General features: G+C 42.0%; 7 non-coding genes across 7 annotated transcripts; all 7 read left to right on the forward strand.

Moving 5' to 3' along the window:
• The first annotated feature begins 10,949 nt into the window (after positions 1–10,949).
• On the forward strand, positions 10,950–11,022 carry TRNAV-UAC (transfer RNA valine (anticodon UAC)). The gene has a single exon. It is a non-coding gene; the product is annotated as a tRNA-Val (tRNA).
• Positions 11,023–13,641: 2,619 nt separating this feature from the next.
• On the forward strand, positions 13,642–13,714 carry TRNAV-AAC (transfer RNA valine (anticodon AAC)). Its single transcript has one exon. It is a non-coding gene; the product is annotated as a tRNA-Val (tRNA).
• Positions 13,715–13,892: 178 nt separating this feature from the next.
• Positions 13,893–13,965, forward strand: TRNAA-CGC (transfer RNA alanine (anticodon CGC)). The gene has a single exon. It is a non-coding gene; the product is annotated as a tRNA-Ala (tRNA).
• A 3,377-nt stretch (positions 13,966–17,342) lies between these two features.
• Positions 17,343–17,415, forward strand: TRNAV-AAC (transfer RNA valine (anticodon AAC)). Its single transcript has one exon. It is a non-coding gene; the product is annotated as a tRNA-Val (tRNA).
• A 178-nt stretch (positions 17,416–17,593) lies between these two features.
• On the forward strand, positions 17,594–17,666 carry TRNAA-CGC (transfer RNA alanine (anticodon CGC)). The gene has a single exon. It is a non-coding gene; the product is annotated as a tRNA-Ala (tRNA).
• Positions 17,667–44,866: 27,200 nt separating this feature from the next.
• TRNAI-AAU (transfer RNA isoleucine (anticodon AAU)) lies at positions 44,867–44,939 on the forward strand. Its single transcript has one exon. It is a non-coding gene; the product is annotated as a tRNA-Ile (tRNA).
• Positions 44,940–64,958: 20,019 nt separating this feature from the next.
• On the forward strand, positions 64,959–65,031 carry TRNAI-AAU (transfer RNA isoleucine (anticodon AAU)). The gene has a single exon. It is a non-coding gene; the product is annotated as a tRNA-Ile (tRNA).
• Positions 65,032–72,089: the final 7,058 nt, after the last annotated feature.

Below are 72,089 nucleotides of genomic sequence, written 5' to 3' on the forward strand. Positions count from 1 at the left end.
AGCCGAACCGCAGTCGGTTCGCTCATCTCTACATATGAAGTTCTTAGCTTCATAGCCAGATAACAGTACGTTTAGGCTTCCATCACCAAGTGAACTACAAATTTTCGTTTAGTTCCCTGGCAGTCAAAACTTGTCTCTAATTGCCATTACTTCGCAGGATTTCACAGGTTTCTTAGTGTAGTGGTCATCATGTCTAATTCACAAGAGAAAGGTCCTGGGTTCAATCCCCAGTGAAACCAATCTGTTTTCGGTGTTGAGATATTTTCCTATCAACCTGCAATATATAAAATTCTTGGCTTTGTTGCCAAATGACGATAGATTTTCGCTTCCATCACCAAGAGAACTACGATTTTGGGTTTCTTTTTTATTGACTATTTTAGCAGAAAACATAATCCCACATTACAAAAATCCTGTTTGTTTCAAAATATATAGTTCTCATAAATACAAAAGCAAAATACCATCTATGTAGAAAAAAGTAACACATTCAATATAAACTTCAATTTCAGCAAAATCCCTTGGTAGGAATAAAACTGGTAAAATATGTAATAAAAATTGTAAATCTTTCATTAACCAAAAATACTTTCCTTCAGCAATAAAAAGGACCCGTCAGTCACAATTCTGCTCTGCTAGCCAATACACTATAACTTTCCATCAGGTTTCATAGTGTAGTGGTCATCACGTCTGCTTAACGCGCAGAAGGTCCTAGGTTTAATCCTCAGTGAAACCAATCTGTTCTTGGTGTTGAAATAACACCCTATCAACCTGCAATATATGAAGTTATTGGCTTTGTTGCCGAATGACGGGATGTTTTGGCTTCCATCACCATTAGAACTACGAATTTGTTTTTTTTTCCTGGAGGTCAAAAGTTGTCTCTAATTGCCATTACTTCGCAGAATTTCATAAAAAAAACATATAAGGAGCCCGAAATTACAATTAGTGCCCGATAATGTGCCAGTCTGGAACCTATCTGCTTATATCCTTTCAGAGAATCAAATTTCACTATTAAGCAAGGGCTTGGGATTCTCACCTAATACTAATTTTGTTGTCTTCCATACCATCTTAGACCTGAAAAAATTTGCCAGAAATTTAACATTAAAGCGACACTTCTTTCAAGATACAGAGACAACAGAAAATATCCAAGAGACTATTGTACCAACTGATAAACCTTATATTGCAAATGACTACCCATTGTTCCAAGAACAAAAAGCTATCATGGCCCTCCATCTACTCCAGTCGGACCAGAATCAGCAATTTTAGTCTGAAGACATTAGATCAAAAATTCAGTTGTCTAATCAGACATATCCAGTTCAATCACGACCAATGATAATGTACACTTTTCAAGAACTGATAGTCCAAGAATTAAGGTCCAGTCACACATAACGAGATCGTGAACGAGATCGCTACTACGTCACACTTTCTGGATCGTTTATGAGTCATTGTTGAAATCGCATGTTGGGTGTCACACGTAACGACTTTAGGAACGAGCATGCGTCCCGTATAACGATCTTTCAAATCGTTGGGACCCTGTCACACAGCAACTATGTTAACGATTCCAATCCCATTAGGGGTGTAGTAAGATGCAGTGAGTCACGTAGGCGTGCATTTGCGTCGCCTTTTCCATACCCCCCTCCGCTTTCATTGGTGGCCAATACTGTGTTCTGATTGGGCGGCCAGGCGGGCGTCGCCTTTTCCACACCCTCCGCTCTGATTGGTTGCCAATACTGCGTTCTGATTGGGCATGCAGGGGGCATATCTAGCGGTTAAATTTTGTATCGCGTCACCCTTTGTCACTTCTTTTGCGCTTTGCTTTGAGATAGAACCTGCGACTCCACCCTAATTCTTTCGTCCATTGTACCCGGTCGCTTTGTTGGTGTGTTTTTCGGATCGAAGCCGCATCTGCACTCGGAGTTATCCCTCCAGCATTCTCGAGTGTCGGTGAGATCGTATTTGCGATTCCGCTAGGATTCTACACTGATAGACAGATATACACTTCTTTGAAAAGGTAGGTCTTTTTTGGGGGGGGGCGCTTATTTTTGATTAATGTTCTTGCTGTTAGATATATGTTAATATTTATTATGTGAGTTGATTAAAGTTGCTGGCTTTTATCTGTGTGTGTATAATGCCTTTTAAAGAGGGGTCTCTCCATTGTGCTGTTTGTAATGTGTCCTATCCTAGCATCGCTGGCTCTTTTGTCTCTCAGCTACAGCCACCATTTTGTGTTTCTGCCACACATAGGGGCGGCCATTTTAGTCTCTGCCACACCATAACCCAAAATTGTGATCGGTTTATTGCAACTTCTTTTATGTTTACATATAAATTTTGCATTCTTTATTTCAGATGGCTTATTATAACAAAGAAGAGTTTGTGCGTGAGCTTCTGGATTTGTATAAATCACTGCCCTGCTTGTGGAAAATCAAATCCGCAGAATATTCGGACAGAATCAAAAAACAAGCCGCCTATGCCCAACTGGTGGAGCTTTTTAAAAAACACAGTGGAGGCAAGGCGGTGGATGCCAAACTTGTAAAAAAGAAAATACAAGGATTGAGGACTGTATACAAGAAGCAAGCTAATAAGGTGGACAAATCCAAAAAGTCAGGGGCCGGCACCGACCAGGTGTTTGTTTCACCTTTGTGGTACTTTAATCTCCTTGAATTCACAAGGGACCAAGAACTACCTCGAAGGATGGAAAGCTCCTACCAACCAAACCAAGACCTGGAAACAGACATCCCAATCGATGACATCCCGATCGATGACAACACCTCCGCTGTTGTAGATGTAAGTACCTTATTTGCTTCACGGTACATAGCATTAAAACTTTTTATGTACATGCCATTGAGGAATACAAAATAGTAACTTCTTGTTACCATGATTTATTGTGCAGTTTTGAAAAGTTATCCCTTCCAGTTCAGATAAGTACACTCCAATACAATTTTGTCACACTTAAATTAAATTTCATAACTATTAATGTATGACTTTTACTTAACATTTATTTTTCTGTTCCCGCAGAACCCTCAGACAGATATGGTGAGGCCCCAACTGAATGAGAACCCCACCACATCTATCGAGCCTATTGTGGAGGATAATGAGGCACCTGCACCCTCTGGTGAAATGCGGCGAACAAATTTCCGCAAAAAGAAGGCCACCACCCCTGTGACATCCGCTGAATTTTATTCTTTGGCAAACAAACTGCTATCCCAGCCAAAAAGCACTCCAGTTGATAGCTTTGCGACATTTGCATCAGACAGACTCAGCAAACTGGATTCCACACAGAGGGAGCAAGCAGAGAGACTAATGTTTGAAGTCCTAAGAAAGGCAGGCCGAGGATAACTTGATGACACTGACACTATATGCAAGATGAACCAGCCCCATCATTCAACTACATGGATTCCTCGCCAGCCCCTGCGAAGTACACCAAAGAGGATGCATCCACCAAGCTTGCAGCTTGACCTCCCCCCAGAAACTGTGACGTAGTAACGATCTCGTTCACGATCTCGTTATGTGTGAAGTGGCCTTTAACAGAGCTGAGCAGGACACTCTCCCTTTACAGAGATAATCTCACAAAAGGAGAAAGAACCGCATTGTCTGAACTAATTCATAATACTAACATAGTGATCAGACAAGCAGATAAAGGGGGGTTGATTGTCCTGCTCGACTCTGGCCTATATAAGAAATTAACTCTCTCCGATCTACAGGACCCGGATACCTATACGGAACTACAAAATGATCCTACTGACCATTACAATATTCTTATGTTAAAAATCTTGGAAGAGGGTGTTTGTATGGGAGCCATTGATAGTAAAATAAAAGACAATCTATTTGTGTCATTTCCTGTGGTACCAATTTACCATTCATCACCTAAAATACATAATAACATTTTAGCTCCCACCTCAGGCCCATTGTCTCCGGCATAGGGTCTTTGGGGGAAAAATTAGGAGGTTGGGTGGATCAATTTTTGCAACCATTGGTTTATAACATCCCAGGTTTTATCAAAGACACGAAAGAGATTGTCAAAGCATTAGATAAATTTCATTGGCAAAAAAACTATCGATGGCTCTCATGCGATGTAATTTCATTGTACCCTTCAATACCACACAATATAGCATTAAGATCTCTGTCACAACATATGGACAGATTCAGCACTGAATCCCACTGAACTTAAGGATTTTATTTTGATGGCTGTACAGTTTCTCTTACAACACAATTATTTGCCCATTGATGGACAGTACAGTATTATTTGCAGTGTAGGGGAGTCAGTATGGGGCTCGATTCTCCCACTTGCTGGCTAATATTGTCATAGCGAGGTGGGAGGAACAGTTTTTATACGGTGATGCCAACCCATGCAGCAGCAGCAGCAGCAGCAGCAGCAGAAGCAGCAGCAGCAGCAGCAGCAGAAGCAGCAGCAGCAGCAGCAGAAGCAGCAGCAGCAGCAGAAGCAGCAGCAGCAGCAGCAGAAGCAGCAGCAGCAGCAGAAGCAGCAGCAGCAGCAGAAGCAGCAGCAGCAGCATCCTATGGTATGGCAGATACCTGGATGACATGCTGCTGATTTGGGTTGGTCCACCAGAAGAAATCACAAACTTTTCTGCTTCACACTCAGAAGTTCCTGGGTTCAATCCCCAGTGAAAGCAACCCGTTTTCGGTGTTGAAGTAATTTCCTATCAAACTGTAAAATATGAAAATCTTAGTTTTGTTGCCAAATGACAATACATTTTGGCTTCCATCACCAAGAGAACTACGATTTTGGGTTTCTTTTTTATTGACCATTTTAGCAGAAAACATAATCACATATTATAAAAATCCTGTTTGTTTCAAAATATATAGTTTCCATAATTACAAAAGCAAAAGACCAAACTCTGTAGAAAAAAGTAACACATTCAATATAAACTTCAATTTAAGCAAAATCCCTTTGTGGGAATAAAACGGGTAAAATATGTAATAAAAATTGTAAATATTTCGTTAACCAACAAGACTTTCCTTCAGCAATAAAAAGGCCCATTCAGTAACAATTCTGCTCTGCTAACCAATACACTATAACTTTATATCAGGTTTCATAGTGTAGTGGTCATCACGTCTGCTTAACACGCAGAAAGTCCTGGGTTCAATACCCATTGAAACCAATCTGTTCTTGGTGGTGAAATAACATTCATCAACATGCAATATATGAAGTTCTTGGCTTTGTTGCCGAATGATGGTATGTTTTTGGCTTCCATCACAAACAGAACTACGAATTTGTTTTTCTTACCTGGCGGTCAAAACTCGTCTCTAATTGCCATTACTTTGCAGAATTCCACAGGTTTCATAGTGCAGTGGTCATCACGTCTGCTTCACATGCAGAAAGTCCTTAGTTCAAACCTCAGTGAAACCAATTTGTTTTCGGTGTTGAAGTAATTTCTTATCAACCTGTAATATAAGAAATATTGGTTTTGTTGCCATATGACAATACATTTTGGCTTCCATCACCAAGAGAACTACGATTTTGGGTATCTTTTTTACTTACCATTTTAGCAGAAAACATAATCCCATATTATAAAAATCCTGTTTGTTTCAAAATATATAGTTACCATAAAAACAAAAGCAAAAAACCAAACTATGTAGAAAAAAGGAACACATTCAATATAAACTTCAGTTTAAGCAAAATCGCTTTGTAGGAATAAAACTGGTAAAATATGTAAAAAAAATTGTAAATGTTTCATTAACCAAAAATACTTTCCTTCAGCAATTAAAAAGCCCTGTCAGTCACAATTCTGCTCTGCTAGCTAATACACTATATCAATCCACCAGGTTTCATAGTGTAGTGGTCATCACGTCTGTTTTACATGTAGAAGGTCCTGGGTTCAATCCCCAGCGAAACCAATCTCTTCTTAGTATTGAAGTAATGCCCTATCAACTTGCAATATGTGAAGTTCTTGGCTTTGTTGCTGAATGACGGGATGTTTTGGCTTCCATCACCAACAGAACTACGAAATGTTTTTTTTTTTTTTCCCTGGCGGTCAAAACTCGTCTCTAATTGCCATTACTTTGCAGGATTGCACAGGGTTCATAGAGTAGTGGTCATCACATCTGCTTCACATTCAGAAGGTCCTGGGTTCAATCCCCAGTGAAACCAATCCATTTTCAGTGTTGAAGTATTTTCCGATCGACTTGTAATATATGAAATTCTTGGTTTCTTTGCCAAATGACAATACATTTTGGCTTCCATCACCAAGAGAACTGGCTTCCATCACCAAGAGAACTACGATTTTGGGTTTCTTTTTTATTGACCATTTTAGCAGAAAACATAATCCCATATTATAAAAATCCTGTTTGATTTAAAATATATAGTTCCCATAAATACAAAAGCAAAAGAACAAACTATGTAGAAAAAAGTAACACATTTAATGTAAACTTCAATTTAAGCAAAATCCCTTTCTAGTAATAAAACTGGTAAAATATGTAATAAAAATGTAAATGTTTCATTAAACAAAAATACTTTCCTTCAGCAATAAAAAGGCCCCGTCAGTCACAATTCTGCTCTGCTAGCCAATACACAGTAACTTTTCATCAGGTTTCATAGTGTAGTGGTCATCACGTCTGCTTAACACGCAGAAGGTCCTAGATTCAATCCCCAGTAAAACCAATCTGTTCAAGGTGTTGAAATAAAACCCTATCAACCTGCAAAAAAAGAAGTTCTTGGCTTTGTTGCAGAATGATGAGATGTTTTGGCTTCCATCAGCAACAGAACTACGAATTATAATTTTTTATAATTCCCTGGCGGTCAAAACTCGTCTCTAATTGCCCTTACTTTGCGGGATTTCACAGGTTTCATAGTGTAGCGGTCATCATGTCTGCTTCACACGCAGAAGATCCTGGGTTCAATCCCCAGTGAAACCAATCCATTTTCGGTGTTGAAGTAACTTTTCTATCGACTTGTAATATATAAAATTCTTGGTTAAGTTGCCAAATGACAATACATTTTGGCTTCCATCACCAAGAGAACTTTGATTTTGGGTTTCTTCTTTATTGACCATTTTAGCAGAAAACATAATCCCATATTATAAAAATCCTGTTTGTTTCAAAATATATAGTTCCCATAAATACAAAAGCAAAAGACCAAACTATGGAGAAACAAGTAACACATTTAATGTAAACTTCATTTTAAGCAAAATAACTTTGTGGGAACAAAAATGGCAAAATATGTAATAAAAATTGTAAATGTTTCATTAACCAAAAATACTTTTCTTCAGCAATAAAAAGGCCCCGTCAGTCACAATTCTGCTCCGATAGCCAATACTCTAGTTTTTTGTCAGGCTTCGTAGTGTAGTGGTAATCACATTTGTTTTACACGCAGAAGGTCCTGGGTTCAATCCCCAGTGAAACCCATCTGCTCTTTGTGTGGAAATAATACCCTATCAACCTGCAATATATGAAGTTCTTGGCTTTGTTCCCGAATAACGGGATGTTTTGGCTTCCATCACCAACAGAACTACGAATTATTATTTTGTTGCCCCTGGCGTTCAAAACTCGTCTCTAATTGCCATTACTTTGCAGGATTTCACAGGCTTTCTAGTGTGGTGGCCATCAAGTCTTCTTTCCATGTAGAACATTCTGGGTTCAATTCCCAGTGATACCAATCTGCTTTCGGTGTTGAAGTAAGTTGCTATCAACCTGTAAGATATGAATTTCTTAGTTTCGTTGCCAAATGACAATACATTTTGGCTTCTATCACAAGGAGAACTATGATTTTGGGTTTCTTTTTTATTGACCATTTTAGCAGAAAACATAATCCCATATTATAAAAATCCTGTTTGTTTCAAAATATATAGTTCCCATAAATACAAAAGAAAATGACGAAACTATGTAGAAAAAAGTAACACATTCAATGTAAACTTCAATTTAAGCAAAATCCCTTTCTAGTAATAAAACTGGTAAAATATGTAATAAAAATGTAAATGTTTCATTAAACAAAAATACTTTCCTTCAGCAATAAAAAGGCCCCGTCAGTCACAATTCTGCTCTGCTAGCAAATACACAGTAACTTTTCATCAGGTTTCATAGTGTAGTGGTCATCACGTCTGCTTAACACGCAGAAGGTCCTAGATTCAATCCCCAGTAAAACCAATCTGTTCAAGGTGTTGAAATAAAACCCTATCAACCTGCAAAAAAAGAAGTTCTTGGCTTTGTTGCAGAATGATGAGATGTTTTGGCTTCCATCAGCAACAGAACTGCGAATTATAATTTTTTATAATTCCCTGGCGGTCAAAACTCGTCTCTAATTGCCCTTACTTCGCGGGATTTCACAGGTTTCATAGTGTAGCGGTCATCATGTCTGCTTCACACGCAGAAGATCCTGGGTTCAATCCCCAGTGAAACCAATCCATTTTCGGTGTTGAAGTAACTTTTCTATCGACTTGTATTATATAAAATTCTTGGTTAAGTTGCCAAATGACAATACATTTTGGCTTCCATCACCAAGAGAACTTTGATTTTGGGTTTCTTCTTTATTGACCATTTTAGCAGAAAACATAATCCCATATTATAAAAATCCTGTTTGTTTCAAAATATATAGTTCCCATAAATACAAAAGCAAAAGACCAAACTATGGAGAAACAAGTAACACATTTAATGTAAACTTCATTTTAAGCAAAATAACTTTGTGGGAACAAAAATGGCAAAATATGTAATAAAAATTGTAAATGTTTCATTAACCAAAAATACTTTTCTTCAGCAATAAAAAGGCCCCGTCAGTCACAATTCTGCTCCGATAGCCAATACTCTATAGTTTTTTGTCAGGCTTCGTAGTGTAGTGGTAATCACATTTGTTTTACACGCAGAAGGTCCTGGGTTCAATCCCCAGTGAAACCCATCTGCTCTTTGTGTGGAAATAATACCCTATCAACCTGCAATATATTAAGTTCTTGGCTTTGTTCCCGAATAACGGGATGTTTTGGCTTCCATCACCAACAGAACTACGAATTATTATTTTGTTGCCCCTGGCGTTCAAAACTCGTCTCTAATTGCCATTACTTTGCAGGATTTCACAGGCTTTCTAGTGTGGTGGCCATCAAGTCTTCTTTACATGTAGAACATTCCGGGTTCAATTCCCAGTGATACCAATCTGCTTTCGATGTTGAAGTAATTTGCTATCAACCTGTAAGATATGAATTCCTTAGTTTCGTTGCCAAATGACAATACATTTTGGCTTCTATCACAAGGAGAACTATGATTTTGGGTTTCTTTTTTATTGACCATTTTAGCAGAAAACATAATCCCATATTATAAAAATCCTGTTTGTTTCAAAATATATAGTTCCCATAAATACAAAAGAAAATGACGAAACTATGTAGAAAAAAGTAACACATTCAATGTAAACTTCAATTTAAGCAAAATCCCTTTGTAGGAATTAAACTGGTAAAATATGTAATAAAAATTGTAAATGTTTCATTAACCAAAAATACTTTCCTTCAGCAATACAAAGACCCCGTCAGTCACAATTCTGCTCTGCTAGCCAATACACAGTAACTTTTCATCAGGTTTCATAGTGTAGTGGTCATCACGTCTGCTTAACATGCAGAAGGTTCTAGGTTCAATCCCCCGTAAAACCAATCTGTTCAAGGTGTTGAAAGAAAACCCTATCAACCTGCAAAAAAAGAAGTTGTTGGCTTTGTTGCCGACTTATGAGATGTTTTGGCTTCCATCAGCAACAGAACTACGAATTATTATTTTTTTTTTTCCCCTGGCGGTCAAAACTCGTCTCTAATTGCCCTTACTTTGCGGGATTTCACAGGTTTCATAGTGTAGTGGTCATCATGTCTGCTTCACACGCAGAAGATCCTGGGTTCAATCCCCAGTGAAACCAATCCATTTTCGGTGTTGAAGTAATTTTTCTATCGACTTGTAATATATGAAATTCTTGGTTAAGTTGCCAAATGACAATACATTTTGGCTTCCATCACCAAGAGAACTTTGATTTTGGGTTTCTTCTTTATTGACCATTTTAGCAGAAAACATAATCCCATATTATAAAAATCCTGTTTGTTTCAAAATATATAGTTCCCATAAATACAAAAGCAAAAGACCAAACTATGGAGAAACAAGTAACACATTTAATGTACACTTCATTTTAAGCAAAATAACTTTGTGGGAACAAAAATGGCAAAATATGTAATAAAAATTGTAAATGTTTCATTAACCAAAAATACTTTTCTTCAGCAATAAAAAGTCAGTCACCATTCTGCTCCGATAGCCAATACTCTATAGTTTTTTGTCAGCCTTCGTAGTGTAGTGGTAATCACATTTGTTTTACACGCAGAAGGTCCTGGGTTCAATCCCCAGTGAAACCCATCTGCTCTTTGTGTGGAAATAATACCCTATCAACCTGCAATATATTAAGTTCTTGGCTTTGTTCCCGAATAACGGGATGTTTTGGCTTCCATCACCAACAGAACTACGAATTATTTAATTGCCATTAGTTTGCAGGATTTCAAAGGTTTCATAGTGTAGTGGTCATCACGTATGCATAACAAGCAGACGGTCCTGGGTTCAATCCCCAGTAAAACCAATCTGTTCTTGGTGTTGAAATAATACCCTACCAAACTACAATATAAGAAGTTCTTGGCTTTGTTGCCAAATAACAATACATTTTGGCTTCCATCACCAAGAGAACTACGATTTTGGGTTTCTTTTTTATTGACCATTTTAGCAGAAAACATAATAATATATTATAAAAATCCTGTTTGTTTCAAAAAATATAGTTCCCATAAATACAAAAGCAAAAGACCAAACTATGTAGAAAAAAGTAACTTATTCAATATAAACTTCAATTTAAGCAAAATCCCTTTGTAGAAATAAAAGTAGTAAAATATGTAAGAAAAATTGTAAATGTTTCATTAACCAAAACACTTTTCTTCCGCAATGAAAAGGCCCCATCAGTCACAATTCTGCTCCGATAGCCAATAGTCTGTAATGTTTTGTCAGGTTTCATAGTGTAGTGGTAATCTTGTCTGCTTTACACGCAGAAGGTCCTGGGTTCAATCCCCAGTGAAACCAGTCTATTTTCGGTGTTGAAGTAGTTTCCTATCAACCTGTGAGATATGAAATTATTGGTTTCGTTGCCAAATGACAATACATTTTAGCTTCTATCACAAGGAGAACTACGATTTTGGGTTTCTTTTTTATTGACCATTTTAGCAGAAAACATAATCCCATATTATAAAAATCCTGTTTCTTTCAAAATATATAGTTCCCATAAATACAAAAGCAAACTATGTAGAAAAAAGTAACTCATTCAATGTAAACTTCAATTTAAGCAAAATCCCTTTGTAGGAAAAAAACTGGTAAAATATGTAATAAAAATTGTAAATGTTTCATTACCAAAAATTCTTTCCTTCAGCAATAAAAAGGCCTTGTCCGTCACAATTCTGCTCTGCTAGCTACACAGCAACTATCCATCAGGTTTCATAGTGTAGTGGTCATGACGTCTGCTTAACACGCAGAAGGGCCTGGGTTCAATCCTAAGTGAAACCCATCTGTTCTTGTTGTTGAAATAATACTCTATCAAAATACAATATATGAAGTTCTTTGCTTTGTAGCTGAAGGATGGGATGTTTTGGCTTCCATCACCAACAGAACTACGAATAATTTTTTTTCCCCTGGCGGTCAAAACTCGTCTCCAATTGCTAATGCTTTGCAGGATTTCACAGGTTTCATAGTGTAGTGAACATCACGTCTGCTTCACACGCAGAAAGTCCTGTGTTCAATCCCCAGTGAAACCAATCTTTTTTCGGTGTTGAAGTAATTTCCTATTAACTTGTAGTATATGAAATTCTTGGTTTCGTTGCCAAATGACAATACATTTTGGCTTCCATCTCCAAGAGAACTACGATTTTTGGTTTCTTATTTATTGACCATTTTAGCGGAAAACATAATCCCATATTATAAAAATACTGTTTGTTTCAAAAAATATAGTTCCCATAAATACAAAAGCAAAAGACCAAACTATGTAGAAAAAAGTAACACATTCAATATAAACTTCAATTTAAGCAATAAAACTAGTAAAATATGTAATAAAAATTGTAAAATGTTTCATTAACCAAAAACACTTTTCTTCAGCAATAAAAAGGTCCCGTCAGTCACAATTGTGCTCCGATAGCCAATGCTCTATAATTTTTTGGCAGGTTTTATAGTGTAGTGGTAATCACGTGTGCTTTACATGCAGAGGGTCCTGGGTTCAATCTCCATGGAAACCCATCTGTGCTTGGTGTTGAAATAATACCCTATCAACCCACGATATATAAAGTTCATGGCTTTGTTCCCGAATAACGGTATGTTTTGGCTTCCATCACCAACAGAACTACGAATTATTATTTATTTTTTTTTTTCCCTGGCGGTCAAAACTCGTCTGTAATTGCCATTATTTTGCAGGATTTCACAGGTTTTCTAGTGTGGTGGTCATTAAGTCTGCTTCACATGCAGAACGTTCTGGTTCAATCCCTAGTGAAACCAATCTGTTTTCGGTGTTGAAGTAATTTCCTATCAACCTGTAAGATATGAAATTCTTGGTTTCATTGCCAAATGACAATACATTTTGGCTTCTATCACAAGGAGAACTACGATCTGGATTTCTTTTTTATTGACCATTTTAGCAGAAAACATAATCCCATATTATAAAAATCCTGTTTGTTTCAAAATATATAGTTCCCATAAATACAAAAGCAAAAGACCAAACTATGTAGAAAAAAGAAACACATTCAATGTAAACTTCAATTTAAGCAAAATCCCTTTTGTAGGAATAAAACTGGTAAAATATGTAATAAAATTGTAAATGTTTCATTAACCAAAAATACTTTCCTTCACCAATAAAAAGGCCCCGTCAGTCACAATTCTGGTCTGCTAGCCAATACACCATAACTTTCCATCAGGTTTCCTAGTGTAGTGGTCATCACGTCAGCTTAACTCGAAGAAGATCCTGGGTTCAATCCCCGGTAAAACCAATCTGTTCATGGTGTTGAAACAAAACCCCATCAATCTGCAATATATCAAGTTCTTGGCTTTGATACTGAATGACGGGATATTTTGGCTTCCATCACCAACAGAGCTACGAATTTGTTTTTTTTTCCCTGGCGGTCAAAACTCATCTCTAATTGCCATTACTTTACAAGATTTCAAAGGTTTCATAGTGTAGTGGTCATTACGTCTGCTTTACGTGCAGAAGGTCCTGGGTTCAATCCCCAGGGAAACCAATCTGTTCCTGGTGTTAAAATAATACCCTATTGAACTATAATATATGAAGTTCTAGGCTTTGTTGCCGAATGATGGGATGTTTTTGTTTCCATCACCAACAGACTTACGAATTATTTTTTTTAATCCCTGGCGGTCAAAACTCGTCCCTAATTGCCATTACTTTGCAGGATATCACAGGTTTCATAGTGTAGTGGTCATCACGTCTGCTTAACAGGCAGAGGGTCCTGGGTTCAATCCCCAGTGAAACCAATCTGTTCTTGATGTTGAAATAATACCTCATCCAACTACAATATATGAAGTTCTTGGATTTGTTGCCGAATGATGGTATGTTTTTGTTTCCATCACCAACAGACTTACGAATTATTTTTTTTAATCCCTGGCGGTCAAAACTCGTCCCTAATTGCCATTACTTTGCAGGACTTTTCAGGTTTCATAGTGTAGTGGTCATCACGTCTGCTTAACATGCAGAGGGTCCTGGGTTCAATCCCCAGTGAAACCAATCTGTTCTTGATGTTGAAATAATACCCTATCCAACTACAATATATGAAGTTCTTGGATTTGTTGCCGAATGACAAGATGTTTTGGCTTCCATCACCAACAGAACTACAAATTATTTTTCTTCTTCCCCTGGCGGTCAAAACTCGTCTTTAATTGCCATTACTTTGCAGGATTTCACAGGTTTTATAGTGTAGTGGTCATCACGTCTGCTTCGCACGCAGAAGGTCCTGGGTTCAATCCCCAGTAAAAACAAGCCATATTCACTGTTGAAGTACTTTGCTATCAACCTGTAATATATGAAACGCTTTTTTATAGTTGCCAAATGACAATACATTTTGGCTTCCATCGTAAAGGGAACTACGATTTTGGGTTTCTTTTTTATTGACCATATTTTTTTTTTCCCTGGCGGTCAAAACTCGTCTCTAATTGCCATTACTTTTCAGGATTTCAAAGGTTTCATAGTCAGTGGTCATCACATCTGCTTCACATGCAGAACGGTCTGGGTTCAATCCCCAGGAAAACCAATCTGTTCATGATGTTGAAAAACAACCTGCAATATACGAAGATCTTGGCTTTGTTGCCGAATGAAGGGATGTTTTAGCTTCCATTACCAACAGAGCTACAAATTTGTTTTTTTCCCTGGCAGTCAAAACACGTCTCTAATTGCCATTACTTTGCAGGATTTCAAAGGTTTCTTAGTCTAGTGGTCATCACATCTGCTTCACATGCAGAACGTCCTGGTTTCAATCCCCAGTAAAACCAATCTGTTCATGGTGTTGAAATAAAACCCTATCAACCAGCAATATATGAAGTTCTTGGCTTTGTTGCCGAATGACCGGTTGTTTTGGCTTCCATCATCAACAGGGCGACGAATTTGTTTTTTTTCCCCTGGCGGTCAAAACTTGTCTCTAATTGCCATTACTTTGCAGGATTTCAAAGGTTGCATAGTGTAGTGGTCATCATGTCTGCATCACACGCAGAAGGTCCTGGGTTCAATCCCCAGTGAAACCAATCCGTTTTGGTGTTGAAGTAATTTCCTATCGACTTGTAATATATGAAATTCTTGGTTTCGTTGCCAAATGACAATACATTTTGGCTTCCATCACCAAGAGAACTACGATTTTGGGTTTCTTTTTTATTGACTATTTTAGCAGAAAACATACTCCCATATTATAAAAATCCTGTTTCTTTCAAAATATATAGTTCCCATAAATACAAAAGCAAACTATGTAGAAAAAAGTAACTCATTCAATGTAAACTTCAATTTAAGCAAAATCCCTTTGTAGGAAAAAAACTGGTAAAATATGTAATAAAAATTGTAAATGTTTCATTACCAAAAATTCTTTCCTTCAGCAATAAAAAGGCCTTGTCCGTCACAATTCTGCTCTGCTAGCTACACAGCAACTATCCATCAGGTTTCATAGTGTAGTGGTCATGACGTCTGCTTAACACGCAGAAGGGCCTGGGTTCAATCCTAAGTGAAACCCATCTGTTCTTGTTGTTGAAATAATACTCTATCAAAATACAATATATGAAGTTCTTTGCTTTGTAGCTGAAGGATGGGATGTTTTGGCTTCCATCACCAACAGAACTACGAATAATTTTTTTTCCCCTGGCGGTCAAAACTCGTCTCCAATTGCTAATGCTTTGCAGGATTTCACAGGTTTCATAGTGTAGTGAACATCACGTCTGCTTCACACGCAGAAAGTCCTGTGTTCAATCCCCAGTGAAACCAATCTTTTTTCGGTGTTGAAGTAATTTCCTATTAACTTGTAGTATATGAAATTCTTGGTTTCGTTGCCAAATGACAATACATTTTGGCTTCCATCTCCAAGAGAACTACGATTTTTGGTTTCTTATTTATTGACCATTTTAGCGGAAAACATAATCCCATATTATAAAAATACTGTTTGTTTCAAAAAATATAGTTCCCATAAATACAAAAGCAAAAGACCAAACTATGTAGAAAAAAGTAACACATTCAATATAAACTTCAATTTAAGCAATAAAACTAGTAAAATATGTAATAAAAATTGTAAAATGTTTCATTAACCAAAAACACTTTTCTTCAGCAATAAAAAGGTCCCGTCAGTCACAATTGTGCTCCGATAGCCAATGCTCTATAATTTTTTGGCAGGTTTTATAGTGTAGTGGTAATCACGTGTGCTTTACATGCAGAGGGTCCTGGGTTCAATCTCCATGGAAACCCATCTGTGCTTGGTGTTGAAATAATACCCTATCAACCCACGATATATAAAGTTCATGGCTTTGTTCCCGAATAACGGTATGTTTTGGCTTCCATCACCAACAGAACTACGAATTATTATTTATTTTTTTTTTTCCCTGGCGGTCAAAACTCGTCTGTAATTGCCATTATTTTGCAGGATTTCACAGGTTTTCTAGTGTGGTGGTCATTAAGTCTGCTTCACATGCAGAACGTTCTGGTTCAATCCCTAGTGAAACCAATCTGTTTTCGGTGTTGAAGTAATTTCCTATCAACCTGTAAGATATGAAATTCTTGGTTTCATTGCCAAATGACAATACATTTTGGCTTCTATCACAAGGAGAACTACGATCTGGATTTCTTTTTTATTGACCATTTTAGCAGAAAACATAATCCCATATTATAAAAATCCTGTTTGTTTCAAAATATATAGTTCCCATAAATACAAAAGCAAAAGACCAAACTATGTAGAAAAAAGAAACACATTCAATGTAAACTTCAATTTAAGCAAAATCCCTTTTGTAGGAATAAAACTGGTAAAATATGTAATAAAATTGTAAATGTTTCATTAACCAAAAATACTTTCCTTCACCAATAAAAAGGCCCCGTCAGTCACAATTCTGGTCTGCTAGCCAATACACCATAACTTTCCATCAGGTTTCCTAGTGTAGTGGTCATCACGTCAGCTTAACTCGAAGAAGATCCTGGGTTCAATCCCCGGTAAAACCAATCTGTTCATGGTGTTGAAACAAAACCCCATCAATCTGCAATATATGAAGTTCTTGGCTTTGATACTGAATGACGGGATATTTTGGCTTCCATCACCAACAGAGCTACGAATTTGTTTTTTTTTCCCTGGCGGTCAAAACTCATCTCTAATTGCCATTACTTTGCAAGATTTCAAAGGTTTCATAGTGTAGTGGTCATTACGTCTGCTTTACGTGCAGAAGGTCCTGGGTTCAATCCCCAGGGAAACCAATCTGTTCCTGGTGTTAAAATAATACCCTATTGAACTATAATATATGAAGTTCTTGGCTTTGTTGCCGAATGATGGGATGTTTTTGTTTCCATCACCAACAGACTTACGAATTATTTTTTTTAATCCCTGGCGGTCAAAACTCGTCCCTAATTGCCATTACTTTGCAGGATATCACAGGTTTCATAGTGTAGTGGTCATCACGTCTGCTTAACAGGCAGAGGGTTCTGGGTTCAATCCCCAGTGAAACCAATCTGTTCTTGATGTTGAAATAATACCTCATCCAACTACAATATATGAAGTTCTTGGATTTGTTGCCGAATGATGGTATGTTTTTGTTTCCATCACCAACAGACTTACGAATTATTTTTTTTAATCCCTGGCGGTCAAAACTCGTCCCTAATTGCCATTACTTTGCAGGACTTTTCAGGTTTCATAGTGTAGTGGTCATCACGTCTGCTTAACATGCAGAGGGTCCTGGGTTCAATCCCCAGTGAAACCAATCTGTTCTTGATGTTGAAATAATACCCTATCCAACTACAATATATGAAGTTCTTGGATTTGTTGCCGAATGACAAGATGTTTTGGCTTCCATCACCAACAGAACTACAAATTATTTTTCTTCTTCCCCTGGCGGTCAAAACTCGTCTTTAATTGCCATTACTTTGCAGGATTTCACAGGTTTTATAGTGTAGTGGTCATCACGTCTGCTTCGCACGCAGAAGGTCCTGGGTTCAATCCCCAGTAAAAACAAGCCATATTCACTGTTGAAGTACTTTGCTATCAACCTGTAATATATGAAACGCTTTTTTATAGTTGCCAAATGACAATACATTTTGGCTTCCATCGTAAAAGGAACTACGATTTTGGGTTTCTTTTTTATTGACCATATTTTTTTTTTCCCTGGCGGTCAAAACTCGTCTCTAATTGCCATTACTTTTCAGGATTTCAAAGGTTTCATAGTCAGTGGTCATCACATCTGCTTCACATGCAGAACGGTCTGGGTTCAATCCCCAGGAAAACCAATCTGTTCATGATGTTGAAAAACAACCTGCAATATACGAAGATCTTGGCTTTGTTGCCGAATGAAGGGATGTTTTAGCTTCCATTACCAACAGAGCTACAAATTTGTTTTTTTCCCTGGCAGTCAAAACACGTCTCTAATTGCCATTACTTTGCAGGATTTCAAAGGTTTCTTAGTCTAGTGGTCATCACATCTGCTTCACATGCAGAACGTCCTGGTTTCAATCCCCAGTAAAACCAATCTGTTCATGGTGTTGAAATAAAACCCTATCAACCAGCAATATATGAAGTTCTTGGCTTTGTTGCCGAATGACCGGTTGTTTTGGCTTCCATCATCAACAGGGCGACGAATTTGTTTTTTTTCCCCTGGCGGTCAAAACTTGTCTCTAATTGCCATTACTTTGCAGGATTTCAAAGGTTGCATAGTGTAGTGGTCATCATGTCTGCATCACACGCAGAAGGTCCTGGGTTCAATCCCCAGTGAAACCAATCCGTTTTGGTGTTGAAGTAATTTCCTATCGACTTGTAATATATGAAATTCTTGGTTTCGTTGCCAAATGACAATACATTTTGGCTTCCATCACCAAGAGAACTACGATTTTGGGTTTCTTTTTCATTGACTATTTTAGCAGAAAACATACTCCCATATTATAAAAATCCTGTTTGTGTCAAAATATATAGTTTCCATAAATACAAAAGCAAAAGACCAAACTATGGAGAAAAAAGTAACACATTCAATATAAACTTCAATTTAACCAAAATCCCTTTGTAGGAATAAAACTGGTAAAATATGTAATAAAAATTGTAAATGTTTCATTAACCAAACATACTTTCCTTCAGCAATAAAAAGGCCCCGTCAGTCACAATTCTTCTCCGATAGCCGTTACTCTATAACTATTTGTGAGGTTTCATAGTGAAGTTGTCATCACGTCTGCTTCACACGCACTATGTTCTGGGTTCAATCCCCAGTAAAACCAATATGTTCTTGGTGTTGAAATAATACCCTATCAAACTACAATATATGAAGTTCTTGTCTTTGTTACCGAATGATGGTATGTTTTGGCTTCTATCACCAAAAGAACTTCGAATTATTTTTTTTTCCCTGGCGGTCAAAACTCGTCTCTAATAGCCATTACTTTGCAGGATTTCACAGGTTTTAAAGTGTAGTGGTCATCACGTCTGCTTCACAAGCAGAAGGTCCTGGGTTCAATCCCCTGTGAAACCAATCTGTTTTCGGTGTTGAAGTAATTTCCTATCGACTTGTAATATATGAATTTCTAGGTTTCATTGCCAAATGACAATACATTTTGGCTTCCATCACCAAGAGAACTACGATTTTGGGTTTCTTTTTTATTGACTATTTTAGCAGAAAACATACTCCCATATTATAAAAATCCGGTTTGTGTCAAAATATATAGTTTCCATAAATACAAAAGCAAAAGACCAAACTATGGAGAAAAAAGTAACACATTCAATATAAACTTCAATTTAAGCAAAATCCCTTTGTGGGAATAAAACTGGTAAAAGATGTAATAAAAATTGTAAATGTTTCATTAACCAAAAATACTTTTCTTCAGCAATAAAAAGGCCCCGTCAGTCACAATTCTGCTCTGCTAGCCAATACACAGTAACTTTCCATCAGGTTTCATAGTGTAGTTGACATTACGTCTGTTTAACACGCAGAAGGTCCTGTGTGCAATCCCCAGTGAAACCAATCTGTTCTTAGTGTTGAAATAGCATTTATCAACCTGCAATATATTAAGTTCTTGGCTTTGTTACCGAATGACGTGATGTTTTGGCTTCCATCACCAACAGAACTATGAATTTGTTTTTTTCCCTGGCGGTCAAAACTCGTCTCTAATTGACATTACTTTGCAGGATTCCACAGGTTTAATAGTGTAGTGGTCATCACGACAGATGAGCGAACCAGTCGCGGCTTGGCTCAAGTTCTGTTCGCCGTATGGAGGTCTCGTTTAAGTTCGGTTCGGCGAACCACACGAACCGCATAGGAAACAATGGGAAGTAATCACAAACACATAAAAACACCTAGAAAACACCCTTAAAGGTGTCCAAAAGGTGAAAAACAACTCACAACACAAACACATGGGATAGTGACAAGGACATATACTCATGCGAAAACAAAAGAGCTGGACAAGGAAAAAGAGGAGGAGACAGATATAGGCATGGCATGCCATTCTAAAATCATGTAAAACACCGCAATGTTACTCCAAGCGGAGTCTCCCAAAATTGGGCCACACACACGCACCCCTTCAGTGGCAGCAATTTTGCCCCAGTTGCACACTTCACAGGTAGATTTACATCAAGCACATTCAAAAATATGGCATCCTTACCGTCCCCAGGATGACACCGGGTAGGTAGCTAAGTTTTTCCTGATCCTATCTCTGTTCATCTTGGATTATTTTTAAAAACAATGTAAGCAAGGGTTACTCCAAGCGGAGTCTCCCTTTTTTCCAAAATTTGGTCTTCACACACACCCACCCCTTCAGTGGCAGCAGTTGTGCCCCAGTTGTACACTTCACAGGTAGATTTGCATCAAGCACATTCAAAAATACACCATCCTTAACCGTCCCCAGGATGACACCGGGGTAGGTAGCAAAGTCTTTGCTGAACCATGACTTGTTCATCTTGGCTCCTTTTAAAAAACACAGCAAGCATGGGTTACTCCAAGCGGAGTCTCCCTTTTTTCCAAAAATTGGGCCCCACACACACCCACCCCCTCAGTGGCAGCACTTGTGCCCCAGTTGTTAGTTAGTCTGTCCACATTGTAACTGGACAGACGCGTGCGCTTATCTGTCAGCACACACCCAGCAGCACTGAAGACACGTTCAGAGACAACGCTGGCAGCAGGACACGAAACATCTCTAAGGCGTAAGTGGAGAGCTCTGGCCATTTTTCAAGATTTGAAGCCCTAAATGAGCAAGGCTCCATTTGCAAAGTCATGGCATCGATGTTCATTTGGAGATACTCCTGTATCATCCTCTCCAGCCGTTGACTATGTGTCAGACTTGTTGTCTCTGGTGGCCTTGCAAAGGATGGTCTAAAAAAATTATGAAAAGATTCAATAAAATTGCTGTTACCAGCACCAGATAAGGTGCTACTGGTACGAGTAGACTGTTGAAGATGACGAGACCGTCCCATGTTTGTCAAGTTACAACTGGGAAATTCACTCCCTGCACCACGGTTGTTTGGTGGAAAAGCCGAGCTAAGATCGAGTCACAGCTTCTGCTTATACTCCTGCATATGTGCGTCCCTTTCTATGGCTGGAATTATGTCACAAAATTTGGACTTGTACCAGGGATCTAATAGTGTGGCAAGCCAGTAGTCATCATCACTTCTAATTTTGACAATACGAGGGTCATGTTGGAGGTAGTGCAGAAAGAAGGCGCTTATGTGTCTTGCGCATCCATGCGGACCAAGTCCACGCTGTGTTTGTGGCATAGAGGTGCTAACCGTTCTTTCTTCCTCTGACATTTCCCCCCAACCTCTTTCAACTGAAATTTGACCAAGGTCTCCCTCATCTGCTGAGTCTTCCATGTCCATGGACAGTTCGTCCTCCATTTCTTCATGTTCTCCTGCACCTTCCTCAACATTTAGTCTGCTACTATGCGCCCTTGTTGATCCCTATCCCCCATGGTCCCATGCCTGCCGCGTTGGTGATGAAGAACATCTGGACCTTGGTGATGTTGTTGTGTCTTGCGCATATGAATCCTCCTGTAGTTCCTCCCCTTCCTGTTGTCCCACCCCCTGACTCCGAATAGTGTTTAGCGTGTGCTCCAGCATGTAAATGACTGGAATTGTCATGCTGATAATGGCATTGTAAGCGCTAAAAATATTCGTCGCCTTGTTGAAACTGTGCAGAAGGGTGCATAGGTCCTAGATCTGAGACCACTCCATCAGGGTGATCTGCCCCACCTCTGCATCTCGTTGGCCCAGGCTATACGTCATGACGTATTGCACCAGGGCTCGACGGTGCTGCCACAGTCGCTGTAACATGTGGAGAGTCGAATTCCAGCGTGTCGGCACATCGCATTTCAGGCGATGAACCGGCAGGCCGAAAGACTTCTGGAGCGAAGCAAGTCGCTCAGCAGTGGTGGTTGAACGGCGGAAATGAGCATACAGTTTTCGTGCCCTGTTCAGAAGGACATCTAGGCTGGGATAGTGTGTTAAAAATTGCTGGATAACAAGGTTCAATATGTGAGCCATACAAGGCACGTGTGTCACCTTGCCCAGGCGAATGGCCACACCCAGGTTTGCAGCATTGTCGCACACGGCCTTACCAGGCTGCAGGTTGAGTGGTGACAACCATTTATTAAACTCAGCCTCCAGAGCTGCCCACAACTCAGCCGCTGTGTGACTTTTATTTCCAAGATATTTCAAGCTAAAGACCGCCTGATGCCGTTGCACTCTGCTGCCAGCATGATAATGAGGGGTGCGTGATTCCTTCTGCGCAGTTACAACGCTGGTGGCCTTACCAGGTAGGCTTGGGGCGGAGGTGGAGGACCCAGATGAGGTGGAGGAGGCAGAAGCAGTGGCGGAACTTGGACAGACAGAGGATTGACACACAAGTCGTGGGGACATTAAGACTTGTGCAGCAGACCCTTCACTATCTATCACCATAGTTACCCAGTGCCCAGTCAGCGAAATGTAACGTCCCTGTCCATGCTTACTGGTCCAAGTATTGGTGGTGAAATGCACCCGTTCACACACAGAGTTTCTCAAGGAAGCGGTGATGTTGTGTGTGACATGCTGGAGTAGCGCAGGCACACCTTTCTTAGAAAAGTAGTGGCGACTGGGCATCTGGTACTGGGGCACAGCGACAGACATAAGGTCTCTAAAATCCTGTGTGTCCACCAGGTGGAAAGGCAGCATTTCGGTAGCCAAGAGCTTACAGAGGGATAAAGTCAACCTCTTAGCTTTGTCATGGGTCGCAGGAAATGGCCTTTTATTTGTCCACATCTGAGGGACAGAGATCTGGCTGCTGTGTGTAGACGGTGGTGAGTAGGGTGTCCCTGGAAAAATGCAGGTTTGTGAGGAAAGTGCAGGCGTAGACATGATGTTGCCTTCATCCAACGTTGATGCTATCGATGTCTGAGAGAGCTGTACACATGCACTTGTTTCCTCTTCCAAACCAACCTAGACCTACCAAGCAAACTGCCTGTTGTGGTTAAAGTGGTGGAAGTTATGCGTGGAAAACCAGGTGTGACAGCTATCCCCACAGTACTAGAAGATGAAGAGCGCGCGGATGCACTTGAAGGGGCAGGCGGTGGATGATTGGCTCTGCTAAACCGCATTGCAGCACGGTGAGCTTCCCACTGGGACATATGATATTTATTCATGTGACGATTCATGGAAGAAGTTGTCAAACTGCGGAGGTTTTGACCTCTACTAACAGAATCATGACAAATTTGACATATCACATGATTTGGGTGATCTTTTGCTATGTCAAAAAATGACCAGGCTAGGCAAGCCTTAGAGGGCATGCGACCTGCTGAGCCACCCCGACTAGTGCTCAGAGGCACAGTGGTGGCTGAGGATGCAGTTGTAGATGTGCTACCAGTACTACTCCTCTGTCCAGGAAGGCGCAAGGTAACTTTGTCGTCAGTAGCATCCTCCTCCACCGCCTCTGTTGACCTCCTCGAGTGCCTGACTGTGGGTTGACAGTAGGTGGGATCTAGAACTTCCTCATCAAGTGTTGTGTTTGCACTCCCCTCCCCCTCAGACAGAGCCTCTTCCTGACGTGAACCAATATTTAAGTTGTCATCCCAATCTGGTATCTGCGTCTCATCGTCATCAGTATGTTCCTCATTGTCTATAACAACAGGTGTTACAGTTGGTGAATAGGGTCAACATTCTGATCAGAAACTTGGTCCTCATGGCCTGAATCAGAGTCACAAAGGTTCTGGGCATCACTGCAGACCATTTTGTCACGCTCCCCGGGTCCCCTGTGCTGCCCTCCGGCTCACCTGTCACGCTCCCCGCTCTCCAGCATCCCTTGCCAGCGCGTCCCCAGCGTCCTGGTCCCCGCACCCGGCGTCCGTCGGCTTCACAGCCCCATCCTGGCCCTGCTGCTTCCTCCTCGCAGCTTCCTGCTCTGGCTTCTGGCACTCGGGCAGCGCGCATGCGCATTAGGGCGCGCGGTCATTGACCCTTTCTTAAAGGGCCAGCGTCCATTAACAGGAAATGATGCAAAACAGGTACAGGGTATAAAGGGGGTTTATGTCCAAGGGGGCGGGGCCTGATCTTCGTGTTTCTTAAGCTAGGAGTCAGGTCTCCTGGTGTATATGTGTATATACTCACCTATCTCTCTTGTAGAGCCGTGCCTGCCTCGCCATCCGGTCCAGACCGAATCCCGAACCCCGAACGCAGTCCATCTGCCATCCTGACAGTCCGTACCATCTCGGATCCCTGCGGTGACCTGTCATCTCGCTCCAAAGGTTCCGGACCCCGCCTGACATCTTCTCGGCTTCCGAACCTGAGCTGCGTCACCCGGACTACCACCAGTGACTCCGTAGTCCCAGGGACTTCTCCGTTATACTCCTGTGCACGGACTGTTCTGCTGCCTATAGTGCTCCAGCTACCGGACCCCTTACCACCATCTAGGAGTTCGGCCCAGTGGATCCACCTCCTGGGTCTGCCCGTCCACCTGGCCCTGACAGTAAGATCAGGCCATGGATCCCGCTGCAGCACTAGCAGCCATACAGGAGGAACTCCAACGCCAGCGAGAGACTCAGACCCGCATGCTGCAATTTATGTCTTCTGTGGACGCCCGCCTGAACACGCTACAAGCGGCAGTCACGGCTTCAGCATCCCGGGCCTCCACTAGTCAAGACACGGCTCCAGCTCCCGTGGCGACTTCGTCAGATACTTCCAGACTTCGTTTGGCCTCACCACCCCGGTACGCCGGAGACCCCAAGACCTGCAGGGGATTCTTAAACCAATGCTCCCTCCATTTCACGCAGCTGCCGCATTTGTTTGCCTCTGATCAAGCCAAGGTCGCCTTCATCATGTCCCATCTAGAGGGTGAGGCACTGGCGTGGATGAACCCCTTGTGGGAGAAGGGGGATCCTGTGACCACGAACATCCAGGACTTCCTGCAGGCATTCCGTGGCACCTTTGATGAGCCCGGACGCGCCTCCGCGTCTGCTTCGTCTCTTCTCCGGTTGCGTCAGGGGACTCTGACGGTGGGCCAATACGCAATCCGGTTTCGCACCTTGGCTTCGGAACTCGGGTGGAACAACGAGGCCTTAACCGCCGCCTTCTGGGAAGGACTCTCGGGGCGAATTAAAGATGAGCTGGCGGGTCGTGACGTACCGACCACCCTGGATGCCCTGATTACCCTAGCGACTCGAGTGGACATCCGCTTTCAGGAGCGATCCAAGGAAGTGTCCCGTGAGAGACATCCGGTACGGCATTCCTCTCCTCCGCAGAAGCCCTCCGTACTTCAGTCATCAACAGCTGGGGCCCCCGTCCACGAGCCCATGCAGATCGACAGAGTGCGGCAGTCTGAACAACGTAGAGCTGAGCGGCTCGCCAAGGGCCTCTGCTTTTACTGCGGAGAGGACACACACCTGCTACGCTTCTGTCCTGAGAGGCCGGGAAACTCCAAAGCCTAGGGTTGGTAGGAGAGGCCACCCTAGGTGCTGGGACTCTCTCAGACCCGGTTACATGGACTGTGCAAGTGACAACGGGAGAGACGCGGTTCACGGCTGAGGCATACCTCGATTCCGGGGCAGCAGGCAATTTCATCCAGCAGGCCACGGTGGACAAGTACCAGGTGCCTGTTACTCCACTTGACAAGCCCCTCGTGATTGCCTCTGTGGATGGGAGACCCCTCTCTGACACCATCTCCTGGATCACCAAGCCGGTGGAACTGCGTATCGGTGCCCTGCACACCGAGAACATCGCTCTCTACGTCCTCTCACACATGTCCCATCAAATCCTGCTGGGACTTCCCTGGTTGCGGACACACGAACCATCAGTCAGCTGGGGCACTGGCGAAATCACCCGATGGGGCTCTTCGTGCCATGAGAAGTGCCTGAAGACCATACAACCCATCCGACGACCTCCGGTTCCAGAGAACCTACCGGGGCTGCCCTCGGCCTATTGGTCCTTTGCAGACGTCTTTGATAAAAAGGAATCCGAGGTACTTCCGCCACATCGTCCCTACGATTGTGCCATCGACCTGCTCCCTGGAACTACACCACCTCGAGGACGGATATATCCATTGTCTCCAGCCGAAACAAGGGCCATGTCTACTTACATCACAGAGAGCCTGGCAAGGGGATTCATCCGGAGATCCTCCTCTCCTGCTGGAGCAGGTTTCTTCTTTGTCAAGAAGAAAGAGGGCGACTTACGCCCATGCATAGACTACCGGGGTTTGAATCAAATCACCGTAAAAAACAAGTACCCTCTGCCGCTCATCCCTGAATTGTTTGACCGGCTTAGAGGAGCTCGTGTGTTCACCAAGCTGGATCTTCGGGGTGCTTACAATCTGGTCCGCATCCGCTCTGGGGACGAATGGAAGACCGCGTTCAACACTCGCGATGGGCACTATGAATACTGCGTGATGCCCTTCGGCCTGTGTAACGCCCCAGCCGTCTTTCAAGAACTGGTGAACGACGTCTTCCGGGACCTTCTTTACGTCTGTGTGGTAGTATATCTGGATGACATCCTTGTCTTCTCTCCGGACCTCCAGACCCACAGAGAGAACGTGCAGCTGGTTCTACAAAGACTGAGAGAGAATCGTCTGTACGCGAAGTATGAGAAGTGTGTCTTTGAGCAGTCTTCTCTCCCCTTCCTGGGGTACATCATCTCTGATACCGGACTGCAGATGGATCCAAAGAAGGTCTCCTCCATTCTCAACTGGCCTCCTCCTTCTGGACTAAAGGCAATCCAACGCTTCCTGGGATTCGCCAACTACTACCGCCAGTTCATCCCTCACTTCTCCGCTTTGACCAAGAAAGAGGCTAATCCAAAGGACTGGTCACCTGCGGCCGACGCCGCGTTTGGCTCGCTGAAGCGGGCATTTGCCTCCTCTCCTGTACTTCACCGTCCGGAGTTAAACCGCCAGTTCACCTTGGAGGTGGATGCCTCCTCCTCAGGAGCCGGAGCAGTGCTCATGCAGAAATCCTCCTCCGGGAAGATGGTGACTTGCGGATTCTTCTCCAAGAGCTTCTCAGCGCCTGAACGCAACTACACCATCGGTGACCGAGAGCTCTTGGCAGTCAAACTGGCTCTGGAGGAATGGCGCTACCTTCTGGAAGGAGCAGTGTACCCCGTTATCATTTACACGGACCACAAGAACCTGGAATACCTGCGGTCTGCTCAGCGACTGAACCCACGGCAAGCCAGGTGGTCCTTATTCTTTGCCAGGTTTGATTTCCAGCTCCATTTCCGACCCGCGGACAAGAATGTACACGCTGATGCCTTGTCCAGGTCTTTCATGCCCATAGAGCAGGAGGAGGAGACTACCCAACCCATCATCTGTCCTAGCAAAATCATTCCAGTGGCTCCTGTCACCCTGGCCCAGATACCGCCCGGGAAGACCTATGTCTCTGAGACAGACAGGCAAAAAGTGTTACACTGGGGTCATGCCTCGAAAACAGCCGGTCATGCTGGTCAGAAGAGAACATGGGGTGCGATTGTACGCCATTACTGGTGGCCATCTCTTCACATGGACGTCGCTGCTTTTGTCTCTGCCTGCTCCTCTTGTGCCAGGAACAAGACGCCCAAACACCTGCCATATGGCCGTCTTCTGCCTCTGCCGATACCTTCAGTTCCGTGGCAACACATAGCGATGGACTTTATTACAGACTTGCCATTGTCCTCCGGACACACAGTCATATGGGTCGTGGTGGATCGATTCTCTAAAATGGCTCATTTCGTCCCTATGGCTGGATTGCCCTCTGCTCAGGAACTCGCGGACGCCTACATACATCACATCTTCCGCTTGCATGGCTTTCCATCTCACATCGTATCCGATAGAGGAACTCAGTTCACCTCCCGCTTCTGGAGGGCTCTCTGCAACCATCTGGGAGTGACTCTGGACTTTTCATCTGCATACCATCCTCAGTCTAATGGCCAAGTGGAGAGGGTCAATCAAATATTGACCTCTTTCTTACGTCACTATGTCAACGCCCATCACGACGACTGGTCCACGCTTCTTCCTTGGGCTGAATTCTCCCATAACCACCACATCAGTGAGTCGTCCTCCAGCTCTCCCTTCCATGTCGTTTACGGACTTCAGCCCTCCGTCCCATTGCCTGTATCCCCTTCTTCGGATGTCCCTGCTGCTGATACTGTAGCCCGTGACTTTGCAACCATTTGGGACTCTGTCAAGGCGTCCCTTGGGCGTGCTTCCCTGCTCAAGCCGGTTGTCCTGGGTCCCTTCTCCGCTGCTGCCAGTTCGGCTCCTCCACCTATTGCCGATGACGACATCTATGCAGTAAGGGATATCGTGGCCATGAAGACCGTACGGGGTCGACAGTTCTTCCTGGTGGACTGGGCAGGGTATGGTCCTGAGGATAGGTCCTGGGAGCCCCGGGAGAATGTGGGTACTCCGCTGATCCGTGCCTTCCTGTCCCGGTTGCGGGGAGGGGGGCGTGGGGGGGGGGGTACTGTCACGCTCCCCGGGTCCCCTGTGCTGCCCTCCGGCTCACCTGTCACGCTCCCCGCTCTCCAGCATCCCTTGCCAGCGCGTCCCCAGCGTCCTGGTCCCCGCACCCGGCGTCCGTCGGCTTCACAGCCCCATCCTGGCCCTGCTGCTTCCTCCTCGCAGCTTCCTGCTCTGGCTTCTGGCACTCGGGCAGCGCGCATGCGCATTAGGGCGCGCGCGCGGTCATTGACCCTTTCTTAAAGGGCCAGCGTCCATTAACAGGAAATGATGCAAAACAGGTACAGGGTATAAAGGGGGTTTATGTCCAAGGGGGCGGGGCCTGATCTTCGTGTTTCTTAAGCTAGGAGTCAGGTCTCCTGGTGTATATGTGTATATACTCACCTATCTCTCTTGTAGAGCCGTGCCTGCCTCGCCATCCGGTCCAGACCGAATCCCGAACCCCGAACGCAGTCCATCTGCCATCCTGACAGTCCGTACCATCTCGGATCCCTGCGGTGACCTGTCATCTCGCTCCAAAGGTTCCGGACCCCGCCTGACATCTTCTCGGCTTCCGAACCTGAGCTGCGTCACCCGGACTACCACCAGTGACTCCGTAGTCCCAGGGACTTCTCCGTTATACTCCTGTGCACGGACTGTTCTGCTGCCTATAGTGCTCCAGCTACCGGACCCCTTACCACCATCTAGGAGTTCGGCCCAGTGGATCCACCTCCTGGGTCTGCCCGTCCACCTGGCCCTGACACATTTCCTGGTCTGTACTCACTGTAGCTTGGGAGCAGACCTCTGATTTTCAGGCTATAGTGTGACTGAACAGCTCTACAGACTCAGCCATCTCAGTTCCACCTTACTGTGCAGGGCAGATGGAGACTTTAGAGCTGGGAGAAAACAATGAGAAATGTGAAATGTTCATAGTAATACATATTTCACTATGATACTCATGGATATAAAAATCTTTTTTGAACATTCGCTTGAACAAGAAACAAGAAAAGAGAAGAAGAAGGCGAACAGAGTCCAATTTCCAAACAAAAACAGTATTTATTGTTACAATAATTTTTTTATATATAAAGATAATGCATATAGAGCGGTAGGTGAATATACACAATAAAGATCAGTGATGAACAATAATCATATCCTGCTAAGTATCACATGTGTACAACAATGTAACAATGTATATATTCATATATATGTAGAACATAGGGACACTAATACAATTTAGTAGTTGAAAATAGCAACCACAACCATGTCAAAAGACAAAATCCTTGCAAATGCTGGAGGTATACAGTCAAATATATATATAAGTATCCAGGCTATGGACAAAAGTTACATAGTCACCCAGAAAACTATTGTGACCACCAATATGGGGCCAAATCAAAGCGTTATTATCATACCAAGAGAGATGAACAAACACGTGACAGATATGCGGCAGGAAGCAGCCCGATGGCCGTTTCGGAGACTTGAGAGCTGGGAGAAAGCAAGTGTGATTGGGATGACAACTCAGAGGACTGGTGTTTTTTGGATGCAGTAGTTGAGGTGGCGGAGAGGGCACTTGTTGGACCACTTGAGAGCTATTCAAGCATTTTCTTTTTTTGGCCATCATCAACCTTTGTTCTAGTTGTTCGTGTCGTAAAAAAGGGAGCACATCGGATTGTCCATGGTAAGTAGTAGACATCTTACTTTTGCTGGAAGATGGTCTATCTTCAGCAGATGTTAATGTAGCTTTGCCACCTTCCCCATGGACAAACCCTTTTTGTCCTTTTCCAACACGCCTCTTCCCCTTTCCACCAGCATCTGTCATTTTGCCACTCATTTTAATTGCGGCAAGATTGGGTACTTAAAATGTGGTAGTAAAAATTGAGAGGTGGTGTAGATTGCAGCGGTGGTCTAGCTTTATTAACAGCAGAATAAACAACAATAACTATCCCTGACAATGCAACTACGGCCCTTAAACTGGCAGCATAGTTTGCTATTAGAATGGCTTAGTAACAATGAGCTTGAGTGTGCAATGCAATGGTGCTGCAAATAGCTTTGCACCAGTGGGACAATAATGGAAGTCCAACAGCCACTTTTAGGATGCCACTAAGTTTACTCAGTGTTTCCTAGTATAATGGCTTAGCAACAATGAGTTTGAGTATGCAATGCAGAGGTGCTGCAAATAGATTTGCACTAGTGGGACACTAATGGAAGTCCAACAGCCACTTTTAGGATGCCACTAAGTTTACTCAGTGTTTGCTAGTATAATGGCTTAGTAACAATGAGTTTGAGTGTGCAATGCAGAGGTGCTGCAAATATATTTGCTCTAGTAGGAAACTAATGGAAGTCCAACAGCCACTTTTAGGATGCCACTAAGTTTAGTCAGTGTTTGCTAGTATAATGGCTTAGTAACAATGAGCTTGAGTGTGCAATGCAGTGGTGCTGCAAATAGATTTGCACTAGTGGGACACTATTGGAAGTCCAACAGCCACTTTTAGGATGCCACTAAGTTTACTCAGTGTTTGCTAGTATAATGACTTAGTAACAATGAGTTTGAGTGTGCAATGCAGAGGTGCTGCAAATAGATTTGCACTAGTGGGACACTAATGGAAGTCCAACAGCCACTTTTAGGATACCACTAAGTTTACTCAGTGTTTGCTAGTATAATGGCTTAGTAACAATGAGTTTGAGTGTGCAAAGGGCAGGAGGGGACAGTGGCAGGGTTTTGGGTCAGTGTACAAGAAAGGAAGCCTCAATTTCTATCCCTCCTAATGGGGAAATGCAGCGAGGAAGTCCCTGACCTTAGCTACACAGACGCTTTTATCTGTTGCTGTTAAAATCTGTTTCCACGGACCTGACTGTCACCAAGTGCTCTGAGCCTGCTGTTATTAGCCCTTACAAGGGCTAATAGAAACTTCTATCCCTATTCTGTATAGCGCTGTGTGTAGAGCGTACACAGTAGTATCGGAGACAGGAGCTATGCCAGCGGTGACTGACACCAAGATGCAGAAGAGATAATGGTGTCTGGACGGGCAGATACCCGTTTTTATAATGCAGTGACATGGACATCCTATCACACATGCAGTTGCTTCTCTGGCTAAAAGTCCACTTAGCTGTGTGTGTGTCTGGGATTGGCTGACATGCTGGCCCTCCCCACTACACGTGCGCGCTTAGGGAAGGAAGACAAGGAAAAAAAAAAAATGGCGATCGCCATTATCCCAGCAGCAGTGATCTGAATGCGCTGTTCCCGCACACTATACGCTGACATTTCATAATAGTGTGAGTCACAGAGTGACTTACACTATTACAGCGGAAAGCCAGCTAGTAATTAGCTTGGCTTTTTGCTGCTAGAAACATTCTCGAACGTAACTAGAACTATTGAGCTTTAGCAAAAAGCATGAGTTCTAGTTCGATCTAGAACAGCCCCCAAAACCACTCTAACTGCAATCTGGAGAACCACAAACTGCGAACCACGCTCAACTCTAGTCATCACGTTCGCTTCACATGCACTAAATTGTAAATGTTTCATTAACTAAAAATACTTTCCTTCAGCAGTAAAATTCTGATCTTCTAGCCAATACACTATAACTTTCCATCAGATTTCATGGTGTAGTCGTCATCACGTCTGCTTCACACGCAGAAGGTCCTGGCTTCAATCCCCAGTAAAAAACAATCTATTTTCGGTGTTGAAGTAATTTCCTATCAACCTGTAATATATGAAATTCTTGGTTTCGTTGCCAAATGACAATACATTTTGGCTTTCATCACCAAGAGAACTACGATTTTGGGTTTCTTTTTTATTGACCATTTTAGCAGAAAACATAATCCCATATTATAAAAATCCTGTTTGTTTCAAAATATATAGTTCCCATAAATACAAAAGCAAAAGACCAAACTATGTAGAAAAAGTAACACGTTCAATATAAACTTCAATTTAAACAAAATCCCTTTGTAGGAATAAAACTTGTAAAATATGTAATAAAATTTGTAAATGTTTCATTAACCAAAAATACTTTCCTTCAGCAATAAAAAGGCCCCGTGAGTCACAATTCTGCTCCTATAGCCAATACTCTATAACTTTTTGTCAGGTTTCATAGTTCACTGGTAATCATGTCTTCTTTAAATGCAGAAGGTACTAGCTTTAACCCTCAGTGAAACCAATCTGTTCTCAGTGTTGAAATAATACCCTATCAACCAACAAAATATGAAGTTCTTAGCTTCATAGCCAGATAACAGTACGTTTAGGCTGCCATCACCAAGAGAGCTACAAATTTTCGTTTAGTTCCCTGGCAGTCAAAACTCGTCTCTAATAGCCATTACTTAGCAGAATTTCATAGGTTTCTTAGTGTAGTGGTCATCACGTCTGCTTCACATGAGAAAGGTCTTGGGTTCAATCCCCAGTGAAACCAATCTGTTGTCGGTGTTGAGATATTTTCCTATCAACCTACAGTATATGAAGTTCTTGGCTTTGTTGCCGAATGATGGGATGTTTTGGCTTCCATCACCATTAGAACTACAAATTTGGTTTTTTTTTTCCTTGTGGTCAAAACTTGTCTCTAATTGCCATTACTTCGTAGGATTTCATAAAAAAAACATAAAAGGAGCCCGAAATTACAATTAGATAATGTGCCAGTCTGGAACCTATCTGCTTATATTCTTTCAGAGAATCAAATTTCACTATTAAGCAAGGGCTTGGGATTCTCACCTAATACTAATTTTGTTGTCTTCCATACCATCTTAGACCTGAAAAAATTTGCCAGAAATATAACGTTAAAGCGACACTTCTTTCAAGATACAGAGACAACAGAAAATATCCAAAACACTATTGTACCAACTGATAAACCTTATATTGCAAATGACTACCCATTGTTCCAAGAACAAAAAGCCATCATGGACCTCCGTCTACTCCAGTCGGACCAGAATCAGCAATTTTACTCTGAAGACATTAGATCAAAAATTCAGTTGTCTAATTAGACATATTATCCAGTTCAATCATGACCAATGATAATGGACACTTTTCAAGAACTGATAGTCCAAGAATTAACAGAGCTGAGCAGGACACTCTCCCCCCACAGAGGTAATCTCACAAAAGGAGAAAGAACCGCATTGTCTGAACTAATTCATAATACTAACATAGTGATCAGACAAGCAGATAAAGGAGGGTTGATTGTCCTGCTCGACTCTGGCCTATATAAGAAATTAACTCTCTCTGATCTACAGGACCCGGATACCTATATGGAACTACGAAAGGATCCTACTGACCATTACAATATTCTTATGTTAAAAATCTTAGCAAAAACTGTGGAAAGAAAGCGCACATAGGGTTTTAACCGATAGATATAGGTGCAGGGATTAGGACAGGTACTCACCAGCTTCAGTTGTGACAGGCAAAACTCCTTGTCAGCATGGAATAAACGAATACAAAAATGGTCAGCTGCAGCACCGATGTTGCAACAAGATGGGGGATGATCAAAAGAAATCGGGTTAAATGCTGCGCTAAAAACCACAATCCAAAGATATATCGTGAATTCCTTTTCTTTATTTTTACAGGTCAACGCGTTTCAAAGGCATCTCCACCTTCTTCATCAGGACAAAAGTCAGAAAGGAATAGCATAACACATGCTGCATGCAGAGGATACATATATACAACTGAAGTAGCCACGTTTACAGAGATGACGGCAGCTGTGTTGACTAAGAGTCACATGGGTTGGGCAGGAACATACAGACAAAAAGAGAACAAAGAAAAAAAAAAAGAAAAAAAAAAGAATAAAAAACTGAAGTACGAATAATTAATATTAATAAAAATGTAATAATGTGAACAATTGCTATTTTTTTATTATTTATCAGTGTAAGTAATAAAAAAGGTATATATGGTGTGAACACTGCTCTATTAAGGGTGGTATAGAGGTGCTAGTGAGAGGACCAAGGTCCGGACTATAGAATGTAAATTCAAAACACTGCACTCTCTTCAGCATGAGGTAATAGTAAAAGAAAGTCAACAGATTCGTTTTTATCGTGCAAACCAAGTGTCTTTATTTATGAACAAAGTTAGTGGGAGGGACTAAGGGACGTTTCGGCCCAAGCTGGGCCTTCTTCATACCAAGTCACACTGGGGAAGGGTAAAGAAAAAGAAATAACTATTTACATATATCACAAGAATATCAACAGATCATATACATATATACATAATTACATGGAAAATCATGTCCTAGTTGGTGTAAAAGGCACAGTAATAGCATATCAGCAGTTGAAGTAACTCTCCAGTCGTCACAGCCAATATGTGCAATGACAATAAGATGAAAGGCAAGATTTGACAATACATGAAAAATTTGCATACCTCCAATCATAGATGAACTAATATCACAGAGGGAATTTTTTTCTCTCTCCTTTTTAGGGGGTTTTTTGGTATAGAAATGGTGAGGCACTCCACCCAGGATAGAAGGATTGTGGTAGTAGCAAAACGCAAGCCCTGCAGATGAAGGCATGATTATGAAAGGGTAGTATTTCTATAAGGGGAGTAGTACTATGGGGGAGGGGGGATAACTGATTACCTTGCTCGTGCTAGCAAATGAATAACTATTGGAATTTGTCCTTTTAAGTTGGGAGAGTTCAATAACTCGTGGTCCCTGAAGGATGAGAACGTATGTGGTCAGCAGGTAACACATGATATATAGCACCCCCATGTAGTGGATCCCCTGTATACCATTACCTTAGGTTTACAGTAAGTGGATAAGGTCACGTATAATGCACTTTTGTCTAGAAGCATAGGGGGCTTACTTGCATCTGTAATCACGAGGGATAAGTCTTAGTAACAACATTACATGTGAGAGGAAAATACAGCCGTACTTGGAAGTTAATGAAGTGACACATATTACCTGCAGGCTTTAGGATAGGAATGTAGCAGTGGGTAATGGAGTCCTCTGAAAAGCAGAAGGGGGAGTATGGAGTTAACAGATTGGAGGTTGAAAGGATTAGGGACAGATAAGATTATCGCATACCTTTGCAGCCGTCTTCCCAGACTGTGGCTTAGAGCAGTGAGTTAACAGGTTTGGGAGCTATTTAACTCCTGAACCCGGAAGTGCACGGAGACGCCGGCACCTGCGTATTGGTGACCTGCGCTGCTATTAGTGTATTGGTGGTACCGTTAAGTCTTGAATAGAGGTGCCCGCACATGTGCAGTAGGGCTAAACTCGTACATAGACGTGGGAGGATGTTTATCCTCAGTGTGTCGTTCGAGATCAATGCAGGGATAGGGGGCGGACACTGCACATGTCAGTCTATTGGTAGTGAACGACTGATGATACCAGAGGGGGTATTATCTATCTAGTCAATGTATAAGGCAGTAGTGTATGAAGCATTTGGAAGTATGGGGACATAAAGGCAACTGCAATGTAATACACAGGCATATACATAATAAATTCCTCATTTTGTCAAAGATCAATAGTGATTAGTTTACATCCAATCATTTTAAGGTATGACCTAGGAAAAAAAACATAAACAAAGGAAGGGTCCCAATATACTAATAGAGTGAACTAGCATTACCATCTATACATGACTAAAATAGAGAGTGCTGATTTTATACATTACCGTCTAATAGTGAGTGTACGATGGAAGAAGGAAAGGTGAGGATGGTATTTCTCAAGTTTTCTGTAAAAAATGTACCATAACATAGTTAGTGTGGTTTAGGGCAAATACAAAGGTATAGTACCATCATTATATTAGCCAATCTATCTCTCTATTAAGACCTTTAGGTGCTAGAGTTTGTAACTTATGGATCCAAAAGCTCTCTCTTTTTTTGAGAAGCTCAATATGATTTCCTCCGCGCCTGGGCCTATATACTTTATCAATAACCTGGAACCGTAACTGCGCTACATTATGCTTAGCTTCGTGAAAATGGTGTGGAATGGGTAGCCATAATTTTCCACACCTAATGGTGGATTTATGGCTTGCAATGCGGTCACCGACATGTTGGATTGTTTCGCCGACATACAATAGTCCACAGGGGCATTTGATGATGTACACCACAAAATTGCTCAAGCAGGTAAAGTATTCTTTTATTGGGAAGCTTTTGCCAGATCTGGGGTGCGTAAAGTGGTCTCCTTTGATCACGTTCGAACACGATGGACAATTCAAGCAAGGGAAGGTACCCGTACGTTTTGGTGCTAACAAGGTTTGTACATTTTTCTTGTCGCTGCCAATATCCGCTTTGACCAGGGAATCTTTTATGTTTTGGGGTCTTTTCTTACACATGATAGGTGGAAGTATAAACGGCCCTATCTCTGGATATGCTTTTTTTAGAAGCGGCCAGTGGCGATTGATAATATTGTAAATCTTAGGCATAGACGGGTGATACGTATGAACAAATGGTATCCTTTCCACTGTTGCTGTGTCTATCCCTGAGGGGGTGGTGAAAGATAGTCTTTCTCTTTCTGTCTTAAGCAATGTTATTGGGTAATTACGTTCTATGAACCGATTGGACATTTCTTCAAGTCTCTGCTCTCTTGTGTTCTCATCCGATACTATCCTTGTAACTCTTGCAAATTGAGATCTAGGTAGACTATTCTTAGTCGATTTAGGATGACAGCTACTGTATAGGAGCATACAATTCCGATCGGTCGGTTTACGGAATAGGTCTGAGGATAGATTGCCCATTGTGTCTTTTTTGATGTACGTGTCCAAGAAACTAATTTCTTCCTGATGATGATTTAGCGTAAACTTGAGCTCAGGCCACACTTTATTAATATGGTCATCAAATAAAAGCAGGCTTTCCAAATCTCCCTGCCAGATGCAGAATATATCATCTATGTAGCGAGCCCATAGAAACGCCAGTTCATCAAAGGCTGGGTATGAATACACAAAGCGCCCCTCAAAATAGTTCATAAACAAATTTGCATACGCCGGGGCTACATTCGAGCCCATCGCGGTCCCGTGTTTCTGGATATAAAAATCGTCCTTAAAAAGGAAATAATTTTCATTGAGGACTATCTCGAGGAGGCCTATAGTGAAGTCAATCGAGTCCTGGCTCAGATTAGTCTTATTGAGCGCGATTTTGGTTGCCCTAATGCCTTTGTGATGGGAAATTGAAGTATATAGACTGCTTACGTCCCAGGTGCACAGGAAGCTGTTAGGGGGGACCTGTTTTAGATCTCTGACCTTTTGTAAAAAGTTGTTGGTATCTAAGATAAAAGATTTGGTATTTTTAGCCAAGGGGGTAAGGACTTTCTCTAGATAAATTGATAGAGGGGAAAGAACGGACTCTGTCGATGCTACTATGGGCCGGCCAGGAGGATTAATGAGAGATTTATGGATTTTAGGTAATGAGTAGAATACCGGTGTTATGGGATGTAGTTTAGTGAGAAAGGTGCGGGTGGTTTGATCAATAGTACCTTTGTCGAAGTGAATAGATAGAAAGCTTTGGATTTTCTGTTGAATTTTGAATATCGGGTCTGAAGATATTTTCTGATATGTCATAGTATCATTAAGTTGGCGCTTAATTTCATTGATGTAGTCCTGTGTATTTTGGACCACGATCGCTCCACCTTTGTCAGCGGGTTTTATAGTTATGGCCTTGTTGTCCCTTAAAGAAGATATAGCTAATTTTTCTGAAGTATTAATATTACTTCGTGTCGGGTAAAAGCCCAATTCATGTTCATGCATATTGTCTTTAATGTCACGGTCCACTAAAGCCATAAATGTTTCTACAGCATGATGAGTTTTAGGTGGCATAAAGTGACTGGGATTGTGAAGACCCAACGTCTTAATGTTGGTTTCTTTAAGGACTGGTTGTTGATCTATGTTATGGAGTGTAGTAGAACCAAAGTGAGTTTTGAGCCTAACTGACCTATAGAACCGTTGCATGTCATTTTCAAGGGTAAAGGAATCCCATTTAGGTGTAGGGCAAAAGGTCAAGCCTTTGTTGAGTAAGGACAGTTCATTAGGTGACAAAGTATAGTCAGAGATGTTGACAACTAAATTGGGACCCTTACCTGTGAGCGCAACGTCATCCCCCAGTCTCCTCCTCCTCCTCGACCTCCTCGTTGGTTTGTTCTTCTTTTTATTGGTCCTAAAAAAAGAGGTTGAATGGCTGCCACTGGACTCGCTTCCTGAGGAAGCGGATTGATTGTGAGTAGGTGGTCTTCTCCATTGTCTTGTATTGCTGGTTTGCCAATCGTTCCATCTGTACGTTCCAGGTTATTGATAAAGTATATAGGCCCAGGCGCGGAGGAAATCATATTGAGCTTCTCAAAAAAAGAGAGAGCTTTTGGATCCATAAGTTACAAACTCTAGCACCTAAAGGTCTTAATAGAGAGATAGATTGGCTAATATAATGATGGTACTATACCTTTGTATTTGCCCTAAACCACACTAACTATGTTATGGTACATTTTTTACAGAAAACTTGAGAAATACCATCCTCACCTTTCCTTCTTCCATCGTACACTCACTATTAGACGGTAATGTATAAAATCAGCACTCTCTATTTTAGTCATGTATAGATGGTAATGCTAGTTCACTCTATTAGTATATTGGGACCCTTCCTTTGTTTATGTTTTTTTTCCTAGGTCATACCTTAAAATGATTGGATGTAAACTAATCACTATTGATCTTTGACAAAATGAGGAATTTATTATGTATATGCCTGTGTATTACATTGCAGTTGCCTTTATGTCCCCATACTTCCAAATGCTTCATACACTACTGCCTTATACATTGACTAGATAGATAATACCCCCTCTGGTATCATCAGTCGTTCACTACCAATAGACTGACATGTGCAGTGTCCGCCCCCTATCCCTGCATTGATCTCGAACGACACACTGAGGATAAACATCCTCCCACGTCTATGTACGAGTTTAGCCCTACTGCACATGTGCGGGCACCTCTATTCAAGACTTAACGGTACCACCAATACACTAATAGCAGCGCAGGTCACCAATACGCAGGTGCCGGCGTCTCCGTGCACTTCCGGGTTCAGGAGTTAAATAGCTCCCAAACCTGTTAACTCACTGCTCTAAGCCACAGTCTGGGAAGACGGCTGCAAAGGTATGCGATAATCTTATCTGTCCCTAATCCTTTCAACCTCCAATCTGTTAACTCCATACTCCCCCTTCTGCTTTTCAGAGGACTCCATTACCCACTGCTACATTCCTATCCTAAAGCCTGCAGGTAATATGTGTCACTTCATTAACTTCCAAGTACGGCTGTATTTTCCTCTCACATGTAATGTTGTTACTAAGACTTATCCCTCGTGATTACAGATGCAAGTAAGCCCCCTATGCTTCTAGACAAAAGTGCATTATACGTGACCTTATCCACTTACTGTAAACCTAAGGTAATGGTATACAGGGGATCCACTACATGGGGGTGCTATATATCATGTGTTACCTGCTGACCACATACGTTCTCATCCTTCAGGGACCACGAGTTATTGAACTCTCCCAACTTAAAAGGACAAATTCCAATAGTTATTCATTTGCTAGCACGAGCAAGGTAATCAGTTATCCCCCCTCCCCCATAGTACTACTCCCCTTATAGAAATACTACCCTTTCATAATCATGCCTTCATCTGCAGGGCTTGCGTTTTGCTACTACCACAATCCTTCTATCCTGGGTGGAGTGCCTCACCATTTCTATACCAAAAAACCCCCTAAAAAGGAGAGAGAAAAAAATTCCCTCTGTGATATTAGTTCATCTATGATTGGAGGTATGCAAATTTTTCATGTATTGTCAAATCTTGCCTTTCATCTTATTGTCATTGCACATATTGGCTGTGACGACTGGAGAGTTACTTCAACTGCTGATATGCTATTACTGTGCCTTTTACACCAACTAGGACATGATTTTCCATGTAATTATGTATATATGTATATGATCTGTTGATATTCTTGTGATATATGTAAATAGTTATTTCTTTTTCTTTACCCTTCCCCAGTGTGACTTGGTATGAAGAAGGCCCAGCTTGGGCCGAAACGTCCCTTAGTCCCTCCCACTAACTTTGTTCATAAATAAAGACACTTGGTTTGCACGATAAAAACGAATCTGTTGACTTTCTTTTACTATTACCTCATGCTGAAGAGAGTGCAGTGTTTTGAATTTACATTCTAAGTAATAAAAAAAACAAAAAAAACCCAAAACACACCTATGGGGGAAGTGTTATTTGTGAAAATGAAAAATCATGGTAGAACATTATAATCGTCCCTTGAAAATAATGTTATAAGGGGCAATAAACTGACTGGTGCCAGAAAAACCATATAGGGTTATAAAGAGGGATTTATGAAAATCATATTTAAAGATTGATTATTTATTTTTATTATTCACCAAAAAAAAGGGGATTGTATGGAGAAAAAGGTGGGTGTAAAAGGGAACAAAAATAGTTTCAAAGAATGTAAATGGGTCCTCAGAAAACAATTGTAATAGTCTTGGAGGGCCAGAAAAAGGCAAAAATCAATATGGAAAGGTAAAAAAACTTTTTTTTTTTGTTGAATGCGAGGATACTGTAGCAGAGTGATAGGGAAAAAGACCTGTGCTGTGAAGGAGGTGACGAGAGTTCAACAGCCTGAGAAAAAATATACTGCGCATGCGTGAAGAAGCACCGCTGCAGAGAGAACCCGCGGGGAAAGGTGAAATAAGTTCATAGTGTGGGAAAAAAAACCCCAAAAAACTATTTGCGCGTGTGCGGGACTCTGTCCACGAAGGAGCCATCCTAACATGGGTTGTAGTGCGTTTATGGTGTAAAAGGGGGGGGAATTAGAAAGGCTGATAATGATGAAGGGAAAAAACAAAACAAAACAAAACCGTGCAGGTTTATATTTAGGAAAAAATCAGCCTTTCTAATTTCTCCCCCTCCCCCCCCCCTTTTACACCATAAACTCACTACAACCCATTTTAGGATGGCTTCTTCATAGACAGAGTGCCGCACACGCGCAAATAGTTTTTTGGGTTTTTTTTCCCACGCTATGAATTTATTTCACCTTTCCCCGCAGGTTCTCTCTGCAGCGGTGCTTCTTCACGCATGCGCAATATATTTTTTCTCACGCTGTTGAATTCTCGTCACCTCCTTCACAGTACAGGTCTTTTTCCCTATCACTCTGCTACAGTATCCTCGCATTCAACAAAACAAAAAAAAAAAAAAAAGTTTTTTTTGCCTTTTTCTGGCCCTCCAATACTATTACAATTGTTTTCTGAGGACCCATTTACATTCTTTGAAACTATTTTTGTTCCCTTTTACACCCACCTTTTTCTCCATACAATCCCCTTTTTTTTGGTGAATAATAAAAATAAATAATCAATCTTTAAATATGATTTTCATAAATCCCTCTTTATAACCCTATATGGTTTTTCTGGCACCAGTCAGTTTATTGCCCCTTATAACATTATTTTCAAGGGACGATTATAATGTTCTACCATGATTTTTCATTTTCACAAATAACACTTCCCCCATAGGTGTGTTTTGTTTTTTTTTGTTTTTTTTATTACTTACACTGATAAATAATAAAAAAATAGCAATTGTTCACATTATTACATTTTTATTAATATTAATTATTCGTACTTCAGTTTTTTATTCATTTTTTTCCTTTTTTGATTTTTCCTTTTTTTCTTTTTTTTTTTCTTTGTTCTCTTTTTGTCTGTATGTTCCTGCCCTCCCCATGTGACTCTTAGTCATAACAGCTGACGTCATCTCTGTAAACGTGGCTACTTCAGTTGTATATATGTATCCTCTGCATGCAGCATGTGTTATGCTATTCCTTTCTGACTTTTGTCCTGATGAAGAAGGTGGAGATGCCTTTGAAACGCGTTGACCTGTAAAAATAAAGAAAAGGAATTCACGATATATCTTTGGATTGTGGTTTTTAGCGCAGCATTTAACCCGATTTCTTTTGATCATCCCCCATCATGTTAAAAATCTTGGAAGAGGGTGTTTGTATGGGAGCCATTGATAGTAAAATAAAAGACAATCTATTTGTGTCATTTCCTGTGGTGCCAATTTACCATTCATTACCTAAAATACATAAAAACATTTTTCCTCCCCCCCTCCTGCATAGGGTCTTTGGGGGAAAAATTATTAGGTTGGGTGGATCAATTTTTGCAACCATTGGTTTATAACATCCCAGGTTTTATCAAAGACACGAAAGAGATTGTCAAAGCATTAGATAAATTTCATTGGCAAAAAAACTATCGATGGCTCTCATGCGATGTAATTTCATTGTACTCTTCAATACCACACAATATAGCATTAAGATCTCTGTCACAACATATGGACAGATTCAGCACTTATGAAACTGAACTTAAGGATTTTATTTTGAAAGCTGTACAGTTTCTCTTACAACACAATTATTTTACCTTTGATGGACAGTATTATTTGCAGTGTAGGGGAGTCAGTACGGGGGCTCGATTCTCCCCCTTGCTAGCTAACATTGTCATGGTGAGGTGGGAGGAACAGTTTTTATACGGTGATGCCAACCCATTCAGCAGCAGCAGCAGTAGCATCCTTTGGTATGGCAGTTACCTGGATGACATGCTACTGATTTGGGTTGGTCCACCTGAAGAAATCACAAACTTTTCTGCTTCACACCCAGAAGTTCCTGGGTTCAATCCCCAGTGAAACCAATCCGTTTTCGGTGTTGAAGTAATTTCCTATCAACCTGTAAAATATGAAATTCTTAGTTTCGTTGCCAAATGACAATACATTTTGGCTTGCATCACCAAGAGAACTACGATTTTGGGTTTCTTTTTTATTGACCATTTTAGCAGAAAACATAATCACATATTATAAAAATCTGACTTATCTTCAGCAATAAAAAGGCCCTGTCAGTCATAATTCTGCTCTGCTAACCTATACACAATAACTTTACGTCAGGTTTCATAGTGTAGTAGTCATTACGTCTGCTTAACATGCAGAAGGACCTGGTTTCAATCCCCAGTGAAACAAATCTGTTCTTGGTGGTGAAATAACATTCATCAACCTGCAGTATATGAAGTTCTTGGCTTTGTTGCCGAATAACACTATGTTTTTGGCTTCCATCACCAACAGAACTACGAATTAGTTTTTTTTACCTGGCAGTCAAAACTCGTCTCTAATTGCCATTATGTTGCATGATTCCACAGGTTTTATAGTGTAGTGGTCATCACATCTGCTTCACATGCAGAAAGTCCTGAGTTCAAACCCCAGTGAAACCAATTCATTTTCGGTGATGAAGTAATTTCTTATCAACCTGTAATATAAGAAATTATTGATTACGTTGCCAAATGACAACACATCTTGGCTTCCATCACCAAGAGAACTACGATTTTGGGTTTCTTTTTTATTGACCATTTTAGCAGAAAACATAATCCCATATTATAAAAATCCTGTTTGTTTCAAAATATATAGTTCCCATAAATACAAAAGCAAAATACCAAACTATGAAGAAAAAAAAACACATTCAATATAAACTTCAGTTTAAGCAAAATCCCTTTGTAGGAATAAAACTGGTAAAATATGTAATTAAATTGTAAATGTTTCATTAACCAAAAATACTTTCCTTCAGCAATAAAAAGGCCCCGTCAGTCTTAATTCTGCTCTAATAGCCAATGCACTTTAACTTTCCATTAGGTTTTATAGTGTAGTGGTCATCATGTCTGCTTAACATGCAGAAGGTCTTGGGTTCCAATGCCAGCGAAACCAATCTGTTATTGGTGTTGAAATAATACCGTATTAAACTACAATATTTGAAGTTCTTGGCTTTGTTGCCGAATGATTGGATGTTTTCACAAACAGAACTACAAATTATTATTTATTTTTTTTTCCCCTGGCGGTCAAAACTCGTCTCTAATTGCCATTACTTTGCAGAATTTCACAGCTTTCATAGTGTAGTGGTCATCATGTCTGCTTCACACGCAGAAGGTCCTGGGTTAAATCCTCAGTGAAACAAATCCGTTTTCGGTGTTGAAGTAATTTCCTATAGACTTGCAATATATGAAATTCTTGGTTTTGTTGCCAAATGACAATACATTTTGGCTTCCATCACCAAGAGAACTACGATTTTGGGTTTCTTTTTTATTGACCATTTTAGCAGAAAACATATTCCCATATTATAAAAATCCTGTTTGTTTCAAAATATATAGTTCCCATAAATACAAAAGCAAATGACTAAACAATGTAGAAAAAAGTAAGTTATTCAATGTAAGTTTCAATTTAAGCAATATCCCTTTGTAAGAGTAAAACTAGTAAAATATGTAATAAAAATTGTAAATGTTTCATTAACCAAAAATACTTTCCTTCAGCAATAAAAAGGCCCCGTCAGTCACAATTTTGCTCTGCTAGCCAATACACAGTAACTTTTCATCAGGTTTCATAGTGTAGTGGTCATCACGTCTGCTTAATACGCAGAAGGTCTTAGGTTCAATCCCTAGTAAAACCAATCTGTTCTTGGTGTTGAAATAATACCCTATCAAACTACAAAATATGAAGTTCTTGGCTTTGTTGCCGAATGATGAGATGTTTTGGCTTCCATCACCAACAGAAATACGAATTATTTTTTTTTTCCCCTGGTGGTCAAAACTCGTCTCTAATTGCCATTACTTTGCAGAATTTCACACGTTTTCTAGTGTGGTGGTCATCAAGTCTGCTTCACATGCAGAGTGTTCTTGGTTTAATCCCTAATGAAACCAATCTGTTTTCGGTGTTGAAGTAATTTCTTATCAACCTGTAAGATATGAAATTCTTGGTTTCGTTGCCAAATGACAATACATTTTGGCTTCTATCACAAGGAGAACTACGGTTTTGGGTTTCTTTTTTATTGACCTTTTAGCAGAAAAAATAATCCCATATTATAAAATTCCTGTTTGTTTCAAAATATATAGTTCCCATAAATACAAAAGCAAACAACTAAACTATGTAGAAAAAAGAAACACATTCAATGTAAACTTCAATTTAAGCAAAATCCCTTTGTAAGAATAAAACTGGTAAAATATATAATAAAAATTGTAAATGTTTCATTAACCAAAAACACTTTTCTTCAGCAATAAAAAGGCCACGTCAGTCACAATTCTGCTCCAATAGCCAATACTCTATAATTTTTGTCAGGTTTCATAGTGTAGTGGTCATCACTTCTGCTTAACACTCAGAAGGTCCTAAGTTAAATCCCCAGTAAAACCAATCTGTTCTTGGTGTTGAAATAATACCCTATCAAACTGCAATATATGAAGTTCTTGGCTTTGTTGCCGAATGATAGGATGTTTTGGCTTCCATCACCAACAGAACTACGAATTATTTTTTTTTCCACTTGCGGTCAAAACTCATGTCTAATTGCCATTACTTTGCAGGCTTTCACAGGTTTCATAGTGTAGTGGTCATCACGTCTGCTTCACACGAAGAAAGTCCTGGGTTCAATCCCCAGTGTAACCAAACTGTTCTTGGTGTTGAAATAATACCCTATCCAGCTACAGTATATGAAGTTCTTATCTATGTTGCCGAATGACGGGATGTTTTGGCTTCCATCACCAATAGAACTACGAATTATTATTTTTTTTTCCCCTGGCGGTCAAAACTCGTCTCTAATTGCCATTACTTTGCACAATTTCACAAGTTTCACAGTGTAGAGGTCATCACGTCTGCTTTACACGCAGAAGGTCCTGGGTTCATTCCCCAGTGAAAACCAATCTGTTTTCGGTGTTGAAGTAATTTCCTATCGACTTGTAATATATGAAATTCTTGGTTTCGTTGCCAAATGACAATACATTTTGGCTTCCATCACCAAGAGAACTACGATTTTGGGTTTCTATTTTATTGACCTCTTAGCAGAAAACATAATCCCATATTATAAAAATCCTGTTTGTTTCAAAATATATAGTTCCCATAAATACAAAAGCAAACAACTAAACTATGTAGAAAACAGTAAAACATTCAAGGTAAACTTGAATTTAAGCAAAATCCCTTTGTAGGAATAAAACTGGTAAAATATGTAATAAAAATTGTAAATGTTTCATTAACCAAAAACACTTTTCTTCAGCAATAAAAAGGCCACGTCAGTAACAATTCTGCTCCGATAGCCAATACTCTATAATATTTGTCAGGTTTCATAGTGTAGTGGTCATCACGTCTTTCTTCACATGCAAAAGGTCCTATGTTCAGTCCCCAGTAAAACCAATCTGATCTTGGTGTTGAAATAAAACCCTATCAACCTGCAATATATGAAATTCTTGGCTTTGTTCCCAAATGACGGGGTGTTTTGGCTTTCATCACCAACAGAGCTACGAATTTGGTTTTTTTCCCCCTGGTGGTCAAAACTCGTCTCTAATTGCCATTTCTTTGCAGGATTTCAAAGGATTCATAGTGTAGTGATCATCAAGTCTGCGTCACGTGCAGAAAGGCCTGAGTTCAATCCCCAGTGAAACCAATCTGTTCTTGGTGTTGAAATAATACCGTATCAAACTACAATATATGAAGCTCTTGGCTTTGTTGCCGAATGATGGGATGTTTTGGCTTCCATCACCAACAGAACTACAAATTATTTTTTTTTTCCCTGGCGGTCAAATCTCGTCTCTAATTGCTATTACTTTGCAGGATTTTACAGGGTTCATAGTATAGTGTTCATCACGTCTGCTTCACTCGCACAAGGTCCTGGGTTCAATCCACAGTAAAACCAATCCATTTTCGGTGTTGAAATAATTTCCTATCGACTTGTAACATATGAAATTCTTGGTTTCGTTGCCAAATGACAATATATTTTGGCTTCCATTGCCAAGAGAACTACGATTTTCGGTTTCTTTTTTATTGACCATTTTAGCAGAAAACATAATCCCATATTATAAAAATCCTGTTTGTTTCAAAAAATATAGTTCCCATAAATACAAAAGTAAAAGACCAAACTATGTAGAAAAAAGTAACACAATCAATGTAAACTTCAATTTAAGCAAAATCCCTTTGTAGGAATAAAACTGGTAAAATATGTAATAAAAATTGTAAATGTTTCATTAACCAAAAATACTTTCATTCAGTAAGAAAAAGGCCACGTCAGTCACAATTCTGCTCTGCTAGCCAATACACAGTAACTTTGCAACAGGTTTCATAGTGTCGTGGTCATCATGTCTGCTTAACTCGCAGAAGATCCTGGGTACAATTTCCAGAAAAACCAATCTGTTCATGGTGTTGTAACAAAACCCCATCAGCCTGCAATATATTAAGTTCTTTGCTTTGTTGCCAAATGACGGGATGTTTTGGCTTCCATCACCAACAGAGCTACGAATTTGTTTTTTTTTCCCTGGCGGTCAAAACTAGTCTCTAATTGCCATTTCTTTTTCAGAATTTTAAAGGTTTCATAGTATAGCGGTCATCATGTCTGCTTAACTCACAGAAGGTGCTGATTTCAATCCCCAGTAAAACCAATCTGTTCATGGTGTTGAAAAAAACCACTATCAACCTGCAATATATGAAGTTCTTGGCTTTGTTGCTTAATGATGGGATGTTTTTGCTTCCATCACCAACAGAGCTACGAATTTGTTTTTTTTCCCTGGCGGTCAAAACTCGTCTATATTTGCCATTCCTTTGCAGGGTTTCAAAGGTTGCTTAGTCTAGTGGTCATCACGTCTGCTTCACATGCAGAACGTCCTGGGTTCAATCCCCAGTGAAACCAATCCATTTTCGGTGTTGAAGTAATTTCCTATCGACTTGTAATATTTGAAATTCTTGGCTTCTTTGATAAATTACGATACATTTCTGTTTCCATCACCAAGAGAACTACGATTTTGGGTTTCTTTTTTATTGACCATTTTAGCAGAAAACATAATCCCATATTATAAAATTCCTATTTGTTTCAAAATATATAGTTCCCATAAATACAAAAGCAAACGACTAAACTATGTAGAAAAGAGTAACACATTCAATATAAACTTCAATTTAAGCAAAATCCCTTTGTGGGAATAAAACTGGTAAAATATGTAATAAAAATTGTAAATGTTTCATTAACCAAAAACTCTTTCAGCAATAAAAAGGCCCCGTCAGTCATAATTCTGCTCTGCTAGCCAATACACTATAACTTTGCATCAGGTTTCATAATGTAATGGTCATCACGTCTGCTTAACATTCAGACGGTGCTGTGATTAATCCCTAGTGAAACCAATCTGCTCTTGGTGTTGAGATAATACCCTATCAATCTGCAATATTTAAGGTTCTTGGCTTTGTTGGCGAATGATGGGATGTTTTGGCTTTCATAACTAACAGAAGTACAAATTTGTTTTTTTTCCTGGCGGTCAAAACTTGTCTCTAATTGCCATTACTTTGCAGGGTTTCACAGGTTTCATAGTGTAGTAGTCATCACGTCTTCTTCACACGCAGAAGGTCCTGGGTTCCATCCTCAGTGCAACCAATCTGTTTTCGGTGTTAAAGTAATTTCCTATCAACCTGTAATATAGAAATTATTGTCTTCTTTGCCAAATGACGATACATTTTGGCTTCCATCACCAAGAGAACTACGATTTTGGGTTTCTTTTTTATTTTCCATTTTAGCAGAAAACATAATCCCATATTATAAAAATTCTAAAAATTTATATAAATTTCAATTTAAGCAAAATCCCTTTGTGGGAATAAAACTGGTAAAATATGTAATAAAAATTGTAAATGTTTCATTAACCAAAAATACTTTCCATCAGCAATATAAAGGTCCCGTCAGTCACAACTCTGCTCTACTAGCCAATACACTATAACTTTCCTTCAGGTTTCAAAGTGTAATGTTCATCACGTCTGCTTAACAGGCAGAAGGTCCTGAGTTTAATCCCCAGTGAAACCAATCTGTTCTTTGTGTTGAAATAATACCCTATCAATCAGCAATATATAAAGTTGTCAGTCATGTAAATGACTGGAATTGTCATGCTGATAATGGCATTGTCAGCGCCATGTTGAAACTGTGCAGAAGGGTGCATAGGTCCTTGATCTGAGACCACTCCATCAGTGTGATCTTCCCCACTTCTGCATCTCGTTGGCCCAGGCTATACGTCATGACGTATTGCAACAGGGCTCGTCGGTGGTGCCACAGGTGCTGCAACATGTAGAGAGATGAATCCCTGCGTGTCAGCACATTGCATTTCAGGCGATGAACCGGCAGGCTGAAGGACTTCTGCAGCGATACAAGTCGCTCAGCTGCGGCAGTTGAACCGTGGAAGTGAGCAGACAGTTTTCGTGCCATGGTCAGAAGGCCATCTAGGCCAGGATAGTGTGTTAAAAATTGCTGGACAACAAGGTTCAACACGTGAGTCATACAAGGCACGTGTGTCACCTTGCCCAGGCGAAGGGCCGCACCCAGGTTTGCAGCATTGTCGCACACGGCCTTACCAGGCTGCAGGTTGAGTGGAGACAACCATTTATTAAACTCAGCCTCCAGAGCTGCCCACAACTCAGCCGCTGTGTGACTTTTATTTCCAAGACATTTCAAGCTAAAGACCGCCTGATGCCATTGCACTCTGCTGCCAGCATAGTAATGAGGTGTGCGTGATTCCTTCTGCGCAGTTACAACGCTGGTGGCCTTACCAGGCAGGCTTGGGGCAGAGGTGGAGGACCCAGACGAGGTGGAGGAGGCAGAAGCAGTGGCGGAACTTGGACAGACAGAGGATTGACACACAAGTCGTGGGGACGGCAAGACTTGTGCAGCAGACCCTTCACCATCTATCACCATAGTTAAGCCAGTGCCCAGTCAGCGACATGTAACATCCCTGTCCATGCTTACTGGTCCAAGTATTGGTGGTGAAATCCACCCGTTCACACACAGAGTTTCTCAAGGAAGCGGTGATGTTGTGTGCGACATGCTGGTGTAGCACGGGCACACTTTTCTTAGAGAAGTAGTGGCGACTGGGCATCTGGTACTGGGGCACAGCGACAGACATAAGGTCTCTAAAGTCTTGTGTGTCCACCAGGCGGAAAGGCAGCATTTCGGTAGCCAAGAGCTTACAGAGGGATAAAGTCAACCTCTTAGCTTTGTCATGGGTCGCAGGAAATGGCCTTTTATTTGTCCACATCTGAGGGACAGAGATCTGGCTGCTGTGTGTAGACGGTGTTGAGTAGGGTGTCCCTGGAAAAATGCAGCTTTGTGAGGAAAGTGCAGGCAAAGACATCATGTCGCCTTCATCCAACATTGGTGCTATCGATGTCTGAGAGAGCTGTAAACACATACTTGTTTCCCCTTCCAAACCAACTGACGACCTACCAAGCAAACTGCCTGTTTCGGTTACAGTGGTGGAAGTTGTGCGTGGAAAACCAGGTGTGACAGCTGTCCCCACAGTCCTAGAAGATGAAGAGCGCGCGGATGCACTGGAAGGGGAAGGCGGTGGATGGTTCGCTCCGCTAGGCCGCATTGCAGCACGGTGAGCTTCCCACTGGGACATATGATATTTTTTCAAGTGACGAATCATGGAAGAAGTTGTCAAACTGCTGAGGTTTTGCCCTCTACTAACAGAATCATGACAAATTTTACAGATCACATAATTTGGGCGATCTTTTGCTATGTCAAAAAAAAACCAGGCTAGGCAAGGCTTAGAGGGCATGCGACCTGCTGATCCACCCCGACTAGTGCTCAGAGGCACAGTGGTGGCTGAGGATGCAGTTGTAGACGTGCTACCAGTACTCTGACTCTGTCCAGGAAGGCGCAAGGTAACTTCGTCGTCAGTTGCATCCTCCTCCACCGTCTCTGTTGACCTCCTTGAGGGCCTGACTGTGGGTTGACAGTAGGTGGGATCTAGCACTTCCTCATCAATTGTTGTGTTTGCACTCCCCTCTAGAGATGAGCGAACCGGTCGCGGTTCGGCTCGAGGTCGGTTCGCCGAACGGGGGTCCTGTTCGAGTTTGGTTCGTCGAACATTCGACGAACTGAACTCGAGCCAATAGGCTATAATGGGAGGCAATCACAAACACATAAAAATGCATTATAAATGTACACAAACAGTTAATAAACATTGCCATAACACTTACCGGTCCTCGCGATCCCTTCTGCACTCTGTCTCCTGCCGCTATTCCATCCGATGATCGCTGAATCCTCCCGGTGACGGCACTGCCAGCAGAGAAGCAGGACCTATCGTGACGTCGAAATAGCCATGTGACCAGTCACGTGGCTATTATCTCATTGGCTACAGACTGGTCACATGACTATGACGCGTCATGTAGGACCTGCGAGTGCATCTCTCCGGTACACGGTGCACATATGTGTATCGCCGTGTACCGGCGACATGCTCTAGCACACGGTCGACTCCCCGTTCCGTTAGGGACCGGCTGACACAGCCGGTCATTAACGGAGATCACAGTTGCCATAGCAACGCCCTTAGCGGTTACGTCACCGCTAACCGCAGCTCCGAGAGCACCGTTGCTATGGTAACGCGTATGTCAGCGTTACCGCTAGAGTTGAGCGCGGTTTGCGGTTCGAGGTTCTCCAGTTCTAGGCTCGAGTGATTTTGGGGCCTGTTCTAGATTGAACTAGAACTCGAGCTTTTTGCAAAAGCTCGATAGTTCTAGAAACGTTTCGAGAACGGTTCTAGCAGCAAAAAAACAGCTAATTCCTAGCTGGCTTTCCGCTGTAATAGTGTTAGTCAAGCGCGCGCGTGTAGTGGGGCGGGCCAGCATGTCAGCCAATCCCAGACACACACACAGCTAAGTGGACTTTTAGCCAGAGAAGCAACGGCATGTGTGATAGGATGTCCATGTCACATGTCCCTGCATTATAAAACCGGACATTTTCCTCCAGGACGCCATTATCTCTTCTGCGTCATGGGTGTCAGACATCACTGTCGCAGCTCCGTCCTTTGTCCTATCGCCGATACAGCTGTATGCGTTCCATACACAGCTCTAGACAGCTTAGGGAGAGCACTTTCTATCAGTCCTTTTAAGGGCTCAAACCGGCAGGGTCAGAGCCATAGGTGACAGGTCCTGAAAACAGAGACAGCGTCTGTGTAGCCAAGGTCAGGGACTTCGTCTCTGCATTTCCCCATTAGGAGGGAATAGAAAGGCAGGCTTCCATTCCTCTACCCAGAGCCCCACAATCCTGGCACTGTACCCTCCTGTCCTCTGCACACTCCAACTCTTTTTAACTAAGCCATTATACTAGCAAACAGTCAGTGTACCTAGTGGCATCCTAAACGTGGCTATTGGACTTTTGTGTAGTCACACTAGTGCAAAGATATTTGCAGCACGTCTGCCTGCATTGCACACTCCAACACTTTTTAACTAAGCCATTATACTAGCAAACAGTCAGTGTACCTAGTGGCATCCTAAACGTGGCTATTGTACTTTTGTGTAGTCACACTAGTGGAAAGATATTTGCAGCACGTCTGCCTGCATTGCACACTCCAACTCTTTTTAACTAAGCCATTATACTAGCAAACAGTCAGTGTACCTAGTGGCATCCTAAACGTGGCTATTGTACTTTTGTGTAGTCACACTAGTGGAAAGATATTTGCAGCACGTCTGCCTGCATTGCACACTCCAACTCTTTTTAACTAAGCCATTATACTAGCAAACAGTCAGTGTACCTAGTGGCATCCTAAACGTGACTATTGTACTTTTGTGTAGTCACACTAGTGGAAAGATATTTGCAGCACGTCTGCCTGCATTGCACACTCCAACTCTTTTTAACTAAGCCATTATACTAGCAAACAGTCAGTGTACCTAGTGGCATCCTAAACGTGGCTATTGGACTTTTGTCTAGTCACACTAGTGCAAATCTATGTGCAGCACCTGTGCATGACACCCTCCTGCTCTGTTTTTAATAAGCTATAATGATAGCAAAAAATACTGCCATTTAGTGGCATCATAGAACTGGCTGTTGTATTCCATTAGTGCCCCACTGGTACCAAGCTATGTGCAGCACCTCTGCATGACACCCTCCTGCTCTGTTTTTAATAAGCTATAATGATAGCAAAAAATACTGCCATTTAGTGGCATCATAGAACTGGCTGTTGTATTCCATTAGTGCCCCACTGCTACCAAGCTATGTGCAGCACCTCTGCATGACACCCTCCTGCTCTGTTTTTAATAAGCTATAATGATAGCAAAAAATACTGCCATTTAGTGGCATCATAGAACTGGCTGTTGTATTCCATTAGTGCCCCACTGGTGCCAAGCTATTTCTAGCACCTGTGCATGACACCCTCCTGCTCTTTTTTTAATAAGCTATAATGATAGCAAAAAATACTGCCATTTAGTGGCATCATAGAACTGGCTGTTGTATTCCATTAGTGCCCCACTGGTGCCAAGCTATTTCTAGCACCTGTGCATGACACCCTCCTGCTCTTTTTTTAATAAGCTATAATGATAGCAAAAAATACTGCCATTTAGTGGCATCATAGAACTGGCTGTTGTATTCCATTAGTGCCCCACTGCTACCAAGCTATGTGCAGCACCTCTGCATGACACCCTCCTGCTCTGTTTTTAATAAGCTATAATGATAGCAAAAAATACTGCCATTTAGTGGCATCATAGAACTGGCTGTTGTATTCCATTAGTGCCCCACTGGTACCAAGCTATGTGCAGCACCTCTGCATGACACCCTCCTGCTCTGTTTTTAATAAGCTATAATGATAGCAAAAAATACTGCCATTTAGTGGCATCATAGAACTGGCTGTTGTATTCCATTAGTGCCCCACTGCTACCAAGCTATGTGCAGCACCTCTGCATGACACCCTCCTGCTCTGTTTTTAATAAGCTATAATGATAGCAAAAAATACTGCCATTTAGTGGCATCATAGAACTGGATGTTGTATTCCATTAGTGCTTCACTGGTGCCAAGCTATTTCTAGCACCTCTACATGACACCCTCATGCACATTTTGCTACGCTAATGTTATAGCAAACTCAGGGAATTCATTGCTGCATTTGATAATTCGGAGGGATAGAAAGTGAGGCTTCCTTTAGCTTTTCCTTCTGTTCATAGACAGCATCTCCAAGTTCACACCCGAAGAGCAATTTCTCCTCCACGTCTAAGTGTGGAGAGGCAGCTAGTGCGCATGCGTGTGCCGATTTACCCCAGCTGCAGCCTAACTACAGTGTTTCGCCTAGTGAGTATGCTCAGCCTGACTGTGCCATTCCTGACGCTAAGTCTTCATTTCGGGATACAGCGCATGCTCCCACACTAAGTGTCAAAAGCCTCCTTGCACAGGTACTTGCATTCCGTGCTGGGTCTAAGTCCTGTTTTGTGCCTAGACACCATGCTAAAGCTGATAGTCTTTTTTCAGAGACTGTATTTCATGCTACTGAGCATGCTCAGGCACTTACTGCATCAGAGACTAGGTCCCGTAATGAACTCTTTGGCCCTGCCCCTGATGTGGGGGTCCCATATAGACCACAGGGCATCAGGTGTCCTCCCAAATGGCTTGCAGAGGCCCACCCCTATGACTTGTCACCGCATTATTGATGGTCAGACGATGACTGTTGAGGTGTTTGGGTCATGGCAGCCATGAGGTCATCATTGAAATTGCGGTTCCAAATAGGACGCTAGTTATGCCACTCATGACGTGTCACTCTACTTTTGTCTCCAGGAGGTTCATTGTGGTTCACCCTGGTTTGGGGCGGACCCAGGTTATAAAAGGGGCTGGAGCCAACAAGGAGGTGCGCATTCTTCTATTATGCTCCGAAAGAGCACACCTCCATGTGTTGAACCCATTGCAGCTTTAGGCCAGAGGTAGGCAGGAATAGGGTGTCGATGCAGGCCACCACCACAGTTGGTAACGCAGAACGGTTAAGACCAGCTCCTGTCCTACCAGTCCTGCTTGTGCAGCCCAGTGGCATTAACAGGCCTGCTGCTGCTGATGCGCCTGCTGTCCACAGGTGTGGCCCCTACGCACACGGTCAGCGTACTCAATGGCTCCTGTGTTGTTAACAAAGAGTTCCTGGGCTGGGTGGGCATGTGGACCCTGTGACGCTAACAGGGCTCCCAGTCTCCAGATCCGAATGGCGTCTAACTCGGTTCAGGCTACTATTAGTTTCATAGCCACACAGCTCTGTATCCTCCACCAAACCTTCCAGTTGCCAACCTCTCCTTTTCCAACTGTGAGCACGGTGGACACTAACTGCTGATGGGGATATATACCTTTCTCTTTCTTTTCTTATTAATTTTCGTTATATAGCGGTAACATAGTATATACCACCTTATCCAAATCTGCCAGTCCCACTGTAACAGATGGTGTTTCTTCATCAAATGTTACTTTTGCTTAACCACCAAATCCACGGACCAAAACTTTTTTCCCCTTTCCAACACACCTGTTCCCCTTTCCACCAGCATCTGTCCTTTTTCAACTCATTTTGGTATATGACCAAAAGTGCAACTCTGCAGGGACACCGTACTCATCGCCATCTCAGCACAGCAGCCATCCCTCGGTCCCTCCGATGTGGACAAGGAAAAGACCATTTCCTCCTATCCATGACAAAGCGTTGAGATTCACTCTGTGCAGCACTGGTGTTTAGTGGAAAATCAGATCTAAGATTGCGTACCACATTCTGCAGATACTCCTGTATACGTGCGTCCATTTCTATGGCAGGAATTATTTCGCCAAATTTTGTCTTGTACCGGGGATCCAACAGTGTGGCAACCCAGTATTCAGGATTACTTCGAATTCGTACAATTCGAGGGTCATGTAGGTAGTGCAGCAAGAAGGCGCTCATGTGTCTTGTGCATCCAGGAGGACCAAGTCCTTGGTGTGTTGGTGGCAGAGAGGTGAGAATCATGCCTCCTTCCTCTGCCCTCTCCCCACAACCTCGCACAACCGAAATGTGAGCAAGCTCTCACTCATCTGCTGAGTCTTCCATGCCCATCGCCAGTTCGTCCTCCATTTCTTCATGGGCTCCTGCACTTTCCTCAACACTTTTTGCTGATACTATGCGCCCTTGTTAATCCCTCTCCCTCACCATGACTGCCGCATAGGTGCCGCTGACCATCTGGACCTCGTAGATCTTGTTATCCCTTCCGCATATGACTCCTCCTGTACTTCCTCCCCTTCCTCTTGTCCCAACACCTGACTCCGAATAATAATTACAGTGTGCTCCATCATGTAGATGACCAGAATTGTCATGCTGAGAATGACATTGCCAGTGCTAAACATCTTCGTCGACATTTTTAAACTGTGTAGCAGGGTGCATAGGTCCTTGATCTGACACCACTCCAGCAGCGGGATCTGCACCACCTCTGGATCAAGTTATCCCAGGCTATATGTCATACCGGATTTCAGCAGGGCTCTGCGGTGCTGCCACACACGCTGCAACATGTGCAGATTCCAATTCCTGCGTGTCGGAACATCGCATTTCCGGCGTTTAACTGCCAGACCCTAAGACTTCCGGAGTGATGAAAGTTGTTGAGCTGCTGTGTGCGCACGATGGAAGTGAGCACATGGCGAGCGTGCCCGCTGCACAAGGCCATGTAGGCCGGGATGGTGTTTTAAAAATTGCTGGAGAATTAGGTTCAACACGTGAGCCATACAAGGCACGTGTGTCACATTGCCCTGACGATGGCCCGCAGCCAGGTTTGCATCATTGCCGCACACGGCTGTTAAGTCACCAACGGAGTACGCTCCGTCAATTTGTACTCCGGTCGCCAGGTGACAACGTGTTCCTTTCATGCATAGTGCTGATGATGGGAGAGGAGTCGATGCCAGCGGCGCAGGTGGACGCAGGTTATGCTCACCCACTGGGCTGCATTACCTTGACAGATGCAGAATCTCTGGCTGAATGTAGCTGGTGGGTATCTCACAGATGAAATACCATCATTCAGCTACAACCAATGGGAAGACACCACACCCTTTTCTATGCCCATCCTGTCTGCAGACCACTGCCAGACATAGCTATGAACCTCTTTTTAATTTTAACCCCAGTTCAGTTTTATGATTTTGTGTGCTTGTTACCTGACTACTTTTCCTGCTTGCTATTTATGTACCTTGTTGGCCGATCCGCATTTCACCTCTGCTTGTTTTCTGATTAAGTCCTGGCCGTCCCATTCTGTTCCTGTTCCTCAATTAATGTTTTGACCCTGCCTGACTACTATTCTCTGGAACTGCAGCCTTCCACAGGTATTAATCACCTTGGGCCCTGTGTAATTCCTAATCCCTGTATAGGGGTTAAAGGGTTTCAGGGTTCTAGATGTCCTGCTTGGTGAATGGCTTCCCTCTAGGCTATCATTTACAGCCCGAGTGTGTGGATCAAGGAAGGCGTTACACCGTGCTCTCTGCAGAAGGCCATGTGGGCCAGGATAGTGCTTTAAAAATTGCTGGACAACCAGGTTCAACACGGGAACCACACAAGGCACGTGTGTCACATTGTCACAGCGAAGGGCTGTGGAGACAACCATTGATGCAACTCGGTCTCCAGAGCTAACCGTCCACAACTTCTCAGCGGTGTGACTCACATTTCCCATACATTTCAAAGTAAAACTTTGACCGCCTGATGGCATTGAGCTCTGCTGCCAGCATAGTAAGGAGGTGTGTGGTATTCCTTGTGCGCAGTTACAAGGAAGGGTGGCCTGACCACACAGGGTTTGCGCCAAGGTGGAGGACCCACACGAGGTTGAAGAGGCAGAAGCAGTGTATTAACTTCTACATACAGAAGAAGGATTGAAACAACTTGTGGGGACGGCAAGACTTGTACAGCAGACCCTTCTCCATCTCTCCCCACAGTAACCCATTGCCCAGTCAGCGACATGTAACGCCCCTGTCCATGCTTACTGGGCCAATTATCTGTGGTGAAATGCACCCTGTCACACAGAGTTTCTCAAGGAATCAGTGATGTTTAGTGCGACATGCTGGTGTAGCGCGTGCACGCTTTTGTTGGAGAAGGAGTGGCGCCTGGGCATCGGCTCTTGGGGCACTGCGATGGGCATAAGGTCTCGAAAATCTTCGGTTAAAAAGGTTGGAAAGGCAGCATTTTGGTAGCCAACAGTTTGCAGATGCTGAAAGTCAACCTCCAAGCCATGTCATGCCCTTCTAAAAGCATGTAAAACACAGCGAGGGGACTCCAACCAGAGTCTCCCTCGTTTCCACTAATTGGGCCACACATACCTCACTTGACTGGCATCAGTTGACCCCCTTTTCAAAATGAAAAAGATGCTTTGCATGAAGCACTCTCAAAAATACGCGTGCCTTTCCCGTCCCCTGGCTGACCCAGGGGAAGAAAAGTCCTCTGAGAGCCATGACTTGTTCATCTTGGTTCTTTTAGAATCACAGCGAGGGGACTCCAACCACAGTCTCCCTCGTTTCCACTAACTGGGCCACACACACCCCACTTGACTGGCATCGGTTGAGCCCCCTTTTGAAAAAGAAAAAGATGCTTTGCATGAAGCACTCTCAAAAATACGCGTGCCTTTCCCATCCCCTGGCTGACCCAGGGTAAGAAAAGTCCTCTGAGAGCCATGACTTGTTCATTTTGGTTCTTTTAGAAACACAGCCAGGGGACTCCAACCACAGTTTCCCTCGTTTCCACTAACTGGGCCACACACACCCCACTTGACTGGCATCAGTTGAGCCAATTTTCAAGATGAAAAAGATGCTTTGCATGAAGCACTCTCAAAAATATGCGTGCCTTTCCCGTCCCCTGGCTGACCCAGGGGAAGAAAAGTCCTCTGAGAGCCATGACTTGTTTATCTTGGTTCTTTTATTAACACAGCGAGGGGACTCCAACCACAGTCTCCCTCGTTTCCACTAACTGGGCCACACACACCCCACTTGACTGGCATCAGTTGAGCCAATTTTCAAGATGAAAAAGGTGCTTTGCATGAAGCACTCTCAAAAATACGCGTGCCTTTCCCATCCCCTGGCTGACCCAGGGGAAGAAAAGTCCTCTGAGAGCCATGACTTGTTCATCTTGGTTCTTTTAGAAACACAGCGAGGGGACTCCAACCACAGTCTCCCTCGTTTCCACTAACTGGGCCACACACACCCCACTTGACTGGCATCAGTTGAGCCAATTTTCAAGATGAAAAAGATGCTTTGCATGAAGCACTCTCAAAAATACGCGTGCCTTTCCCGTCCCCTGGCTGACCCAGGGGAAGAAAAGTCCTCTGAGAGCCATGATTTGTTCATTTTGTTTCTTTTAGAAACACAGCGAGGGGACTCCAACCACAGTCTCCCTAGTTGCCACTAATTGGGCCACACACACCCCACTTGACTGGCATCGGTTGAGCCCCCTTTTGAAAAAGAAAAAGATGCTTTGCATGAAGCACTCTGAAAAATACGCGTGCCTTTCCCGTCCCCTGGCTGACCCAGGGGAAGAAAAGTCCTCTGAGAGCCATGACTTGTTCATCTTTGTTCTTTTAGAAACACAGCGAGGGGACTCCAACCACAGTCTCCCTCGTTTCCACTAACTGGGCCACACACACCCCACTTGACTGGCATCAGTTGAGCCAATTTTCAAGATGAAAAAGATGCTTTGCATGAAGCACTCTCAAAAATACGCGTGCCTTTCCCGTCCCCTGGCTGACCCAGGGGAAGAAAAGTCCTCTGAGAGCCATGATTTGTTCATTTTGTTTCTTTTAGAAACACAGCGAGGGGACTCCAACCACAGTCTCCCTAGTTGCCACTAATTGGGCCACACACACCTCACTTGACTGGCATCGGTTGAGCCCCCTTTTGAAAAAGAAAAAGATGCTTTGCATGAAGCACTCTGAAAAATACGCGTGCCTTTCCCGTCCCCTGGCTGACCCAGGGGAAGAAAAGTCCTCTGAGAGCCATGACTTGTTCATCTTGGTTCTTTTAGAAACACAGCGAGGGGACTCCAACCACAGTCTCCCTCGTTTCCACTAACTGGTCCACACACACCCCACTTGACTGGCATCAGTTGAGCCAATTTTCAAGATGAAAAAGATGCTTTGCATGAAGCACTCTCAAAAATACGCGTGCCTTTCCCGTCCCCTGGCTAACCCAGGGGAAGAAAAGTCCTCTGAGAGCCATGATTTGTTCATTTTGTTTCTTTTAGAAACACAGCGAGGGGACTCCAACCACAGTCTCCCTCGTTGCCACTAATTGGGCCACACACACCCCACTTGACTGACATCAGTTGATGCCCCTTTTCAAAATGAAAAAGATGCTTTGCATGAAGCACTCTCAAAAATACGCGTGCCTTTCCCGTCCCCTGGCTGACCCAGGGGAAGAAAAGTCCTCTGAGAGCCATGATTTGTTCATTTTGTTTCTTTTAGAAACACAGCGAGGGGACTCCAACCACAGTCTCCCTCATTGCCACTAATTGGGCCACACACACCCCACTTGACTGACATCAGTCGATGCCCCTTTTCAAAATGAAAAAGATGCTTTGCATGAAGCACTCTCAAAAATACGCGTGCCTTTTCCCGTCCCCTGGCTGACCCAGGGGAAGAAAAGTCCTCTGAGAGCCATGACTTGTTTATCTTGGTTCTTTTATTAACACAGCGAGGGGACTCCAACCACAGTCTCCCTCGTTTCCACTAACTGGGCCACACACACCCCACTTGACTGGCATCAGTTGAGCCAATTTTCAAGATGAAAAAGGTGCTTTGCATGAAGCACTCTCAAAAATACGCATGCCTTTCACCTCCCCTGGATGACCCAGGGGAAGAAAAGTCCTCTGAGAGCCATGTCCACATTGTCAGTGGACAGACACGTGTGCTTATCTGCCAGCAGACCCCCAGCAGCACTGAAGACAGGTTCCGAGAGAACGCTGGCTGCAGGACACGACAAGATCCCCAAGGCGTACGTGGCGAGCTCAGGCAATTTATCAAGATTGGAAGCCTAAAATGAGCAGGGCTCAAGTTGCACAATAATGGAATCGATGTTTACTTGCATATACTCATATATCTGTGTGTCCTCCTCTTTTTCCTTGTCCAGCTGTTTTGTTTTCGCATGAGTATATGTCCTTGTCACTTTCCCATGTGTTTGTGTTGTGTTGTGAGTTGTTTGTCACCTTTTGGACACCTTTGAGGGTGTTTTCTAGGTGTTTTTATGTGTTTGTGATTGCCTGCCATTGTTTCCTATGCAGTTCGAGTTCGGTTCGTCGAACGTTCGACGAGCCGAACTCGAACGGGACCTCCGTTCGGCGAACCGACCTCGAGCCAAACCGGGACCGGTTCGCTCATCTCTAGTTACCGCTGTTACCACTGACAGCCAGCACTCATCACTCACGGAGTGAAGGCTGCACGCTGCTTCCCGATTGTAGTGAGGATTGTACTGAGGATGAGGTTCCCCAGCCCCAAGTGATGAGCTGGTGAACCTTATCCTCACTACAATCGTCACTACTACTACACTAGTGAGGATTGTACTGAGGATGAGGTTCCCCAGCTCCAAGTGATGGGCTGGTGAACCTCATCCTCACTACAATCGTCACTACTACTACACTAGAAAGAAAGAAGACAGAAGAGCAGGATCGTGGAGGGCTGACAGGGGGTAATAAAGATGGAGTCTCTAATGTGTCTGTGTATTTATTTCTATTAAAGTATTTTTTCTCTGTGTGGTGTCTTTTTTTAACCCTTTATTGTAGATTCTTAATGGCCGGGTCAAACGTGCCTGACATTAAGAATCTCTGGCTTAATACTGGCTAGTAAAACAAAGCCAGTATTAACTCATGATTACCCAACAAGCCACCCGGCTCCAGGGCTGTTGGAAGAGTTGGATACAGCGCCAGATGATGGCGCTTCTATGAGAGCGCCATTTTCTGGGACGGCTGCGGACTGAAATCCGCAGCAGAGGCGCCCAGAAACCTCGGGCTAACCTATGCTGCGGATTCCAATCCCCAGCTGTCTAGTTGTACCCGGCTGGACACAAAAATGGGGCGAAGCCCACGTCATTTGTTTTTTAATTATTTCATGAAATAAGTAAAATAATTAAAAAAAAATGGGCTTCCCTATATTTTTGGTTCCCAGCCGGGTACAAATAGGCAACTGGGGGTTGGAAGCAGCCCGTGGCTGCCTGCTGTACCTGGCTAGCATACAAAAATATGGCGAAGCCCACGTCATTTTTTTGGTGGGCAAAAAACTTCTGCATACAGTCCTGGATGGAGTATGCTGAGCTGTCAGGTTTCCAGGTTTTCCAGTTCTCTTTTGAATGAGCTTGCCCTCGGTTAACATGGAGTTTACTGTTCTGTTGCCCTACTTCCTGTCCAGCTGCTTAAAAGGCCGCCTCTAAGCCTAGTCCATTGCCTGAGTATACTGCTTGCTGTGTGCTCCTGCTTTGCTGCTGCTAATCCTGTTTGCCTTTGGATCCTCCTAAAGACTACCGACCGACCGACTCTGGACCTTACCCGGTTTCTCAAGCTGTGCCCGGATTCCGTCTGCCATCTTCGGTCAGCACTCTGCCCGGTTCTCTCTGGTTCGTAACCACTCTGGACATTCATCCCGTACGGACACTCCTGGACTTTTACCGCTTGCCCCTTGTGTCCCGGCTGCTGCGCATTTAGGCCTTCCGGGGTGATTGCCGGACAGTCCCTGTATAGGGTTTCGCTCTGGTGGTCTCCCTGGGGGAGTCCGGTGCGTGGCCCCGGGAATTCCCTTCGCTCCGTTTCGGGAAGGTATTGTGTGTATTTGTACCGCTGTGTTTTCCGTTGTGTATCTACCGTGGTTACATATTATAAAATATCTTGTACCAAGAACTCGTCTCTGATTGTCATTGCCCTACGCTATCGAAATCCTCAGAACATATATAAGTATTACATGAGCCTTGTAGTTCTGCAGCTGCTGTCTGCTCTTCTCCATACAGACAGACAGCAGCTGCAGAACTACAAGGCTCAGCATACTCCATCCAGGACTGTATGCAGAAGTTTTTTGCCCCCTGAAAAAGTTATGTGGGCTTCGCCATATTTTTGTATGCTAGCCAGGTACAGCAGGCAGGTACGTCTGCCCCCAACCCCCAGTTGCCTATTTGTACCCGGCTGGTAATCCAAAACTGAGGGCACCCCACGCTGTTATTTTAAATTAAATAAATAATTAAAAAAAAAGAACACGTAGGGGTCCCCCCAAAATTGGATCACCAGCCAAGGTACAGCAGACAGCTGGGGTCTGATATTCTCAGACTAGGGAGGTCCATGGTTATTGGACTCTCCCAAGCCTAAAAATAGCAGGCCGCAGCCGCCCCAGAAGTGGCGCATCCATTAGATGCGCCAATCCTGGTGCTTCGCCCCAGCTCATCCCACGCCCTGGTGCGGTGGCAAACAGGGTAATATATGGGGTTAATACCAGATGTGTAATGTCACCTGGCATCAAGCCATGGGGTTGGTGAGGTCAGGCGTCTATCAGATACCCGACATCACCAACCCAGTCAGTAATAAAAAAAAATAGACGACAAACACATTTTTATTTGAAAAAACACTCCCCAAAACATTCCCTCTTTAACCAATTTATAAGAATGAAAAACAAATCCGAATCTGGTGTAATCCAAGGGGTTGCCATGACGATCCACACTGTCCCAGTCAATGAAGAGCAGGATGTTCCCCATTGGCTGGGAGAGCAGTGCAGTGACCTGAGCTAACATCAATGGGTCAGCCCAGGTCACTGCAGGGCATGACAAGTGCTTCCTGTCAGCGAGGTACATTACCTGCGCTGATCTCCAGCACTGCCGACCTGTCACTGAGTTCAATGACCACCGCTTTCACAGCCAAATATCGCGAGAGGCCCGTGACGTCACCGCTAGTCAGTCTTGGGTCGGAAGCGAGAGGTGATGTGACAAGCGGCGGCCATGGAGGACAGTGACAGCGCTGAGGTCGGGATGGCGGGACTTCATCACCGCAGGTAAGCCGAGCGGGACCGTGTGTGTGTGTGTGTGTGTGTGTGTGTACGTGTGTACATGCCGCGGGCAGGAGGGGGCGGAGCGAACTGAGCGGGGAAGTGTGAGCTTCCTGCACGTAACTAGGATAAACATCGGGTTACTAACCAAAGCGCTTTGGTTGGATACCCGATGTTTATCTTGGTTACCAGCTTCTGGTAGGCTGCCAGAGATGGCTCCTGCACACTGTAGCTGTAAAAAGCCCTGCTTTTTGCTGCTAGAACCAATCTCGAACGTATCTAGAACTATCGAGCTTTTGCAAAAAGCTCGAGTTCTAGTTCGATCTCGAACAGCCCCCAAAATCACTCGAGCTTAGAACTGGAGAACCTCAAACCGCGAACCGCGCTCAACTCTACAAATGACAATACATTTTGGCTTCCGTCACCAAGAGAACTACGATTTTGGGTTTCTTTTTTATTGACCATTTTAGGAGAAAACATAATCCCATATTATAAAAATCCTGTTTGTTTTAAAATATATAGTTCCCATAAATACAAAAGCAAACGACTAAACTGTATAGAAAAAAGTAACACATTCAATGTAAACTTCAATTTAAGCAATATCCCTTTGTAGGAATAAAACTGGTAAAATATGTAATCAAAATTGCAAATGTTTCATTAACCAAAAATACTTTCCTTCAGCAATAAAAAGGCCCCGTCAGTCACAATTCTGCTCTGCTTGCCAATACACAGTAACTTTCCACAAGGTTTCATAGTGTAGTGGTCATCACGTCTGCTTAATATGCAGAAGGTCCAGGGTTCAATACCCTGTAAAACCGATATGTTCTTGGTGTTGAAATAATAACCTATCAAACTACAATATATGAAGTTCTTGACATTGTTGCCGAATGATGAGATGTTTTAGCTTCCATCATCAACAGAACTACGAATGATTTTTTTTTTCCACTGGCGGTCAAAACTCGTCTCTAATTGCCATTACTTTGCAGGATTTCACAGGTTTCAAAGTGTAGTGGTCATCACGTCTGCTTAATACGCAAAAGGTCCTGAGGTAAATCCCCAGTGAATACAATCTGTTCTTGGTGTTGAAATAATACCCTATCAACCAGCAATATATAAAGTTCTTGGCTTTGTTGTCGAATAACAGGATGTTTTGGCTTCCATCACCAACAGAACTACGAATTTTTTTTTTTTTTCCCCTGGCGGTCAAAACTCGTCTCCAATTGCCATTGCTTTGCAGGATTTCACATGGTTCATAGTGTAGTGGTCATCACGTCTGTTTCACACGCAGAAGGTCCTGAGTTCAATCCCCAGTGAAACCAATCTGTTCTTGGTGTTGAAATAGTACCCTATCCAACTACAATATATGAAATTCTTGGCTTTGTTGCTGAATGACGAGATGTTTTGGCTTCCATAACCAACAGAACTACGAATTATTTTTTTTTTGCCCCTGGCGGTCAAAACTCGTCTCTAATTGCCATTACTTTGCAGGATTTCACAGGTTTTCTAGGGTGGTGGTTATCAAGTCTGCTTCACATGCAGAATGTTCTGGGTTCAATCCCCAGTGAAACCAATCTTTTTTCGGTGTTGAAGTAATTTGCTCTCAACCTGTAGTATATGAAATTCTTGGTTTCGTTGCCAAATGACAATACATATTGGCTTCCATCACAAAGAGAACTGCGATTTTGGGTTTCTTTTTTATTGACTAATTTAGCAGAAAACATAATCACATATTATAAAAATCCTTTTTGTTTCAAAATATATAGTTCCCATAAATACAAAAGCAAACGACTAAACTGTGTAGAAAAAAGTAACACATTCAATGTAAACTTCAATTTTATCAATATACCTTTGTAGGAATAAAACTGGTAAAATATGTAATAAAAATTGTAAATTTTTCATTACCAAAAATACTTTTCTTCAGCAATATAAAGGCCCCGTTAGTCACAATTTTGCTCTGATAGCCAATACTCTATAATTTTTTGTCAGGTTTCATAGTGTAGTGGTAATCATGTGTGCTTTACATGCAGAAGGTCCTGATTCAATCCCCAGTGAAACTTATCGGTTCTTGGTGTAGAAGTAATACTCTATCAACTTGCAATATAAAAAGTTCTTGGCTTTGTTCACAAATAATGGGATGTTTTGTCTTCCATCACCAACAGTACTACGAATTATTTTTTTTTTTCCCCTGGCGGTCAAAACTCGTCTCTAATTGCCATTACTGTGCAGGATTTTACAGGTTTTCTAGTGTGGTTGTCATCAAGTCTGCTTCACATGCAGTAAGTTCTGGGTTCAATCCCCAGTGAAACCAACCTGTTTTCGGTGTTGAAGTAATTTCCTATCAACCTGTAAGAAATGAAATTCTTCATTTCGTTGCCAAATGACAATACATTTTGGCTTCCATTACAAAGAGAACTACGAATTTGGGTTTCTTTTTTATTGACCATTTTAGCAGAAAACATAATCCCATATTATAAAAATCCTGTTTGTTTCAAAATACATAGTTCCCATAAATACAAATGCAAACGACTAAACTGTGTAGAAAAATGTAACACATTCAATGTAAACTTCAATTTAAGCAATATCCCTTTGTAGGAATAAAACTGGTAAAATATGTAATAAAAATTGTAAATGTTTTATTACCAAAAATACTTTCCACCAGCAATAAAAAGGCCCCGTCAGTCAAAATTCTGATCTGCTAGCCAATAAACATTAACTTTTCACCAGGTTTCATAGTGTAGTGGTCATCACGTCTGCTTAACACGTAGCAGGTCTTGGGTTCAATCCCCAGTAAAACCAATCTGTTCTTGGTGTTGAAATAATACCCTATCAAACTACAATATATGAAGTTTTTGGCTTTGTTGCCGAATGATGGGATGTTTTGGCTTCCATCACCAACAGAACTACGATTTTTTTTTTTCCTCTGGCGGTCAAAACTCGTCTCCAATTGCCATTGCTTTGCAGGATTTTACAGGTTTCATAGTGTAGTGGTCATCATGTCTGCTTCACACACTGAAGGTCCTGGGTTCAATCCCCAGTGAAAACAAGCTGTTTTCGGTGTTGAAGTAATTTCCTATCAACCTACAGTATATGAAGTTCTTGGCTTTGTTGCCGAATGATGGGATGTTTTGGCTTCCATCACCATTAGAACTACGAATTTGTTTTTTTTTTTCCTGGTGGTCAAAACTTGTCGCTAATTGCCATTACTTCGCAAGGATTTCATAAAAAAAACATAAAAGGAGCCCGAAATTACAATTAGTGCCCGATAATGTGCCAGTCTGGAACCTATCTGCTTATATCCTTTCAGAGAATCAAATTTCACTATTAAGCAAGGGCTTGGGATTCTCACCTAATACTAATTTTGTTGTCTTCCATACCAGCTTAGACCTGAAAAAATTTGCCAGAAATATAACGTTAAAGCGACACTTCTTTCAAGATACAGAGACAACAGTAAATATCCAAAAGACTATTGTACCAACTGATAAACCTTATATTGCAAATGACTACCCATTGTTTCAAGAACAAAATGCCATCATGGACCTCCGTCTACTCCAGTCGGATTAGAATCAGCAATTTTACTCTGAAGACATTAGATCAAAAATTCAGTTGTCTAATTAGACATATTATCCAGTTCAATCATGACCAATGATAATGGACACTTTTCAAGAACTGATAGTCCAAGAATTAACAGAGCTGAGCAGGACATTCTCCCCCCACAGAGGTAATCTCACAAAAGGAGAAAGAACCGCATTGTCTGAACTAATTCATAATACTAACATAGTGATCAGACAAGCAGATAAAGGAGGGTTGATTGTCCTGCTCGACTCTGGCCTATATAAGAAATTAACTCTCTCTGATCTACAGGACCTGGATACCTATGCTGAACTACGAAAGGATCCTACTGACCATTACAATATTCTTATGTTAAAAATCTTGGAAGAGGGTGTTTGAATGGGAGCCATTGATAGTAAAATAAAAGACAATCTATTTGTGTCATTTCCTGTGGTACCAATATACCATTCATTACGTAAAATACATAAAAACATTTTTCCTCCCCCCCTCCGGCATAGGGTCTTTGGGGGAAAAATTAGGAGGTTGGGTGGATCAATTTTTGCAACCATTGGTTTATAACATCCCAGGTTTTATCAAAGACACGAAAGAGATTGTCAAAGCATTAGATAGATTTCATTGGCAAAAAAACTATCGATGGCTCTCATGCGATTTAATTTCATTGTACCCTTCAATACCACACAATATAGCATTAAGATCTCTGTCACAACATCTGGACAGATTCAGCACTTATGAAACTGAACTTAAGGATTTTATTTTGATGGCTGTACAGTTTCTCTTACAACACAATTATTTTACCTTTGATGGACAGTATTATTTGCAGTGTAGGGGAGTCAGTATGGGGGCTCGATTCTCCCCCTCGCTAGCTAACATTGTCATGGTGAGGTGGAAAGAACAGTTTTTATACGGTGATGCCAACCCATTCAGCAGCAGCAGCAGCAGTAGCATCCTTTGGTATGGCAGTTACCTAGATGACATGCTACTGATTTGGGTTGGTCCACCAGAAGAAATCACAAACTTTTCTGCTTCACACCCAGAAGTTCCTGGGTTCAATCCCCAGTGAAACCAATCCGTTTTCGGTGTTGAAGTAATTTCCTATCAACCTGTAAAATATGAAATTCTTAGTTTCGTTGCCAAATGACAATACATTTTGGCTTGCATCACCAAGAGAACTACGATTTTGGGTTTCTTTTTTATTGACCATTTTAGCAGAAAACATCTTCCCATATTATAAATATCCTGTTTGTTTCAAAATATATAGTTCCCATAAATACAAAAGCAAATGACTAAACTATGTAGAAAAATGTAACACATTCAATGTAAGTTTCAATTTAAGCAAAATCCCTTTGTAGGAATAAAACTAGTAAAATATGTAATAAAAATTGTAAATGTTTCATTAACCAAAAAATACTTTCCTTCAGCAATGAAAAGGCCCCGTCAGTCACAATTTTGCTCTGCAAGCCAATACACAGTAACATTCCATCAGGTTTCATAGTGTAGTGGTCATCACGTCTGCCAAACACGCAGCAGGTCCTAGATTCAATCCGCAGTAAAACCAATCTGTTCATGGTGTTGAAATAAAACACGATCAACCTGTTATATATGAAGTTCTTGCTTTTGTTGCCGAATGACGGGATCTTTTAGCTTCCATCACCAACAGAGCTACGAATTTGTTTTTCTCTCCCCTGGCGGTCAAAACTCGTCTCTATTTGCCATTACTTTGCAGAATTTCAAAGGGTTCATAGTGTAGTGGTCATCGCATCTGCTTCACACGCTGAAGGTCCTGGGTTCAATCCTCAGTAAAACCAATCCATTTTTGGTGTTGACGTAATTTCCTATCGACTTGTAATATATGAAATTCTTGGTTTCGTTGCCAAATGACAATACATTTTGGCTTCCATCACCAAGAGAACTACGATTTTGGGTTTCTTTTTTATTGACCATTTAAGCAGAAAACATAATCCCATATTATAAAAATCCTGTTTGTTTCAAAAAATATATGGTTCCCATAAATACAAAAGCAAACGACTAAACTTTGTAGAAAAAAATAACACATTCAATGTAAACTTCAATTTAAGCAAAATCCGTTTGTAGGAATAAAACTGGTAAAATATTTAATAAAAATTGTAAATGTTTCATTAATCAAAAATACTTTCCTTCAGCAATTAAATGGCCCCGTCAGTCACAATTCTGCTCTGCAAGCCAATACACAGTAACTTTCTGTCAGGTTTCATAGTGTAGTGGTCATCACGTCTGTTTAACACGCTGAAGGTCCTTGGTTCAATCTCCAGTAAAACCAATCTGTTCTTGATGTTGAAATAATACCCTATCAAACTACAAAATATGAAGTTCTTGGCTTTGTTGCCAAATGATGGGATGTTTTGGCTTCCATCACCAACAGAACTATGAATTATTTTTTTTTTTTTTTTCCTGGCAGTCAAAACTCATCTCTAATTGACATTACTTTGCAGTATTTCACAGGTTTTCTAGTGTGGTGATCATCAAGTCTGCTTCACATGCAGAAGGTCCTGAGTTCAATCCCCACTGAAACCTATCCGTTTTAGGAGTTTAAGTTATTTCCTATCGACTTGTAATATATGAAATTATTGGTTTCGTTGCCAAATGACAATACATTTTGGCTTCCATCACCAAGAGAACTACGATTTTGGGTTTCTTTTTTATTGACCATTTTAGCAGAAAACATAATCCCATATTATAAAAATCCTGTTTGTTTTAAAATATATAGTTCCCATAAATACAAAAGCAAACGACTAAACTATGTAGAAAAAAATAACACATTTAATGTAAACTTCAATTTAAGCAAAATCCCTTTGTAGGAATAAAACTGGTAAAATATGTAATAAAAATTGTAAATGTTTCATTAACCAAAAATACTTTCCTTCAGCAATAAAAAGGCCCCGTCAGTCACAATTCTGCTCTGCAAGCCAATACACAGTAAGTTTCTATCAGGTTTCATAGTGCAGTGGTCATCACGTCTGTTTAACATGCTGAAGGTCCTAGGTTCAATCCCCAGTAAAACAAATCTCTTCATGGTGTTGAAATAAGTGTTTCACCTGAAACGTGTAGTGCTGGTCATGTTTTTCATTGTATCTGCGTGATGAATTAAAGACCTTGGTTTCTCTGCCTAAAGAGCTGGACATCCCTTCTTCTTTATTTGCAATACTAGGCTATGGCAGTGCCTGTCTGTGCTCCAGGGGACAACCAGGAGTGTGCCTACACACGGTGAGCTGATATATATTACTGGATTATTTTCTGCCTTTCGGGACTCCCGTGGCTTTGCTTTCCATACTAATTGAGCATACAACGTTGTTACCTTTCTGGACTTAACCCATTTTGTTCATCTAACCAGTAAGATGAATGGCCGTAGCCAACGCCTAGATAAAGCAAAGTTACTATTTGGTGCTACAAACATGCATGCACCTGCCATTTCTGTATCAAGCGATGAATCAGTGAAAATATTGCAAAAATTGGCAGAAAAAGAAAATAGAATTTGGTGGAATGTAACCATCTTAAAGAACTATGCTGAAAAGTCTATTATTCCAAGGGGCTTACGCCTGAAAAAAAATTCCCAACACAGTCTATTCTGAAGAATTTGTCTCCAAATGGAATGATTTATTATCTTTTTGCTCTCTGAAGCTCATGGGTCTAATTATCGAACATGAAGAGATCACACTTAAAGAGACCCAGACAAGTTTGGATGAAGCAAAATCTACATTTAAATCTACTGTTTCGGAAGAAGATTTTCTGGAAACTATTAATCGCATACAAGTATCTGTTGATAAAATTGAATCAAGTATTATGCACATGAAAAAACGCAAGCTTAATAGGGACTTACATGACTATTCATCTAACCAAGTCTATGAATGGGGCAGATGGGAGAATGCAAATAAATGGAAAAGCCCGCGCTCCATACTAAAAACTCCCAAAATGAAATCTAAAGTCTCATTTGGTTCCTCTGATCTGGACACTTCTATGGTATACACTACTGATGAATCATCTGTTGAATCAACATTTCAACCTTCAAAAAACTACTACAGAAAACAGAAAAATTTCAAAAGAAATGTAGAAGGGGAGGTAGGAAGCATAAATCCAAAAGGTTATGCCCTACGTCCAAAAAGGACTTAGACCTAGATGCCAATTTTGATGTCATTAATTTGTCGTCACATAATGTGTCAGAAACACAAAGAGCACTTCTTGCACTGGGTTTAAATTTTGCCCCAACAAACAATTTTGATTTTTTTTGGTACATTGTGTGATATCAATAGATTTGTTCGTAATGCTGTTATAA

Source organism: Anomaloglossus baeobatrachus, chromosome 2 (genome assembly GCF_048569485.1).
Source record: "Anomaloglossus baeobatrachus isolate aAnoBae1 chromosome 2, aAnoBae1.hap1, whole genome shotgun sequence".
NCBI lineage: Eukaryota > Metazoa > Chordata > Amphibia > Anura > Aromobatidae > Anomaloglossus > Anomaloglossus baeobatrachus.